The following is a 72089-nucleotide window of genomic DNA, read 5'->3' as shown; positions in this document are numbered from 1 at the left end:
CCTTCCCACCTCCCTCTCCATTCCACCCCTCTAGGTTGTCACAGAGCACCAGCTTTGGGTTCCCTGCTAGACAGGCCAACATTTAATACCATATACAATTATGTCATTTAATTAAAGTTAAACTTATTAGACACATGAGAAGCACACATAAAGTTGTAATCAAAAATACAGAAGTAAAATCAACTTTCATTTCTAGATGTCATGGTGGTTGAGGTTGGAAGTTTTTAAGATTAATGTGATACACAACTCTATTGTAAATATACACAACAACTTGCTAAAATATGTCTAATAGTGTAAAAAGGACTCAGCCTTCAGAGTCTGCAGATCTGGGTGCAACCTCAGCTCAGACACTAACCTTGCCTGTGGTGTTTGGAAAGTTACATAAACTCCCTAAACCACGGTTTTTCCCATTTCTTAAAAAATAATAACATACTCTCCCTGCTAAGTGAATTTTAATTTCAATATTCTCATAAGAACTCTCCAAATGAGTCATCCACACTCTTCCCAAGAAATAGAACCAAGACTGGGAGTTGTTTGGTAACTTGCGCGTGGTCACATGTGTAATGAGGACAGACACAGAGTTGGCGCTCAGGCTGTCTGATCCCCACATCTTTTTCTTGAACCACCTGCTCTACTGTTTTCCTGACACCTGGTTTTATCTCTAGGATCAAATGCGATACATTTGTAAAATCCTTTACAAGTACCCGGCATGTAGGAGCTACCCACTATTCATTTTATCCATATGACTATCACTACCAACCTTATTAGTATGTTTAACATCTCAACGGTGTTCTGAAAGGAGCCAACATCTACCTTTATTATCAAATAATAGCAGTTTGTACAGCCCTTCTCTGATAGAGTTTAAGATGTCACGACACACATATAAATCACAACTTACCTTGACATAATTTGTACTTTATCCTTTCAATGCTCATCCTAACTTTTATTTTCACCTCCACTTTTCTCCTACACCTTTTGAGTCTGTCTCATGCTCCAATCAATTAGAAAGGTGTCCTTCTCTCCATCAGACAGTATGATTCTTAAAGGCAGGAATGATTGTTTGTTTTCATCCTGATTTCAAAGCTGTATATAGTACTGCCCCAGAGTTAACACACAGAGGATACGTAAAAAATGAATGAATGCCTGATTCCTAAGAATTTCTACTTTTTCATTTTGAGGGGATAAGAAGTCTAATAACATCTAATTTACATGCGTTGAGGGTAGTGTTTGCTTTCATTTGGTTTAAACTTGTGTTTTGCCTCTGGAGCCTGAACTTTCTAGATATTCTTCTAAGATGCCGGCTCGTCACCTGCCTGCAACACAGCCCTCCCTGGGTTCACGTGAGGTCGCAGCTCCATCCTTCTTCTTTAACGTTAAACACCAGACACAAAACAATAACAAGACAGGAGGGCGTAGCCTGTCTCTAAACCACGATGCCATACAAGCACTTAGCTGATACTTTGTGAAGAACGACGAGTAATAGCAGCCTTGAAGCTGATAGAGGGTTTATTGTCTGAGGAGAGGCAACCGAAAGAAAAATGAGCAGAAATAATCTAATGACGGGCTGGAGTGAGATCAGGAAGATGTTGGGAAATGTCAGCAACAAATATTCCTCTCCTGATGTTGTGTCTTCCAGCACCACACCAACACACACACACACACACACACACACACACACACTTGATTCTCACACAAACGGAGAGTCAAAGGAGAAACTGTCTTTAGAGAACAGACTGGTGGTTGCCAAGGGGGACGGGGTGAGGGAGGGATAAATTAGGAGTTTGAGATTAGCAGATGCAAACTAGTATATACAGGATGGATAAACAGCAAGGTCCTACAGTATAGCACAGGGAGCTATAGTTAATATTCTGTTATAAACTACAATGGAAAAGAAAATGAAAAAGAGTGCACCTGTATGTATAACTGATCACTTTGCTGTATGGCATAAATTAGTTGAACATTGTAAATCAACTCTGGGTCAATAAAATAGATTAAAAAGAAAAGAGAGAGAGAAATTGTTTTCTAAGGACTTCAACCTTAGCTGTGTCCTTGCAGCCACCCAGGCAAAGCAGCGATGAGAGCAAGCCTGGGGGTTCAGATCTCCAGTATGAAGTCTTCCCCTCAGTTTCCTCCCTACTGAGAGCAAGCTGATACAGTAGGCGTGCGCCTCAGGGTAGAAACTCGAGAAAGATGAATTTGGGGATTTCAGTGTCTCCCTGCTCCCCACGTCTGTTCTTCCTCCCTCCTGGCCGTCCTGTTTTCTAAACACACATGTTCATGCTTTTTTTTTTTCCCATAGTTTGCTAAATATGCCTTTTAAATAACTTTTTTTCTTTAATTTTCTCTATTTTTTTTTTCTGGTTTTTGTCTTTATTTGCCTGGTTTTCTGGGCAGGAGGCCCAGCCTGGTTTATATTTCTTTTTTGTGTGTGGTTCTCTTTTCAAAACAATCCCTTCCTTTCTAATTATTCTCATTCATTTATTTTCTCATCAGAGAATTGAGCGATGTGTAAAAAGGGCTTCCTAGCGATCCTTTGGGGTGAGTGTTTCCTTCTGTGTCTTTAACCATCTCCTTGGATGATTTGCGGAGATGGGGTTTCATGCCTCCCTCACCCATTTGTCTGCTGAGTGAAATGACATTGTTTTGACCGATGATGCTCACTTCACTCTTTTTCCTCTCCTAGTCAGGTAGACACTCTGCAGGTGTCTTAGTGTGTTTGCAAGCCCAAGCGCAGTGTAGCTGCTGAGAAGGAAGCTGTTTGTGCTGGTGTGTTTGTGAGTCTGTGGGCTGGTGTGGCCGCGTGCGAGGCAGGGTAAATGCGTGGAAGAATGCTCCACTGCGCTTTGGCATGTTTATTTTGGAATGTCATCTCCAATCAAATCTAACATTTATAACCGGCCTCCCTTCATGGCTTTCTGGGCCACAGTTTAAATGCCCAAGAATAAACATGTCAGCTCGAAATGGAAGATCGTGCCAGTGACTGGGGCAGCGTGCATCTCACAGCTGCTTAAAAATTAAAATTTCCTTCATGGTTAGACTTGCTTAGGGCTCTGCCTATGGGCTGTGAAGAAAGCAAGTACTTTGTGCCACAAAGGGATGTAGGCTATAAGATGTTAAAGAACAGACGTAATACCTTATTCGTCAGTAACAGACAGTCACAGAGTATAGGAAGCTGAGCCAGACTGCTTTCAAAGAAATTTCTCCCAAGTCACCACATTCTAGCGATTCTAAAATCAAACAAGATCCAGTTTTGCAGTAGGATATGTATTCTGTATCAAACCTGGGTCTCCTGCATTGCAGGCAGATTCTTTACCATTAGCATCACCTGGGAAGTCCAGTGTATCCTGTGGGCTTCTCAGGTGGCTCAGTGGTAAAAAGTCCTCCCTCTCAAAGTAGGAGACGCAGGTTTGATCTCAGGATCTGGAAGATCGCCTGGAGAAGGAAATGGCAACCCACTCCAGTATTCTTGCCTGGAGAATCCCATGGAGAGAGGAGCCTGACAGGCTACAGTCCATGGGGTCGCAAAGAGTTGGACATGACTGAGCATCTAAACAACAGCAACAGTGTATTCTGTAGCTCTTAAAACCCAGAGTCATTTATTCCTGAGTCAGTGCACACGTTTTAACATGTCTAGTTGCAAAGACCAGTGTAACTTAAGCTTTATTTTTCTATTTGAAAGCAGAGAGTATTTTTCACAAATAACTTTACCCAAGTTCCTGACACATTCTCTGAATTTATCAAGCCAAACAGCACCATGTCAGGAGTAATTTGCCAGTGTCTTCAGTAAACATGAACTTAATGCATGTTTCATATTTAAGAAGCCAGCAGAAGCTGTCAGCTTGCCCAGTCCAGGGCTGTCCCGCTGAGCTGGGCCACTGCTGTCAAGTGAAGGTAATGAAATATTACGGTGGTGCATGGGGACTGTACCAGAGACTTCTCTTATGAGATGTCACTCACCAGGGCGCTCTCCTTGATCATCACAAGATATATTGATTCCTACCCTTTGCTCTGGCAATTGAAGTCATCTTAGAAAAGGAGTTTCATAAGCAATTCAGATGGATTCTATATCATATAACACTGGCCTTACTGCTGTCATAGCTTGGGATTTATCAGTGAAATCCAGTCATCTTCTGGATCCTCTCTCAAATAAGAAGATAGGCGTTTATCCCTTGAAGTCAAGTTGTGGCACTGGGGGAAGTGATGGTGGCCAGAACAATGCCTGACATGATCCCGAATGCTTCATCAAGACCCCAGACTTTAGTCCAAGAGACCAACAGAGCAGCAGCTGTTGACCCAGTAAGGTGGATCAGGGCTCACTGCCACAGCCTGTATTAGTTCCCTTATCTTTGCAAGTTGGGTCCTACTGGGTTTCAGAGCCAGCTGCCTCTGACAGACAGGACACTTACAGCCACGGCACGTGAAGGAGTGACTGACCAAGAACTGCTGAACTGTGTTTGCTTGTAAACAGGCAGCGGATAGAGATTCACGGAAATGGATGAGCACAGTCCATGGCAGTTACAAGAAGTCTGTAACTTTTTTCAAGGAGCACTTAGCTTGTTAAATGATTGTTTAAAAAAATGCCACTTCCGCGTATTATTCTAAATTGTCCTTAGATGAATGGCAGGAAGTTATGTCTATCCTTTTAAGAAATATAATGTCCGTGTTCATCCAAACAAAATGAAGTAAAGCATTGAATTTTTATCTGCATAATTCAAGCTAATCCTAACCTTCCTTTATCTGAATATTACAGGAAAACCATCTTGGTGGCTGAGGAGAGGACCCAAACCCTCTACAGAATTGATCTCTCTTTTTATTATTTTTTATATAACAGATGGGACATGACTTTTAACAAAATGAAAAGGCATTTCTGTTTAATGCAAGTTACAAACTGACAGTTAGAACTGCATCAAGATGGGTTGAGAGAGATATGGGTAGGATTTAATAATCTTCCATCTTAATTTCAACTGTCACCAATTAGACACAGTTGGTGTTACTCTACCAGTAAAATTTAGACTCTGATTTCTGTAGTGTCTGAAGTCCTACAATTGTAGAGTTTATAGCTCTGCTGTCTTTAAATTTAAGTATCATTAATGTTTACACATATTTATCACTGTTTTTGCTGTGGCCATTGTGCATATACTAACCTTTTATGTCTCATGCTTGTAGTTGTTCAGTCACTCAGTCGTGTCCGATTGTTTGCGACCCCATGGACTGCAGCACGCTAGGCTCCTCTGTCCTTCACTATCTCCAGTACTTTGCTCAAACTCATGTCCATTGAGTCAGTGATGCCATCCATCTCATTCTCTGTCATCCCCTCCTCCTCCTGCCCTCAATCTTTCCCAGCATCAGGGTCTTTTCCAATGAGTCGGCTCTTCTCATCAGGTGGCCAAAGTATTGGAGCTTCAGCTTCAGCATCAGTCCTTCCAATGAATATTCAGGACTGATTTCCTTTAGGGTTGACTGGTTTGATCTCTTTATAGTCCAAGGGACTCTCAGGAGTCTTCTCCAGCACCACAATTCAACAACATATATCTCATGCTTACTGTAAAAATAAAAGTCATGGTTATCTAATTATGTATATCTGACAACTCCTTGGATACAGCAAACTTCACACACACACTGACATTCCTTTGAATTTGTACTTCCACTCCCCTCCCCTGAGAATGTTCCTACCATCTCCATAATGTCCAGCAGATGAGCTGGAGACCTGGATCAGCTGGTGAGCACATGTGGGGTTATCAGGGAAATTGGCCTGAAACAGCTTGAATTCACCAATAAGCCATGCTTTACATAATATTTTATTTATCGGAAACCGTCATAAACAGTTGCATCATCACTCCCTTCAAAATCAACTTGGCACAGCGTGGATTTCTTCTTTCTTAGGAGCTTTATAACTCTGCAAGAGTGAATTGATAAAGCAGGAAATGCCAGGGGGGCCCTCCCTCACCCGTGCCCAGGTCCTGCCCTGGGAGCTGGTGAACAATGACTGTTGAAGAGCCGGTTAGCTGCCTCCCTGAGGCCTTTGACAGAAGGAAAGTCTCCAGTAATTGTTTGAAGCCTTTCTTAACTTAAATGGCACCTGGGAAAAAGGCTGTAGAGGAGAGAAGATTGTTGGATCCTGGTGTTTCCTGGCAGAACACAATGCCTGTGGTGTTCCCTTTACTGGGGTCTAGCACTGCTGGAGGGCTTACTAGGGGTGCCAGGTGAATTGACGAGTCCTCTTTATTCAAAATGGGAAGGACCAGGAGTATCCTGTCCCCCCAGGGAAAATGGTGGCACTCTTCTAGTGGAAACCAGTGCATCTGACACAGGGGTTCCTGACTAATAGCGGGAGAGAAGTAGGCAAGTCATTGGCTTGGTCCATTCCAGGCATTATTGCAAATACCACTGAGTTGGTTACTTATAAACAAGAGAGATGCATGGCTGACGGTGCTGGAGGCCGAGAAGTCCAACACGGAGACACCGGCACTGTGCCTTCCGGGAAATCCCTCTTCCTGGTTTACACTGGTGTCTGCTTGCTGTGTCCTCACCTGGCGGTAGGCTCGAGGGGTCTCCTGGAGCATTAAGCCTCCCAAAGTCCCCACCTGATGACACCACCACTCTCCAGGGTCAGACATGTGAATCTGGGGTGAGGCACAAACATTCAGACGATGATAATCACGTCTGTATACCTAAGACAAGAACTCATTCAAGGGCACAGAAAATGGCATAGAATTTATTTGAATTTATTGACAGAGAGAGTTTTGTTTTCTACCAAAGGAAATATTTTGTTTTTCTAAATATCTTTCCTGAAAACTTCCCTGTTTTTTTTCACTCCGTGTACCAGTACCTTACTAGCCTCTTTATTCCATCAGAGACTAAGAAAAAGCAGTGTGAGGATCAACCTGTCCTTGAGAGCTGGTCTAAGTGATAAGAGGATGGTTTCTGAAGGGAATATAACTACTCATGAAATCTGGAGGGAGCCAAGAGGTTGGCCTATTGCCTGCATCCAGATTAAAATGAGAGAAAATAGCATGAGGTGCTCTCAGATGTAGATAGAGAATAATATCAAGTGTGACTTACATTGTAGGTTATGTTTCATCTCTTTTAAAGGTTTATATTATGAGATGTTCCTCAGATTCTTGGATTGTCTCTGAAGCACCATTTGTGAGAATTGCACAGTGTTCTGTGTGACCTGAGTAGTTAGGGGACAACCAGACATTCACAGTCTTGTTTCATTCCGTAAAGTTGGTCTGGGACGTGGCTGCCCCACCAAGATGAAGTCTCCCAGCCCACTTTCCCTAAGGTAAGATCATGCCACAAGCTCTCATTAATAGTGACGTGTGTTACTTCTGGGCCAGAGCAGTTAAGAATAAATTTTTCTTCTCAGGCTCTATGACTTCTCTCCTCTGTTGACTGGCTGTAAAATGGCCAAGGTCACTCTGGAAGCCAGGACTGAAGATGGACAGACCATCCGTTCATTAGAGACCCTGAAGACTCCCAAGATTAACTGCCATCCTATCTACCCCCCACCACCAGTGAAAATTTATGTTTATTGTTGCTTAGTTGCTAAGTTGTATCCAACTCTTTGCAACCGCAAGGACCATAGCTCATCAAACTGCTCTGTCCTTCGAATTCTCCAGGCAAGAATACTGCAGTGGGTTGCCATTTCCAAATCCATGGGATCTTCCTGACCCAGGAATTGAACCCACATGTCCTGCTTAGCAGGTGGATTCTTTACCACTGAGACATCTGGAAGCCTGAAATTTTACATAGTGAGAAATAAAATATTATGAAACTAAGCCACTGAGCTATAGGACTTCTCTGTTATATCAATTAGTGTTACTCTAATATAGAAACTAGTGCCTTAAAGTGAATGCTGCCATAAGGAAAGTCTTAACATATGTGACATCACTTCAGAGACCAGGTAGGAGACAGGATAAAACCCAACACTGAAAGCTGCGAGGACAGAGCCCAGTTGAGAGCAACAGACTATTGGGGTAAACTGTTTCCACTTTAACTTCCTCCTGTCACTTCTGAACCCTAGATTATAATCTAACCCTGACCCCACTGGGTAAATGAAAACCCTTTCTAATAGTCTGCAATGAATTTTCTAGTGACCAGATCAAATGGACATATTTAATCCCTTGTATGACTGTAATTCCTTACAGCATTTCCGAGAAAGTGAACAGGGACTTTTTCTTCCTTGTTACTCTCTGTTTTCTTGGCTTCTGGTTTTATCATCACCATCATCTATCAGTGTCGACCACTATGCCTACTGCTCCTCCCTGGGTCTTCTCCCTGGGCCTGGTCCTTCCAAGTGCAGGCACCTGCTGTCCTGCCCTGGTCCTTTGCACCCACACTCCGGAGCCTGCCTCCTGGATCCTCGCAGCTTCTGCATCTGCATGCTCAGCCTCTCCTCGCACAGACCCCGTGACAGGCTACTACCTCAATGTTTCCCGGAGACGTCAGGCTAAACAGAACTGATTGTGCTGGCTTTTCCTCCTGCAAACCTCTGCCTTCCCCTCTATTTCCTGTGCGGGTTGGCAGTTCCTTACCTGCAGCCCAGGAGGACTGTGACCTTGACTGACACTTCAATCCCAGCCTGGTCCCCTGCTCAGGCCAGCCCAGCTCATGTCCACGGAAACAGATGAGACAGGCACAGTGTTCAGAAATCACTTTGTTACACAGCAACAGATCACTAATACAGGGAAAAAACAAACAAATGTTATAATGAGAGCATTTGTCAATTGTAACTTTTGGAATCTGTGACTGTTAATGAAGGGAATTCTTGGTGGTAATATTCAGACACTTCTTAATATTGATGTGTTGGCATCATGTTTTAGTGTCTATTGGCATATTTGATGTGACTAAAGTGTTTTTCTTAAAGGAATTTACTCATTCCTGGTATATTTACTATATGAGAACTATCAATGTATATCTTCATGGTCAAGAAATTGTGTTAATGTTGGTTAATCATAAAGTAAGTAGAATATGGGCTTCTCTATTGGCTCAGTGGGTAAAGAATCCATCTGCAGTGCAGGAGACACAGGAGACATGGGTTCCATCCCTCGGTCGGGAAGATCCCTGGAGAAGGAAATGGCAATCCACTTCAGTATTCTTGCCTGAAAAATCCCATGGACAGAGGAGCCTGGTGGTCTGCAGTCCATGGGGTTGCAAAGAGTTGGACACAACTGAGCCACTGAGCTCGCAAGTAGAATATATGGTTAAATTTAAACCTCAGTTATTGACAGACAGCTTTAAAGAATCAAAGGACCTCCCTGTAGCTCAGACAGTAAAGAATCTGCCTGCAATGCAGGAGACCCGGGTTTGATCCCTGGGCAGGGAAGATCCCCTGGAGAAGGAAATGACAACCCACTCCAGTATTCTTGCCTGGAGAATCCCATGGCCAGAGGAGCCTGGCAGGCTACAGTCCGTGGGGTCACAAAGAGTCAGACATGACCGAGTGACTAACACTACTACTATAAAGAATCAAAACAATGTCCCTTGACCTTACCTTGTATCAATCAATGTTTCCTGGTATAACTGAAGTGCCCCCAATTCCTTGAAAACATGCAAAGATTTGGTTCTTTCAACGCAAATAAACTTAGTTATAATTTTACATACACAACAACAAGGCAAATGGCAAGGCCCCCAGGGTCTTGGCTAATTGTGTGTGCATATGACTTAATTTAATAGGCTGTCTTGTTTAATTCATTGTCTTAACACTCCCACCTCCCTCTCTCTATTTGAAATTACCTCCAGGATGAAATAGAATGCTCTCATTCTAAGAGTAGGAAAACATTCCTTGCAAGCCATTTTTCAGTCACAGGTCAATAATTTTGATAGGCGGTGTTCCCTTTGCCTCATCCAGCAGGGTGGAGACAGACGGTCTCATGACTCGGAGACTCAGCAAGGTTTTATACTAAACGCTGCCCACAGGACAAAGACAGGCGTCATTAGAGGGGCAAGCACTGTGGCGCGTTGTATTGTGAGCTATGGCGGCATGATGAAGTTCGGTTCCCTGACAGGCATAAATCACATTCGCAGATTAAACTAATTTTCTGTGGCCTAAAGCAGCTTTTCTAGATTTGGTCATTAAAATTTTCATTTAATCATTTTCATATGTGGAAAAAATGATGTTTTCTACAGAGATGGAACAGTTATCCCTACTCTGGAGAAATTTACGGCATTATATGGCTGGGGCTTAATAGAGATTTAGGTTTCATATGGGGAAAATACTGAAGATAAAATTTAATGGTGCATAGAACCACAGAGGTGACTTGTCATCATAAGTCATATGAAAAAGCTCTAAGTGATGAGACTTGCTATCTCCTCGCTGAAAGAACACTATGAAAACCCAAATTTAAAATAATGCCTCGTACCATAAATTTTTATTTCTATATACTCTCGCCTGTCGCCAAGTACCACGAAAGAGCACGCGATTCATTCTGAGATGTGTTGACTCTAAATCTGTGTTTAACACTGAAAAATGACAGTCCTCAGTGCTCTACTAACCTATGATTTTAAAAGATGTGTTCTCCTTCTTTGTACTTGACAACACAAAATAAAAGCAGGTAGATTTAAATGATTTAGTTAGTTTCTCCTAAGTTTTGTTCCTCAGAATGAACGTCCAGACACCCCGATGTTCCCATAAAATTGTATTTGTTCCCTTCACTTTGGCACCCAACATTAACCAACTTTTCTACGTGGTACATTTTGTTCTGGACATTTTGTGTTTCTTTAGTTGGTCCAGCATCTCCAGTCTCTGTTTCGTTCCCTCATATGTCTTCCAGGTAACTGCTCAGAACAGGGCTGTTGAATAGCAATTTCTTGATGATGAAAATATTCTACATCTGAGCTGCCTGAGACACTGACTGCCAGACACTTTCACTCTCACCAAGAAGCTCTTTAGTTCCTCTTTGCTTTCTGCCTTTAGGGTAGTATCATCTGCATATCTGAGGTTGTTGATATCTCTCCCGCAATCTTGATTCCAGCTTGTGATTCATCCAGCCCAGCATTTCACATGATGTACTCTGTGTAGAAGTTAAATAAGCAGTGTGAAAATATACAGCCTTGATGTGCTCCTTTCCCAATTTTGAAACAGTCTGTTCCATGTCTGGTTCTAACTGTTGCTTCTTGATCTGCATACAGGTTTCTCAGTAGGCAGGTAAGGTGGCCTGGTATTCCCATCTCTTGAAGAATTTTCCATTTTGTTGTGATCCACACAGTCAAAGGCTTTAGAATAGTCAATGAAGCAGAAGTAGATGTTTTTCTGGAACCCCCTTGCTTTTTCTATGATCCAGCAGATGTTGGCAATTTAATCTCTGATTCTTCTGCCTTTTCTAGATCCAGCTTGTATATCTGGAAGTTCTCACTTAGCATTTATTTTATTTTATTTTATTTTATTGAGTGCTAGTTATGTGTCAGGCACTTTGCAATGTTCATCAACACAGATACTTTCTTATTTCTATTATTTTTATTTATTTCTGAACTCTTCTTGGCTACTGAGCCTTGTAGCAAACTACTTTTGACCTCAGAATGACCTGAGGATGCGTGGAGCATTTATGTGGAATGTTATGGTATTCGCTTGCCGTGGGGGCCCTGCTGGGATTTCACAGTTAGATGTGGGCCATCCCTAGCTGAACAGTCGGTGGAATTGCATACAGGATTCAAAGGAAAATATGCTAAATAAAAGGACTTGTCTCTCTCTTTCTCTTTCTTGTCTTTTCCCAAAGTTCTCTTTGAGATTTTACATTAAAGGAGTGAAATTTTCTTCTAATGGAATAAGAACCTCATGTCTAGAAAACTAATATAAATGAACTTATTGACAAAACAGAAATTAACTCAACAGACATACAGAACAAACTTATGGTTACCAAAGGGGAAGTGGGGAGGATTGGATAAATTAGGAGTCTGGGATTAACAGATACATACTACTATGTGTAACATAGATAGCCCACAAGGACCTACTGTATAGCACATGGAACCGTATTCAGTATCTTATAATAACCTATAACAGAAAAGAGTCTAAAAAAGAGAATATATATGTATACATATGTGTATGTATAACTGAATCAATGTGCTATACACCAAAACTAATACAACACTTTAAATCAACTATATTTCAATTAAAAAAAATTTCAAAGAACCTCGCATTGTAATGTCTATGGCATTTTCAGATTCTCTGAAAACCATATCCCAAATTCCAAAATAGAAAGAGACATCCTTGAAAGCATTTTACTTGAAAATATTCAGGTATTAAAATATCAACTATGTAAAATTTTCAGGACATTTCTGCCTGATTGGATTAAGATCAAATTTATTAAAATATGTCTGAACCAGTTAAGTACATTGTGATATTACATATAGTACAAAACACCCACCAATGATAATAATTTTTATCAGCATTTCACATCTGCAGTTAACATGAAGCAGATGCTACAGGACATGGCCTGTTGTTTTATATTTGTACGTGGCAACGTGTTTTGATGTTTGCTTTTTAATTGTAACATCATGTAACGCAGCTTTTTAAAGGTACTTGTGTGGTAAGTGTCAAAGGCTGAGTTAAATTTTATTTCCAAAACTCTTTGTAGCATTTCCAGGGATCCTATCTTTTCCCATAAACTCAACAGAAACCAGCAGATTTGGATCACTGAGAATGGAGTTACAGGTTCCACATCATAGTGAGCGGACACACACACATCTTGCTTATGCTGTTTCCTATAGACCAGATGATGAATCAGAATCGCTCTTGGATATATGGAATCTAGAAAGATGGTACTGATGAACCTATTTGCAGGTCAGCAATGGAGAAGCAGACATAGGGAACAGACTTGTGGACACAATGGGGGAAGAAGAGGGTGGGACGAATTGGGAGAGTAGCATGGAAACATATACACTACCATATGTAAAGTACATAGCTAGTGGGAATTTGCTGTCAGACACAGGGAGCTCAAGTCCAGTGCTCTGTGATGACCTAGAGAGGTGGGATGGGGTGGGAGGTGGGAGGGAGGTTAAAGAGGGAGGGGACATATGTATACCTATGGCTAATTCATGTTGATGTATGGCAAAAATCAACACAATATTGTAAAGCAATTATCCTCCAATTAAAAATAAATACATTTTTAAAACAGTGAATTAAAAAATCACCCTTGTTTATTTTCACTGAGAAACTTCTAATTCACAGGAGGGAGCCAGTGGTGGCCCAAACTTTCAGTGATGGCTGACTCACACATGAGGAGCTGGCCTGTGACAGACGCTGGGACCCTTTTATTTTAGAGAAGAAGCAGAAAAATTGAGAGATCCTCAAATTTTCTTTTTCTTCTTTTCCCTTGGTCTCAAAGTGACTGTGCATAGAGGCAGAAGAAAAAACTTTTAGAAAGACCTTCCAATTAAGCAAAGTACTTATTTCCATTAAGATATACCTTAGCAAAATTGATTAAAATGTAATGACTGTCTTGAGATGGAATTAAATGAGAGGCATATTAGAACATGAAAGTGTGGACATTTTATTAACATACTTTTCAAAGTTTATGAAAGTAAATATTTGTGTAGAAACCATAATTCAATAGCACAAGTGGAACTAGATTAAAGGAAACACATGGACATCAGATCTGGTGCCTCGGGGCCCCACTTCATTCTGTACTTCCTATAAATGCTTGCTGGTAATGTGCCCAGGGGGGCCAGGCCCAGATGCCCCTTTCTCGTGGCAGCTCTGTGCCATGGTCCTCATTTACTGCATATCTTGGGCTTCCCTGGTGATTCAGACAGTAAAGAATCCACCTGCAATGCAGGAGACATAGGTTCGATCCCTGGGTCAGGAAAATTCCTCGGAGGAGGAAATGGCATCCCACTCCAGTGTTCTTGCCTGGAGAATCCCACGGACAGAGGAGCCTGGTGGGCTACAGTCCATGGGGTCACAAAGAGTTGGACACGGCTGAGCACATGAGCACATTATTATCAAGAAGCTCTGGCTTGTTGCTAAGAAGTCGTGTGTGCAGCTAGACAGGTAAGGTCTAGCTGGAGTGGAAATGATCATTATAACCATGGGACAGTTTCTTTGCAGACCATGGTCCCCACTAGTCCACACACGTGATGTTGTTTTCCTTATTTTTGTCAAAGAGGTGACTCCTGTATCACTCTCCAAATTGTTGTGTGGTTGATCCACCTGGAGAGTTTTCAAGAATGCTTTCATCACACGTCGCTGAGAACTGAGTGAAATGGATCTTGTCTAGGGGGAGGTTCTGCAGCTTCTTGCTATTCAATGCATGCTCAACAGGGACCATCAACACTGGCCACCGGGGGACTGTTCAGAATCACAGAATCTCAGGCCCATCCTCTTGGGTACAAAACTGGAATCTGCATGCTGACAACATCCTCAAGGGACTTGTACTCACATTAGAATTGGAGAAGCACTCCTCAAGTGTTTGCTTCTGACAAAGTGTAACCTTTTGTGCCTTTGTGTCTACTTGTGATACCCAAGGAAGGGTTTCCCTGGGTGGTTAGATTGAGCCTTCTTTTTGATAGAAAGAGGGAAAATGGAGTATGATAGAGTATCTCCTGTAGCTTCAGCAAACCCAATTTGAACTCAGGTCTAGGATCCTTTCATTAAGCCATGTGGGACATGAAAGGTGAGAGTTTAGAACTCAGAACCCCCAGAGACCCAGCCTTGAGCTGGACAGTGAGCAGGGCATTGGTTCCCAGCATTCCAGAGTCACTGTCCTGCACACACTCCCTCCCAACCTCAACCACTTTCTTCTTCCTTGTCTTTGGTTCTCACCTAAGAGCTCCGTAAGCACTGACACTACTTATCTATGAATGGAGTTGCCTTTCTTGGTGATTTTTATTGCAGCCTTTAAAAAACCGAGGCCTCCAAAATCTTAATACCTGAAGGATGGAAAGTACAACTGTGAGATTCTAGGCACTGTAATGAATTGAACTTTGAAAGTAAGATTGCCCATCTTGAACTCTTTTTTTGTTCTGTTCTACATTCAATTTTTTAATTTTATATTGGAGGATAGTTGGTTTACAATGTTGTGTTAGTTTCAGTTGTACATATTGTGTGTTCAGTTGCTCAGTCATGTCTCACTCTTTGCTATTTCCTCCTCCAGGGGATCTTCCTGAGTCAGGGATTGAACCTGTGTTTCCTGCCTTGGCAGGCCGGATTCTTTATCACTTCGCCATCTGGGAAGTGATCACCTTATAACTCTTTTTTCAGATTCTTTTCCCATATAGGTTACTATAGAATATTGAGTAGAATTCCCTGTGCTAAACAGTAGGTCTTTGTTAGTTATCTAACTTATAGTAGTGTGTGTATGTTGAATTGTTTAAAACACACTAGGGAGATGTCTGTTGGTTTGTGAAGTGTGTTTGAAACCCTTGAACTGTGTTTGGTGTCAGATACTTAGGGGAGGCGGCCATGGGCAGGGCCCTTGGGGTCAATTTTCTTCTTGGGTTTACCATCTTGTAAGATTTCCACCAGCAAGAAGCTAGGGTGGACCCTAATTTGTAATGTAGCTGGTGCCCCCTGCTGGCATAGGCTTTCTGAAATTTCCCTCTCTTGGGGTGTCTGTGCCCAGCCCTGTTAAGACATGGCTTTGCCCATGTAGCCTACGGGCATCTGGGTAAGTCATTTAATTAACCTCTGCTTCAGGACTCTGACATGCAAGAGTCGGGTAACAATACCAGCCAATCCTAAATTTCTTGTTGAAAGATAGAATTAATTAGGGATGACAGTAAAATACTTTATGAAAACTTGGTACTGAGCAGTGATAAATGTTTGAACATGCCTCCAGTATTCCATGGGCAGGAAAATGACAATATGATATGTATTATTATTCAACTCGCTGTGGCTAATTTTATCTCATTATTAATTCTCACTCTTCTCCAAGCTGAGATGCACAGACATACCTCATGTGTCCCCGTGAATGTTATATAAGCTAAAGGGTCTGCCTGAGCCTGCGCTCTCGTGTGGGGGGGAGGGGAGGAGAGGCCTCCTGTCCGTGGGTGCATGTCCGCACCTCAGGGATATCCTTTGAGATCTCTTCTGATGTAACTGTCATCGATAAGGGAGCACGCTGTCTCTCTGCACTGTAGTAAGAGTGCCGTCAGGATCCCAAAGACTGAGTTCCCCTGGAAGACGGAAGGGAGAAGCAAGTTGAAGATGATCTACCTGTGAGCGTCCCTGGTGGCTCAGATGGTAAAGAATCCGCCTGCAGTAGAGGGGACCTGGGTTCAATCCCTGGGTCGGGGAGATCCCCTGGAGAAAGAAATAGCAGCCCACTCCAGGATTCTTGCCAAGAGAATCCTATGGACAGAGGAGCCTAGTGGGCTACTGTCCATGGGGTCACAGAGTCTGACACGACTGAATGACTAAACAACAACAACCAAAACTTTCTGTGATGACTTCTTTTTTCAGAGCCTAAAACCAAAGAAATATGTAAGCATTTTATTATCTCTCTATGGTGATTATGGACTTCCCCAGTGCTCAGTGGTAAAGAATCCACCTGCAGTGCAGGAGACACAGAAGACATGGGTTCCATCCCTGGGTCAGGAAGATCCCCTGGAGGAGGAAATGGCAACCCACTCCAGTGTTCTTGCCTGAAGAATCCCTTGGACAGAGGAGGCTGGCAGGCTACAGTCCACGAGGTCACACAGAGTCAGACACAACTGAAGCAACTTAGCACACATATGGTTATTATGTCTTTGTAAGTGCTCGGGTTATCTAAGGGGCAATGAGGGGCAGTAAAGAAAGAGCTTGCTTCTTGTGAGATTGTGAATCAATGAAATAAGAGTGATGTTTTTGAAGAGAATGTGTGACTTCCTCCCTTGCCTTCAGCAGCTCCTTACTGTTTGGGTAGACTCCATCTATTTATGTTTCACTGTTTTCTTTGTTGCTCGAATACTTGCCTCAAACAAGAACAAGTTTCTTCTTTTCCTGAGTTCCTTCCTGGGGGAAAGGGCACTGTCAGAGGGGAACTTGGGCAGCAGGGAGGAACCTGGTTCTTCATGCTGGGAAGGGTGGAGCTCTTGGAATTTTCCATGGTGTCCTGTGAGTCCCCTTGGCCCCTGGCTTCTGTGTTTTTGAGTTGTGGGAAAGAGAGAAGATGGATGAGGTTTTGAGCATGGATTTTGAGCAGGTGTGGCCCCAGTTTGGGTGTTGTGCCCAGCACCTATAGTTGGCTCTGGACTCTGGATGGTGCAGTTGGAGCATTATGTCAGTGACTGCCAATCCTTGTACACCCAGGAGTGTTTGTTGGTATAGATGTATTGGGGACATGTGACATCATTTGATGGGACTTGACATAAAAGCATGAAGCCCACACTCCTTTGGCTGAAGTTACACCACTCAGGACTCCCTCTTCAGTTCCCTGTGGCTTTGCTTCTAATTTGTAGGTTTCCATGTTTGTCTGTCTTGGGCTGGCGGTTCCTGCCGAGAGTCTAGGAGAGAGACGCAGTTGTCACTCAGACTCTCCTTGTTCTCTGAATTCTACGTCTTCCTTCTCCTCTCCCATTTGTGAGTCTGGCTCCTGGATTAGTGTCTTTTTCCTGCCATCCTCTCAGAAACCTTAGTGTTTTAATAAGAATGACAACTATAATACTGAAAAAAAGTGAAAGTGTTAGTCGCTCAATTGTGTGACTCTTTGTGTGATCTCATGGACTGTAGCCCACCAAGCTTCTCTGTCCGTGGGATTCTCCAGGCAAGAATACTGGAGTGGGTTGCCATGGCCTCCTCCAGGGGATCTTCCTGACTCAGGGATCAAACCTGGGTCTCCTGGATTGCAGGCAGATTCTTTACCATCTGAGTCACCAGGGAAGCCCTGTAGCACTGAAACATGCTGTGAACTCAAGAGCATGGGGGCGTTTCATTCTTTACAGATTCCTAATATTTAGGATGAAAGCTTGTGTTAAAAAGGGCTCCATAAAATATGGTTGCTGGGTTCAGTTTAGCTGAAATTCCTCTAGAATTAGACCCGGAGACAAGGATTTGAATGCATGCAGTTTTGGGGGTGGGGGAGGTCCAGGGTCCTGATAGAAGGAGTGGGGAAGTGGTACAGGGAAGGAGAGGCAGCAGATAAAATGTGCCTTATTCAATCTACTACCACAGTGGAGATGGGAGCCTAATCCCATGGGAAATTCTGGGATGTATCATAAAACACATGCTTCAGAGTTTTCCCACCCAGGAGGCAATGGAGCCAGTGTCATTAAGCAGTAATTTCTGAAGGGAGATTAAGGGCTATTTGTTGGGGTGTTCATCCTGTCACCTCCAGCCTGCTCTGCTGACAAGAGTGGCTTCCAAGGCTCAGGAACTAAATGCCCTAAGACACAGAGATGCAACTGGAAGCAGTTGGAAACCTACCAGACACACGGACAGCCAAGGCCATCCAAGGGCATGGACATAAACCACTCCAGTTAACTGTTTTTAAGTGAAAGTAGTTTATTGTTCTAAAGCCTCTGGCTATAATTTTAAGGATATCAATGACATTTTTATCACAGTCATTTCAGTAATATAAAAATAAATGCTATTTTAATGAAGTCCAAATTATCTCATCTTTTTTCCCCTCATACTTTTCGTGTCATGTCTAATAATCCTGCCAAATTCAGGTCATGAACTTTTGCCTCTGTTTTCTTCTAAGGTTTTTATGGTTTTATCTCTTCTGTTTAGGTTGTTGATTGACTCTGAATTGACTTTTGTACCTGGTGTGGGATAAGGGGCCAATTTCACTCTCTTGCAGGTAGATATTCAGCTGTCTCAGCACCACTATTCTTTCCAGATTGAGTGGTCTTGGCATCTTTGTCATAAATCCATTGGTGTGATGTGTGGTTGATTTTTGAACTTTCACTTCTGTTCCACTGGTCTAAATATCTATTCTTGTACTAGTGCTACATGGTTTTCATTATTATGTCCAGCTGAAGCTCCAATACTTTGGCCACCTGATGCGAAGAGCTGACTCATTGGAAAAGACCCTGGTGCTGGGCAAGATTGAGGGCAGGAGGAGAAGGGGACAACAGAGGATGAGATGGTTGGATGACATCACTTACTCAATGGACATGAGTTTGAGCAAACTCCAGGAGATAGTGAAGGGAAGGGAAGCCTGGTGTGCTTCAGTTCATGGAGTCACAAAGAATTGGACATAACTTAGCGACTGAACAACACCACCATAGCAAGTTCTGAAACTGGAAGAGATAAGTCCTTCAACTTTGTTCATTTTCAAAATGATTTTGGGTGTTTGGAACCTCACAGTTCCATATGAATTTGATGAACTGATTTACCATTTCTGTAAAAAAAAAAAAACAACACCTCACTAGAACTTTGATAGGGATTATATTGAATATGTAGCTCACTTTGGGAAGTATTGCTATTTTAACAATATTAAACATCCTAACCCATGGGTGTGGAGTGTTTTTCACTTATTTAGGTCTTCTTTAAGTTTTTTCCAGCAATGTTTTACAGTGTTCACTGTATAAGTCTTTTACCTACTTAGTTGATTTTACTCCTAGATACTTTATTCTTTGAATGCTATTGTAAACATACTTGTTATCTTAAATTTCCTTTCTGGATGGTAATTACTGGTGTATAGGAACTCTGATATCAGCACATGGATCTCGTACTCTGCAATTTGCTGAATCATCTGTTAGCTCTGGTTATTGTGTGGATGCTTTGGGATTTTCTATATATAGGGTCTTACCACCATGAATAAAGATAGTTCTACTTCTTCCTTTTCCATTTGATACCTTTTATTATTTTTCTTGCCTAATTTATCTGGCTATACCTTCTCATGCAATGAGGTCAGGGATCCATGTCTTATTCCTGATAAGGAAGAAAGCTGCTTTTCTTTCATTATCAAGCATGGTGTTAGCTGTGGGTTTGTTCTCAGTGCTTTTTAATATGTTGAGGATACATGAAAATTCTATTCCTGTTTCTGGAGATCTATTATGAAAGGGTATTTGATTTGGTGAAATGCTTTTTCTGCTTTTCTGTGAAATTAGTTGATCACGTGATTCTTTTTTTCCTTCCTTGTATTAATGTCATATATTACATTGACTTTCATGTAACATATATTACATTGATTTTCATGTTTCATTGAAACACCATTGGATTCCAACCTTTTGTACATCAAAGGCCATTATCAAGAAAGTAAAAGGACAGTTTATAGAATGGGAGAAAATATTTACAAATCATATATCTAAAAAGAGTCTAGTAAAAGCAAGAAAACAACCTTTCTCAAAAAAAGGGTTTAATATTTAGAAGGAGGAGGATTGAAGGCAAGAGGAGCAGGGGATGACAGAATATGAGATGGTTGGATGGCATCACTGACTCAATGGACATGAGTTTGAGCAAGCTCCAGGAGACAGTGAAGGACAGGGAAGCTTGGCATGCTGCAGTCCATGTAGTAGCATAGAGTCGGACATGACTGAACAAATGAACAACAACAACATCTAGAAAAGGACATCCCAGGTGGTTCAATGGTAAAGAATACACCTGCCAGTGCAGGAGACTCAAGAGATGTGAGTTTGATCTTTGGGTTGGGAAGATCCCCTGGAGAAGGAAATGGCAACCCAGTCCAGTATTCTTGCTTGGGAAATCCCATGGACGGAGAAGCCTGGCGGGCTACAGTCCACAGGGTGGCAAAGAGTTGGACACGGCTGTGCACCTTAGCATGCACACACATGCACTCTGAATTTTCTCCTAATTTGTTTTATGATTTTCCTTTTGTTGTCAGTAAACATTATTGAAACCTTGTGAAAATTGTTCGAGGTCTAGGTTTCAGAGAGTATTTTTCTGTTGTTCACCTGGGATGATCTAAAACTAGTATCCTCCTTGGATTTCTGGAGATCACAGAAATGTTGACACGGTGTCTTCTGTCTCCCAACAGAGACGGCCGCCTCACTGTTGTGAGTCCGAATGGAGACAGATTGCAGCTCTTCTCATTAGCCATGTCCTCTCTCATCTGTCTCCTTGCTTTTGCTTAGAGTCTGCTCTGTCTTTTTTAAGGCTAGGGAACCATTTCCTGACCAACCAGCCCTAGTCTCTGGCTAGTCAAGGTGCTCTCAGGTTGGTGTATCACCTTTTTCTTAGCTTTTTTTTTCCCCCAAAATTAATTAATAAATATTTTGGCAGTGTCACACAGCTTGCACCTAGTTCCCTGAGCAGGGATGGAATCCGAACCCCCTGCAGTGGAACAGCAGAGTCCTAACCACTGGACCACCAGGGAATTCCCTCTTAGTGGTTCTGACGCTGCATTTCAATCGTCCGAAACTTCGCTGAGAGCAGGCATTCTATCTTTTCCGTCTCCTATCCTCAGGGCTGAGCCACATCCTAGACTTGTCATAAATCTTTGTTGAACAAATGAATAAGGACACTTCAAAATTAATAAAAACAAGAACATAATACTCCCCTCTTGCTGACAGCTTGACTGTCGCATCACATTTCAGGCCCAATGGTGAAGCATAATTGAACCTATTTACCAGCTCCTGTCATCAAGGAGAGTTAAAAACAAATTGCTACTCAAACCAAGATTGCTCAAACTGAGATGATGGTATTGGGAGAGACTCCTCAGGATTACTGAGTGGGTAACAGTAAACAACACTTCCAATAAACTCACTCCTCTCGTTATGTGGGGACCATGGAATGTGCAGCTTAATCGGCCCAGCAGGTTTGTCTGAGGGAAGCTTTTTCCAAAAGCCAAGTCTGACGGCGGTAGAAAGAACAGCTTGTGGCTCCCAGATGGCCTCCTGAGCTTGCGTTCTGTCCACATCTCCACAAACATTTGAGGTTTCTGGGAGGCAGCCTGTGGATGCAGCTGAGAACATCTGAAATGGTTGTCTGGGGGAACTAGGGGTTCGGCCTGTCTGTGCTTTTGCTGCACAAACCTGTAAGACATGGTTAGAACATCAGGATCATTCCTTGATTTGTTTAGTTTGGTGAAAAAGTCATTGCCATCTCAGGCTGTGAATTTTAAATCATTACAACTAGACTCAAACACATCTTTATTCATCAAAATAGGAACTGTTATGATCAACACATTTTTGCCAATGAGAAATAAGTTTGTTTATTCCTGTAGCATGAAAATCCATGCTTCTGGATTTGATGAACTCTTGGAAAGCATTTCCCCTACAAAAAATTGTTGAGATGCTTGAAGAAGTGGTGGTTCGTTGGTGAGAGTTCAGGGGAATATGGTGGATGAGGCAAAACTTTGTAGCCCAATTCATTCAACTTTTGAAGCACTGGTTGTGCGACATGTGGTTGGGTATTGTTGTGGAGAAGAATTGAGCCCTTCTGTTGACCAATGCTGGCTGTAGGCATTGCAGTTTTTGGTGCATCTCACCTATTTGCTGAGCTTAATTCTCAATGTAATGGTTTCACCAGGATTCAGAAAGCTGTAGTGGATCAGACAGGCAGCAGACCATCAAACAGTGACCATGATCTTGTTTTGGTGCAAGTTTGACTTTGGGAAGTACTTTGGAGCTTCTTCTCAGTCCAGCCACTGAGCTGGTCCTTGCCAGTTGTCATATAAAATCCACTTGTCTTTGCATGTCACAATCTGATAAGAAATTGCTCACTGTTGTCACGTAGAATAAGAGAAGATGATACTTCAAAATAATGATGCTTTTGATTTGTGGTCAGTTCATGAGGTACCCACTTATGGAGCTTTTTCATCTTTCCACTTTGCTTTACAAGCCGAGTGACCACAGGATGGATGAAGTTGTGTTCTTCAGCAACTTTTCATGTAGTCGTAAGAGCATCAGCTTAGATGATCCTCTCAGTTTGTTGTTGTCACTTCCCACGGCCAGCCACTGCACTCCTCACATTCAAACTCTCATCTCCAAGACTCTCATCTCCTTTGCAAAAATTCTTGAACCACCACTGCACTGTATGTCTATTAGCAGTTCCTGGGCCAAATGTGTTGTTGATGTTGAGAGTTGTCTCCGCTGCTTTATGACTTCTTTTCTTGAATAAGAAAATCACTTGAATTTGCTTTTTGTTTAACATCACTTTCCTAATTTAAAATAGATATAAAATGCACAGAAAGTAATGCCATTAGCAAAAAACATAAAGCAAGAAATGTGCATTAAAATGATGTATAACATAACCACGTTTATTTAAGTATGTATTCCAGTATCAGACAGCAAAGTTCAACAGTGCAAAACCACACTTACTTTTTGCACCAACCTAATACATCAGTTTGTCATCTACACTGTTGGCATCTCAAGCTTTGGCTGTTCTTTCGATTAACAACACAGAAATACTTACAGTCCAATCACTTTTCAGCTTCTTATGATTTGCCAAAATTCCAACTAAGAAAGTGAACCTTCAACGGGGAAATTCTGAGCCGTGTTAACCATTCATTCTCTATCCCGGTATCACATCAGAGGACGAGAACAGCTCAAACTTGAAGCTTAGCCCCTTGGATGTCCACAGAAACCTTTATGGTTCAGCAATATGTGCTTTTGTTCAGGGTCAGTGTGAGAAACGAACTTGAAGAATTTGTTGTTGTTGAAGCCAGACCTTATTCTAACCTGTGTGATAGATTGCCTCTTATTTATTCTAGTGATATTTATGGAGCACTTATTGTGCCAAGAAGAGTTTATCTTTTCTAGAACTAGTAGGCTATCATTTGTTACATAACTCAAACTACGCTGTGCCTTGAACTTCCTTCTTTACTTTTGCTGCCAGAAGGTTTAGAATTAATTTGGGGGCTCAACCACAGCGATTTTCCTTAACCTGGCATTTCTAACGCAATTCTTTCTCCTCCACTCTCTTTCCCTCCTCCTCATCCCCACTCGCTTCTTGGCTCTCATTATTTCCCCCTTATTTAACCTTAGTAGGGTTTAAACATTTATATTTAGTGACCTAAACAAAGACTAGTTTCTTTATGATAAATAGTGGTGCAGCAGCTTTGCACTTTTATTCTTTATCAACCAAGAGTCCAGGGTGGAATTAAGAGTCTTAGAGATTGCGGTGAAACGCACGAAGTATTTCTGGCTTTGAGGAATTTAGTGTCAGATGGAGACTGGAATACCTGGCTCCGCAAACTCAGAGTCCTGAACAGTGAGGCTATTTTTAAGGGCTTAACTGCCTCTTCTTGGTTCTCAGTTGTACTTTGAGTTTAGATGAAGCAGCACTGCTGATGTGGCGCTTAAGAGTTGACTGCAGCGTAACAAAAGCCATCATTCTCAGCCACCATATCTGGTCCAGCAAAAACAAGTTAGAAATTGGGAGGTTTTTCTTTTTTCTTCCAGTTGGTCATGATGGTAGCACAGGTAACCTAAATTTATGTAGTATCTCAGCTAAAATAAGACCTGTTACAGACTTCCTTGGTGTTCCAGGTGGTGAAGAATCCACCTGCCAATGCAGGAGATACAGGTTCGATTCCGGACCCTGGAAGATCCCACAGGCTCTGGAGCAGCTAAGCCCATGTGCCACAACTACTGAGCCTGTGCTCTAGAGCCCCAGAGCTGCAACTACCAAGCCTGCATACTGCAGCTACTAAAGCCTGAGTGCCCCAAGAGCTGTGCGCCTCAGCAAGAGAAGCCCCTGTGATGAGAAGCTGCACACATCTCAACTAGAGAAAGCCCATGTGCAGCAACAAAGACCCAGTGCAGTCAAAAATAACTAAGTAAATACATTTTTTAAAAAATCTGAAAAAATGTAAATCTCAATTTTACATCCATGTTAACACTTTGGAGAAAGGAATGGCTACCCACTCCAGTATTCTTGCCTGGAGAATTCCATGGACAGAGGAGCTTGGCTGGTTACAGTCTATGAGGTCACAGAGTCGGACTCGACTCAATGACTAACGCATGCCACAAACACTTTCAAAGAGGCCCATTTATGTATCATCTGCTCGCAAAGAAGGTACAATGATGACATATTGAAACAATATCTGAATGATGTTGAAGCAGCAGCAATATCACAGCCCAGCAATCGAGGGGGTGGGTATTTTAGAATATAAGAAATATCCTACCTTATAATCCGTGTAGACTATATTGTGTGTACCATTCGTATAATCATTTTGTTTAGTTTTCAGTATGCTGGGAGGTGACTAGGGCAAGAATTATTACCTACGAGTCTAAGTTTCCAAAAAAGCCAATTCCAGTTCTAAGTCTTTGAGACGATAATTCAAATAAGTAAGCTAGATTTACTTGTATCATCAAATATACATATATATTACTAAAATAAAGGATGATCAATAAAAGTAAATTGCAGTGCATGGAACATATGTCAGGAATAATGATTATATTGGGGTAGAGTATACAGAGGATGAGATGGACAGTTATATCTATAACAAGTCATAAAATAACATACAAAAATATAACATATTTTATAAAATATAATACATAAACTGGGGAAACGCTAACATTTCTTTAATCTGCATTTTGATTAAAGTCTATAAATGTCCATTACAATATTTTCTTGATGATCAAAGTATTTATTTCAAATAATTAAAATTTTAAATTAAAAACCCCCTGTCTTGGTAATCTCATCACTTATCCACGGTCACACGGCACTGAGCGGTTCCAGGAGCTTGACTGGCGCTCTTCCTCCAGAAACTATGTCCACCCAGAGTGTTAGAATGTGCCTTTATTTGGAGCAAGTTCTGCACAGATATGATGAGGTCCAGATCATAAGATGAGGCCGTCCTGGATCTGGGAGGGCCCTAGAACCAGTGACCAATGTCCTAAAACACAGAGAAGCAGGAGAGACAGAGACACTGGGAGGAGACCATGTGACAGCAGGTGGGGGGGTGCAGAGACTGGGGTGATGCGCCTACGAGCCAAGAACGTCTGGAGCCCCGGGAGCTGGAGGAGGCAGGGAGGACCCTCCCTGGAGCCTCAGAGGGAGCCGGCCCTGCTGACACCTTGATTTAGGGCTTGGCCTCCAGAACTGTGAGAACACACATTGCTGTTGTGTTAAGCCACCAAGTTTGCGGTGATTTGTTATGGCAGCCCTGAAAAACAGATACAGAGGGAAACACAAGAGATGAACCCCAGTGCCTCCTGCCTTTATTCTCGAAGATTCCAGGGAACTGAGGCAGTCAAGACGCCCACCCCCACCACCACCCCGTCCCAATATGGGTCACGTTTAGGTGTGTGGAGCCTGTTATAAAAACACAGGAAACAACACCTTTCCAACGGCAGTGAAGGTAGATGGTTTCCTGGAAGATAGGGAGGAAAAGAAAGTTCTTTTTCATTTAAATGTTTTCAGAAAAGTGTCCAGAATTCTCTGTGTTCTTCCTTGACCCTTTGTGGGGCTGAAACAGACACAGAAAGCAGGCTGCCAGAGGAATCCTACGCTCAAGTCAGTTCTGTCCTGGGTGGAGGAGCAGAAATCTGGGGCCCTGGGGAGGTCACATGTGGACCGGTGCTCAGACCCAACACCACGCATGAGGTCAGGGCTTGCCTCAGCCCACGGGGCCAGATCCTGAGACAGGAGAGCATCTGGGAGCCCAGCAGGGAGACCACGGGCTGGTCACCTCGATGACCCTCATGCAGGCAGCGTTGGAAGCCGGGGACCCAGCTGCCCACCCCTCCTGGTCGAGCGGCAGGACGAGCCCTGTGTGTCCTTGGCTGCTGCCCGGGCGCTGAGCTCAGCTGGCTGGGCTGAGAGGCTTGTCTGAGCTTTCTCACTTTCTTGGCAGGAGGACCAGAGGGAGACATCAGCCTTGGAACGAGCAGAGCCCTGGAGCTGGCTCCCTGCTCCGTGCATAGCGCATCACTTTTCCATCTGTGTGTGAGGCTGGCATGTGGGCCACAGGTTGGAGGGTGTAATGGACCCACCCTCACACTTTGGTCTCGGTCCCACAAGGAACTGATGTTTCTGGCGGGGATGGGGGTGGTGGGGCTTGAGGCCGCCCCAGGCTGCTGGTGTTTCACCCGAGGGGGCCAGTGTGTTTGCTGCTTTTTCATTTTCTTTCCCTCTTTCTTTGTCTCCCTTCCCCTGTCTTTCTTTTCTCTTTCTCTCTCTCTCTCCTCCTTCCTCCCTCCCGCTCTCTCTTTCTTTCTTTCATCCTTCATTCCCTTCTCATTTTTCTTCTTTCCTCCCTGTCTGGCTTTCCCTAATTTTCCTGTCTCCTTTGACAACAAGTCTTCAGTGGGCTGGGGTAGGGCAGTCAGGGGCCATAGCGCTGAGAGGTCTCAAAGCATCGTGGATTAAACTCTTCTGAAGAACGAGCCTCTGTCCTGCAGGCAGTGGGACAAGGCCATGTGTCTAAAACGGTCGTTTCCAGCACGAGGATGCTTCCTGGGACCCACGCGTGAGCAGCTCCCAGCAGGCGCTGCAGGGTTGGAAACTCTGTCCTCTCACAAGTCCGCATTTGCACAAGTCTTTCTCCTGGTGGTTGGCCTGTGCTAAGGAACAGACAGACTTCTTGCTTTCAGATGTGTTCGGTACTGTTGAGGAGACAAGGAGATTTTTTTTTCAGAGCACAAACCATAAAACAGGATGAAATATGTATCTAAACATGTAGAGGAGAGGGGGGCACGGCTTGAGGACCGGTCACTCTGCATCAGAAAAGTCTCCTGACTGCAATCCCCGTGGGTCCTGGGACAGGGTTCATCTCAGAGGAGGTGGGGGTATGGGCAGCGTCAACAGGGGGTGATATTCTTGGGGAGCGAGGGCCTGACCACGGCGCAGCCTTTGTGCTGGACGGCAGCGGGAAACGAGCCTGGACACAAGGGTTGTTACAGGAGGGTGGTCCTGTGTGTGCTTGCCTCTCTTCTAGGTGGGCTGATGGCCTCCTTCCCTGACCACAGACTGGGCCCTGGGATCGGGCTGTGAGAACTCAGTGCCTAGTGATGGGATCCTGACCTCACAAAGGCCTGGCTGCTCTGGGGTGTGGTGAGCCCCCTGTGGACACCCCGTGGCCCCACACATCCTACTGTGTGTCCATCCCTGGAGCCATCATCCCCACCCCTGCCTCCTGGGACCAGCTCTTCTCCATCCTCCGCACCCCCCACCCCCACCCCCGGGACAGTAAGTACCAACTCTCTTTGCCAGCCCTAACTCCTCTCAGTTCAGTTCAATCACTCAGTCATGTCCAACTCTCTGTGACCCCACGGACTGCACAGCATACCAGGCTTCCCTGTCCATCACCATCTCTTGCAGCTTGCTCAAACTCAGTTATGCCATCCAACCATCTCATCCTCTGTCATCCCTTTCTCTTCCTGCCCTGAATCTTTCCCAGCATTAGGGTTTTTTCCAATGAGTCAGTTCTTTGAATCAGGTGGCCAAAGTATTGTAGCTTCAGCTTCAGCATCAGTCCTTCCAATGAATATTCAGGACTGATTTCCTTTAGGATGGACTGGTTGGATCTCCTTGCAGACCAAGGGACTCTCAAGAGACTTCTCTAACACCACAGTTCAAAAGCATCAATTCTTCAGTGCTCAGCTTTTTTTATAGTCCAACTCTCACAACCATACAGGACTACTGGAAAAACCATAGCTTTGACTAGACGGAACTTTGTTGGCAAAGGTCCCCTAGGGGTCCCCTAAAGTTCCCGACTCCCCTAGGGAAATTGATCCCAATTTCTCCTATTTTTTTCAGAAATGGTCCTTTCAGTAACCCTCTCACCCTGTCACAAAATCAATTCATCATTCCTTCCTTTCAAACCATTATTACTCTACGTTTGTCAAAGTTTTCCAAATTCCAAAACAGATGACACTTCCCTCTTTTTTTTTTTTTTAAATAAATTTATTTATTTTAGTTGGGGGCTAATTACTTTACAATATTGTAGTAGTTTTTGCCATACATTGACATGAATCAGCCATGGGTTTACATGTGTTCCCCTTCCTGGACCCCCCTCCCACCTCCCTCCCCATCCCATCCCTCTGGGTCATCCCATTGCCCCAGCCCTGAGCATTTGTCTCATGCATCGAACATGGAATGGTGTTCTGTTTCACATACGATAATATACATGTTTCAATGCTATTCTCCCAGAACATCCCACCCTCACCTTCTCCCTCAGAGTCCATAAGACTGTTCTATGCATCTGTGTCTCGCATATAGGGTTATCGTTACCATCTTTCAAATTCCATATATATGCATTAGTATACTGTATTGTTGTTTTTCTTTCTGACTTACTTCACTCTGTATAATGGGCTCCAGTTTCATCCATCTCAATAGAACCGATTCAAATGTATTTTTTTTAATGGCTGAGTAATATTCCATTGTGTGTATGTACCACAGCTTCCTTATCCATTCGTCTGCTGATGGACATCTAGGTTGCTTCCATGTCCTGGCTATTGTAAACAGTGCTGCGATGAACATTGGGGTACATGCGTCTCTTTCAATTCTGGTTTCCTCGGTGTATATGCCCAGCAGTGGGATTGCTGGGTCATATGGCAGTTCTATTCCCAGTTTTTTAAGGAATCTCCACACTGTTCTCCATAGTGGCTGTACTAGTTTGCATTCCCACCTCCCAGAATATTGGAAATAAAAGCAAAAATAAACAAATGGGACCTAATTAAAATTAAAAGCTTTTGCACAACAAAGGACACCTCCCTCTTAAAATCAAACAAAGAAGGACTTAAAACAGAAAGCTACTTTTTTATTATTATTTAAAAATTTTTTATTTATTTTAATTGGAGGCTAATTACTCTACAATATTGTAGTGGTTTTTGCCATACATTGACCTGAATCAGCCATGGGTTTACATGCGTTCCCCATCCTGAACCCCCCTCCCACCTCCCTCCCCATCCCATCCCTCTGGGTCATCCCAGTGCACCAGGCCTGAGCACCCTGTCTCATGCATCGAACCTGGACTTATTGTACAACTGCCCCCCCCAGTGCTGTCACATCCCACTTAATTGATGCACATCCAAGGTTTTCAAAGACATTGACCTTTATTTACTCAAATTATTTAATTTTGTTTAAAAAATCAGACTTCTTCTCTGCAACACAGCTGAAATCATTTCTACAGATGTCATCAGCAATCTCCAATTTGTTACACTGAAGGATCTTTCAGCTTCTCAGCATCCTCACTCCTGACACTTAGGCGAGTTCACCATGTTCTTCCTGACGTATCCTCGTTCTCTCTCTGTGTCTCTGAGCATCACCTCTTTCTGTTCATCTCTGAGCCCTTTGCTCCTCCCATGATCCTGTTGGCAAGGTTCACCTGTGCCCGCTAATCGACAGTCCCACCCCATCTCTGCAGCTGGGACTTCTGGGCATGTGACTTCCGCTGGTCCCCACCTCGCCCTCGCTCTGGTTTTAACCTCCACCTCCCGCCCCCACCGTGTCTGCCTCCTGCTTAAAGCAGAGGGACCAGAATGGCCCCTTACTTCTCCAGACATGTGGCGTCTCCTCTTTGACATCCTATTCCTGCTCATGGAGAGGATTCATCTCTTATTCTCTAACTTCTATTAGTCATCAATTCTCAGTCCAGAAAAGCATGTTGTTTCATTTTTATATTCCCACTGCCCCTACCCTGTGTCTCCCTTCCTCCCCTCTCTCTTGTTAGCAGCTTCACTGAGATTTAATAATTTACCTAGTGTCCAATTCACCCATTAAAGTGTACAAGTCAATGCTTTTTGGTATATTACATCATTAGCTTGCAAAATTGTGGTAAAATATATTTAACATAAAATTTACCACTTTAATCATTTTTCATTTTCAACTAAGTGGCATTAATTACATCCGTGATGTCATGCAACCGTCAGCACTGTTTAGTTCCAGACCTTTCCATCATCTGAACAGGAACTCTGAAGCCATTAAGTAATAACTGCCTCCCCCCCCCTCCGCCACCGACCCCTCTCTCCTCAGCCCCAGGTAACCTGTAATCTACTTTCAGTCTTTAACAACTTTCCTGTTCTCCAGATACATCATATAAGTGAAGTAATGTAACATTTCCTTTGTTCGTCTGACTTATTTCACTCAGCGGAATGTTCTCAAGCTTTATCCATGCTGTAACACATTTCAGATTTTCATTCCCTTTTACAGCTGGAATATTCCATTGTTATGTATTCCATGTATTGTTCATCCATTTATCTACTGATGGACACTCAGGTTGTTGTGATAATGTTGCAATGAGCAATTGTGTACAGGCCTGTTCAGGGCCCTGCGTTCAAGTTCTTTGGGCATATACTTAGGGGTGGAATTGCTGGGTCATGTGACATTCTATGTTTAGCTCTTTGTTGTTGTTGTTCAGTCGCTAAGTCATGTCTGACTCTTTATGACCCCATGGACTGCAGCACTCCAGGCCTCCCCGTCCTTCACCATCTCCTGGAGCTTGCTCAAACTCATGTCCATCGAGTGGATGATGCCCTCCAACCATCTCATCCTCTGTTGTCCCCTTCTCCTCCTGCTCTCAAGGAACAACCAAACTGTTTAATTTTTTTTATAGCTGCCGCAGCATTTTACATTCTCACAAGAAATGCACGTGTCCCAACTTCTCCACAACCTTGCTATTATTATTATTAAATCCTAGTAGGTATCAAATCATATGTATCTCTCTTCCCCTGGTGCTTGGACTGTTATAATAATCTCCTGCCTGCTCTTCCTGTTGTATTTTTCCTCTTTAATATGTACAGTGCACTAATACTATGTTGTTTCACAGGAAAAATTTTCTCTGATGAACAGCTTTTTATGCCTCTTGAAAAAAGTCTAAACTCTCCTGGCTTTTGAAACTTGCCATTTTCTTGGCTCCAATCAACCTTACCTGAAAACGAGGAGACACCTCTCTTTTAGGGTATTTGGGAAGAATAAGATGATACTTGTTTAGCATTGCTGTCTAACACATTTGTGCTCAGAGTGAAAGGTTTACTCTTTCGAAGTAACAGTACCTTATTTGCAGATGAAAAAACTCGAGTCCTAGAAAGATAAGTTGCTTAATGGAAACTAGCTGTTCAGTCTGAGATGGAGTTTGATTCTGAGCTGGCCAGGATCAGATCTGAAAGAACTAACCCCTTACTTGTCCCACTGGTCCACGTTGGATTCTGAAACACAGATGCTTCATGGCCCCTTGGACATCGTTCCATGGCCAGGTTAAGGAATGACCCTTCACAGTCAACCCATTTCCTGGACTCAGTTCCAATCTTTGGTTTGGTTCCACATCTGTAGCCCCTTCTCCTGGTCTCACTTCTAATCTTTGGTTTGGTGACACATCTGTAGCCCCTTTTGCATAATCCCTGCCTCTTTCTGATGACCATGTGTGTGAGTACTCAGTTGCTCGGTCGTGCCTGACTCTTTGCAACCTTATGAACTGTAGCCCCCTGGGCTTCTCTGTCTATGGGATTTCCCAGGCATGAATATTGGAGTGGGTTGCCATTTCCTCCTACAGGGGATCTTTTTGATTCAAAGATCGAACCCACATCTTCTGCATTGGCAGGCGGCTTCTTTACCCACTGAGCCATCGGGGAAGCCCCCCTGATGATCATATATCATTGCAAAGACCCTGTTTTCATCCAGGGGCTATTTAGCCATGTGAATACAATCATTCCTCTGCTCATATGTGGACTTCACACTCAGAAGGGCCTCCCCCCCCTGCTGAGCCTTCAGCACCTCCTTCTCATCCCAGGCCACCCCCACTGTGTTTGGTGGTGATGGGTCCAACTCCATGTCTAATATTCTTCCACTTTACTCTGAAGTCACTCTTCTCCTCTGAATCCACCAAGGTCCCCTTCTTCCATCTCCTCCATCATTTCCTGGGATCTGTTTTCCTCAGTGAGCCATCTGGCTGTTCTTCCCCTACCCCGAACTGAAGGTCAGGAAAATTAAAAGAAAACATGAAGAAAAAATGCAACCTGAAGAGGCAATAACCTTTGATTTATAACATATATCTCTTCTGCATTGATGCTTTCAAAGGTCTTCCTCTTACTGAGGTAATAAGCCCAAGGGATCCAAGTAGTTCTGTGTTCTAAATTCAGAGCAGCTCCAAGCATGCTGTCAGCATCTAATTATTAATGCATGAAAACAATAAAAACAATACCAGCACAACAGCCAGATGTTGCCATCTGCTACTGCTCTGGGCTAAGAGGGGTGCGCGTTCAAGGCCAGCTGTTTTGGGGGGCTTCACTTTTTTCTGCACCATGTGCTTCCCATTTGAGGGCACAGGGGCCTGAGAACATTTTTAGAATTTGCTCCTCTACCAGCATGGCATGAATTTCCATATTATCATCTTACGGCTCTAATATTCTAATTTCTATGTCACATTACAAATTCTGCTGGAATATTTCTTAGCTTTCACCATATCCTTTTTACCCAGTGGAAACCGAGCTGCCAAAAAGCTTCCAGATGGACGTGAGCTGGGCCATGTAGCGCTTCCCTGTCTCCCAAGCAAGGGTCCCTCCCCTGTAGAAACCCGAGATGAGATGAGCCCTGCCTCCCCAGCAGCAGCAGGAACAACGCGGGGAGGGGAGTGCTCCACCCGGGATTCTAAACATCTGCTAGTTCCCGCTCCTCCAGGCAGAGCAGAGATGGTGTCTTCCCACGCCTTCATCAAAGATCCAGTCATCTTCCTTTCCCTCCATTTGATCTGGTGTTTAGTAAACGGCCCCATGGGATTCAAAACATTCACAGAGGGCTTCTTCAAACCCAAACTGGAAGCCACCTGGAGACAAGCTTGCTACCTTGACTGTTAACCACATAGTCAATGAATAATACTTGAAATATACTTCCAGCAATATTTTTTTCTAGAAAAGTGAATGTTATAGTCAAGTGTGATATATGTGAATTAAATTATGTCCTGTATCATGTTAATATAACTTTCAGAAGTAAAATTTCCTTCCCTGTAAATGAAAATTCTACATGGTAGTTTATTATAATACCTCAGTATAAGGCTTGTGAGATAGGTCTGCCATATCCATTGTAAAATTCTTTTCATCAAATGATGTAAAAAACCTTTTAAAATTCATGGCTGAACAGAATTCCTAGAAGCCATCCTTATTTGGGGGACATTTTTTCACTTGTGGGACAATTAAAACCAATGAAAGGGTAAGCTAGGTTGTTAGAGGTTTCCCCCTAGAACAGTCCAGGTAAACTGAATACTTCCCAAGGCTGTTCCAAACTAGCAGAATTTGCTAAAGTTTCCAAGCTCATCACACTTCTATTTGTCTCAACATACTTTCCATATTATTTTGCCTTAAACTTTAGCAGGAAAATAGACGTTATTAGGTGAGCAATCTCTCCATCCTGATCCTCAACTTTACATTTTGTACACGTCTCTGTTTACACTGAACCATTTAACTGCCACATCACAAAACCAATCCACAGCCTGCTCTTTTTTCCTGGAAATCCCTCCTCTGAGACTTGGTCATGAAGAGCTTGGGTGCAGAGTCATCTTCTGTCTGAATCCAGAGTTACTGACTCGTTGCCTTCTGTCGGACCAGTTACTTCCTCTCTTTCAGCTTTTCTTCCTCCATCTGGAAGAGAGCTGTGGATGCGGTGAGCCAACAGCAGACCCTCAACCATGATTCTTCTTCTAGCATCTCCAGGGCTCTCTCTCTTGACCATCTCTTCTCCCTTGGACATGTGCCTTCCCTCTCTTTGTTGGCTGAGCAGTCAGGGAAACCCATTTTTTCATAGGTGATAATAATAATATAATAATGTCCCAGTCTCACTCAGTTATGTATATGTAATTAGATATCCTATTTAAGATCTGTACTATGGAGGCCATATATTTCTTCATAACCAATAACTAAAGCTTTCAACTCCACTTAATGTGAGACTTCTCCTCCCTGGAGCCCAGTAGGAACCTGCCTTTAGAGGACTATTTGGAGGCTCTGTGTCTTTCTCTCTTCCTTCCTCCCTTTCTTCCTTGTTACTGTTTGCACCCCTTCCAGAGTGCAGAGGCGGAACTTGTGGTCCCATTGTGTCAGATTCCCTGTTCATTCTCACATTTCATGCAAAAAACCTCAAAAACATCTGTAATGTGAAAAGACACCCTGCATTCCCCTGCTGCTAAAGCCAATGTTAGGGGCCAAAGTGAAAATATGAGATCTCTGCTGAATGTATGGGCTTCCTATACATACATCAGGTGGCTCAGCTTGTTAAAAAAACACCTGTCTTCCACTGCAGGAGACAGAAGAGATGTGAATTTGATCCCTGGGTCAGGAAGATCCCCTGGAAAAGAAAATGGCAACCTGCTCTGGTATTCTTGCCTGGAGAATCCCTTGGACAGAGGAGCCTGGTGGGCAGTAGTCCATAGGATCGCAGAGTCAGACACGACTGAGCACACACGCATGCACACGGAATGCACAGATTTCTCAACAAGCCTGTTTTATCCCCAATATAGCATTTCCTGTCAAAGCTGTATTAATTCTAAGCTTTGATAGCAGAAATTGTTTTATTATCAGGTGAAGCATAGATCTCTTTGTAAGAAATAACGATATAAAAAGCTTTAAAAAAGAACAAAGAACAAGGAAAAAAGAGGAACAGAGCAGAATGTGGTATAGAATCCATGATTAGTGGTGGAAAATGGAAGACATGTTCTACAAACACGATTGCCAACTCTCTTCAGATGTTGCAGATGTCACTAATGCAAGAGTCACTCGGAGACAAGAGAAATAAACATTCATAATGCCCATGTCTGTGTTAATCTGAGCAAGTCTGTGTCCTGGTTTCTAAGCATCTGCTGTTCTGAGGCCTCTTGGCCTGTCGTGTTCTTAAGGAAACTGTTTGGTGTACGACGTTCACATTTTGCTTTGTTTCTTTAGTTCTGTTTATTTTGAGTTGGTGGAGGCAGCTTGGAGGGCGGGAGAGAGTGACTCGTGAACTCTGGGTGGAAACCATACTGATATTGTGAACAGCACTTGCCCTGTGCAAATCAGAGGTGCCAGATAAAATAGGGGTGTTGAATGAGACATACCCCAACTTCCCCCCGAGTGGCAGTCATGGGAAGGACAAAAGCAAGCTTCAGATCAGAGAACTCTTCCTTGCCACCATGTCCGGATAAGCTTTCTGGGAGCAGGTGGCGTGAGCTCTGTCTGGGTGGCAGTCAGCACTGGACCTTGGATCCTACGTGCATTTTCCACCGTGAGGAGCAGTGCCTCTTAAGTCCCCCTAGTGATGTTTGGGAGATCAGAGGGCTTGTTTGCTTTTTCAACACCCTGCACAGAGCCTCCTGAGGCATTTCATCAGCATCGCCTGCCACTGCCAAGTTTTGCCCACTGGAAACTCCCATGCTTGACAAAGCTTTTAACACCTTTTCGTTTCAAACACAGATGCTTTTTTCCACAAACACCTGTACTGTCAATGAGAACATTTTTTTTTCCGTAAGTATTGAATAGCCAGTGACTGACAATGCAGAAGCAGAGATACCATTGTGTTAAGTCAGAGGCACCATAAGGACCCTCTCAGGCATGCTTTTATGGGATTGACTGTTGGTGGTCTTCAATTTTGGGGGGCTCAGGATTTGCTTGGAGTCAGAGAACTTTGCCACCAGCAAACAACACTTCGGTATTTTTCCTCAAATACGTGATGAGGAAGCAGGTTTGGGATGTTACCACATGTAGTTGTCATTGTCTTAGTTCAGTTCAGTTCAGTCGCTCAGTCATGTCTGATTCTTTGTGACCCCATGAACCACAGCACACCAGGCCTCCCTGTCCATCACCAGCTCCCGGAGTTCACTCAAACCCATGTCCATCGAGTCGGTGATGCCATCCAACCATCTCAACCTCTGTCGTCCCCTTCTCCTCCTGCCCTCAATCTTTCCCATCATCAGGGTCTTTTCAAATGAGTTAGCTCTTCGCATCAGGTGGTCAAAATATTGGAGTTTCAGCTTCAACATCAGTCCTTCCAATGAATATTCAGGACTGATTTCCTTTAGGATGGACTGGTTGGATCTCCTTGTAGTCCAAGGGACTCTCAAGGGTCTTCTCCAACACCACAGTTCAAAAGCATCAATTCTTTGGTGTTCAGTTTTCTTTATACTCCAATTCTCACATCCGTACATGACTACTGGAAAAACCATAGCTTTGACCAGATGGACCTTTGTTGGCAAAGTAATGTCTCTGCTTTTTAATTTGCTGTCTAGGTTGGTCATAACTTTCCTTCCAAGGAGTAGGCGTCTTTTAATTTCATGGCTGCAGTCACCATCGCAGTGATTTTGGAGCCCTCAAAAATAAAATCAGCCACTGTTTCCACTGTTTCCCCATCTATTTGCCATGAAGTGATGGGACCAGATGCCATGATATTAGTTTTATGAATGTTGAGTTTTAAGCTAACTTTTTCACTCTCCTCTTTCACTTTTGTCAAGAGGCTCTCTAGTTCTTCTTCGCTTTCTGCCATAAGGGTGGTGTCATCTGCATATCTGAGGTTATTGATATTTCTCCCAGCAATCTTGATTCCAGCTTGTGTTTCTTCCAGCCCAGCGTTTCTCATGATGTGCTCTGCATATAAATTAAATAAGCAGGGTGACAATATACAGTCTTGACATACTCCTTTTCCTATTTGGAACCAGTCTGTTGTTCCATGTCCAGTTCTAACTGTTGCTTCCTGACCTGCATACAGCTTTCTCAAGAGACAGGTCAGATGGTCTGGTATTCCCATCTCTTTCAGAATTTTCCACAGTTTATTGTGATCCATGCAGTCAAAGGCTTTGGCATAGTCAATAAAGCAGAAATAGATGTTCTTCTGGAACTCTCTTGCTTTTTCAATGATCCAGCAGATGTTGGCAGTTTGCCCTCTGGTTCCTCTGCCTTTTCTAAATCCAGCTTGAACATCTGGAAGTTCACGGTTCATGTATTGCTGAAGGCTGGCTTGGAGAATTTTGAGCATTACTTTACTAGCGTGTGAGATGAGTGCAATTGTGTGATAGCTTGAGCATTCTTTGGCATTGCCTTACTTTGGGATTGGAATGAAAACTGACCTTTTCCAGTCCTGTGGCCACTGCTGAGTTTTCCAAATTTGCTGACATATTGAGTGTAGCACTTTTACAGCATCATCCTTTAGGATTTGAAATAGCTCAACTGGAATTCCATCACCTCCACTAGCTTTGTTTGTAGTGATGCTTCCTAAGGCCCACTTGACTTCACATTCCAGGATGTCTGGCTCAAGGTGAGTGATCACACCATCGTGATTATCTGGGTTGTGAAGATCTTTTTTATATAGTTCTTCTGTGTATTCTTGCCACCTCTTAATATCTTCTGCTTCTGTTAGGTCCATACCATTTCTGTCCTTTATTAAGCCCATCTTTGCGTGAAATGTTCCCTTGGTATCTCTAATTTTCTCGAAGAGATCTCTAGTCTTTCCCATTCTATTGTTTTCCTCTATTTCTCTGCATTGATTGCTGAGAAAGGCTTTCTTATCTCTCCTTCCTATTCTTTGGAACTCTGCATTCAGATGCTTATATCTTTCCTTTTCTCCTTTGCTTTTCGCTTCTGTTCTTTTCACAGTTATTTGTAAGGCTTCCTCACACAGCCAGTTTGCCTTTTTGCATCTCTTTTTCTTGGGAATGATCTTGATCCCTGTCTCCTGTGCACTGTCACAAACCTCCCTCCATAGTTCATCAGGCACTCTGTCTATCAGATCTAGTCCCTTAAATCTATTTCTCACTTCCACTGTATAGTCATAAGGGATTTTATTTAGATCATACCTGAATGGTCTAGTGGTTTTCCCTACTTTCTTCAATTTAAGTCTGAATTTGTCAATACGAAGTTCATGATCTGAGCCACAGTCAGCTTCCAGTCTTGTTTTTGCTGACTGTATAGAGCTTCTCCATCTTCGGCTGCAAAGAATATAATCAATCTGATTTTGGTGTTGGCCATCTGGTGATGTCCATGTGTAGAGCCTTCTCTTGTGTTGTTGGAAGAGGGTGTTTGCTTTGACCAGTGCATTCTCTTGGCAAAACTCTATTAGCCTTTCCCTGCTTCATTCTGTACTCCAAGGCTAAATTTGCCTGTTATGCCAGGTGTTTCTTGACTTCCTACTTTTGCATTCCAGTCCCCTATAATGAAAAGGACATCTTTTGGGGGTATTATTTCTGAAAGGTCTTGTAGGTCTTCAAAGAACTGTTCAACTTCAGCTTCTTCAGTGTTACTGGTCGGGGCATAGACTTGAATTACCATGATATTGAATGGCTTGCCTTGGAAATGAACAGAGATCATTCTGTCGTTTTTGAGATTGCATCCAAGTACTGTGTTGGAGTCGGACTCTTTTGTTTACTATGATGGCTACTCCATTTCTTCTAAGGGATTCCTGCCCACAGTAGTAGATATAATGGTCATCTGAGTTAAATTCACCCATTCCAGTCCATTTTATTTCGCTGATTCCTAGAATGTCGACGTTCATTTTGCCATCTCCTGTTTGACCACTTCCAATTTGCTTGATTCATGGACCTAACATTCCAGATTCCTATGCAATATTGCTCTTTACAGCATTGGAGCTTGCTTCTGTCACCAGTCACATCCACAACTGGGTGTTGTTTTTGCTCTGGCTCCATCCCTTCATTCTTTCTGGAGTTATTTCTCCATTGACCTCCGGTAGCATATTGGGCACCTACCGACCTGGGGAGTTTATCTTTCAGTGTTCTATCTTTTTGCCCTTTCATACTGTTCATTGGGGTTCTCAAGGCAAGAATACTGAGAATACTGGTCATCACTGTCTTAGATGACCACCAAAAGGATGCTAGTGAAACACTTTGTAAATGAAAGATTTTAACATCTCTTGGTAATGGTAGAAGTGACCACTGAAGAAGAAAAAGCAACTTTGTGGGTCTCAAAGTGAAAAGATATTTATTACGAACACCACACCTGGTTTGGCAGGCTTGTCTTATTACAGGAATGGGATATTAAACGTTTTCATTTTCTGCAGCCCTTCACATCACTCCGAGAGGATCTTCTTCTAAGATGCGGTTCTATCACAGATCTCATGGCCGAGTCCTGCTTCCAGCTCCCTCTCTATGTCATTCCCTTGAGCCCACATTTCTTACTGCACAGAGAGTTCATCTTGCAGTTAGGTTTATTTTGTCTTGTGAATTTAGCTTTTATTTGACAGCTGGCATTTTCTCTCCCCTTTCATTTAGGACTCTTCATTTGAATCAGAAATGAAGTCCATCTCCAGAGGAAGGACTGTCTTAATAATACCCTAAATACTAAATACCCTCAGTAGTATTTTACACATGGAAGGATTTTATTAAGCATTTTAAAAATTTATTGCTTTGGATAATAGTGATCTGACGAGTGTCTTGTACAGGCATCTTAAATGAATCACTTTATTAGCCTTTGAGGACATAATGGTGGCATGTCCAGAAAGTGAGAAATGATTACGTGTGGAACCTGAAATCACACACAATTTATGAAATTCTTCAGTTAGAGGATGATCAGCCAAAAGAAAGTGCTCAGAAAGTGAGACTTGTGAGTCATCATATGTAGGAGTCATTAAAGGCAGTCTAGTGTGGAAGCCCATTCAAGGTGTAAGATACACCCAACAAACCAGGTCTCACCACTCCTCATTTTATTCTATCCACCTCTTGTTAGGGTTTTTTCCTTTCCTTAGTTTTTTCTTTCCAACAAGCTACTACTGTCTGTGTTACTCTTTCTTGACCTTTGCCAAGGTTTAGCTTCCAGTTTTAATAACCAGCTTACAAATGCAATTGAGTTTATACAGCTGTATAAAATTTTATCAAAAGCAACTTGATTTTTCAGTTCAGTTCAGTCGCTCAGTCGTGTTCAACTCTGTGACCCCATGGACTGCAGCACACCAGGTTTCCCTGTCCATCACCAACTTCTGGAGCCTACTCAAACTCATGTCTGTTGCGATGGTGATGCCATGCAACCATCTCATCCTCTGTCATCCCCTTCTCCTCCTGTCTTCAATCTTTTCCAGCATCAGGGTCTTTTCTAAGGACTCAGCTCTTCACATCAGGTGGCCAAAGTAAGCTTCAGCATCAGTCCTTCCAATGACTATTCAGGACCGATTTCCTTTAGGATGGACTGATTGGATTTCCTTGCAGTCCAAGGGACTCTCAAGAGTCTTCTCCAATACCACAGTTCAAAAGCATCAATTCTTCGGTGCTCAGCTTTCTTTATAGTCCAACTCTCACATCCATACATGACTACTGGAAAAACCATAGCTTTGACTAGACAGACCTTTGTTGGCAATGTAATGTCTCTGCTTTTTAATATGCTGTCTAGGTTGGTTACAACTTTTCTTCCAAGGAGCAAGCATCTTTTAATTTCATGGCTGAAGTCACCATCGCAGTGGTTTTGGAGCCCCCCAAAATAAAGTCTCTTACTGTTTCCATTGTTTCCCCATCTATTTGCCATGAAATGATGGGACCAGATACCATGATCTTGGTTTTCTGAATGTTGAGTTTTAAGCCAACCTTTTCACTCTCCTCTTTCACTTTTGTCAAGAGGCTCTTCAGTTCTTCTTCGCTTTCTGCCATGAGAGTGGGGTCATCTGCATATCTGAGGTTATTGATATTTCTCCCGGCAATCTTGATTTCAGCTTGTGCTTCATCCAGTCTAGCATTTCTCATGATGTGCTCCACATATAAGTTAAATAAGCAGGGTGACAATATACAGCCTTGACATACTCCTTTCCTAATTTGGAACCAGCCCGTTGTTCTATGTTCAGTTCTAACTGTTGCTTCTTGACCTGCATACAGATTTCTCAGGAGGCAGGTCAGATGGTCTGGTATTCCCATCTCTTGAAGAATTTTCCATAGTTTGTTGTGATCCACACAATCAAAGGCTTTGGCGTAGTCAATAAAGCAGAAGTAGATGTTTTTCTGGAACTCTCTTGCTTTTTTGATGATTCAAGAGAGTTCCAGAAAAATTTATTCAATCCACCTCTTGTTAGGGTTCTTTCCTTTCCTTAGTTTTTTCTTTCCAACAAGTTGCTACTGTCTGCTGTACTCTTTCTAGACCTTTGCCAAGGTTTAGCTTCCAGTTTTAATAACCAGCTTACAAATGCAATTGAGTTTATTATAGCACTATAAAATTTTATCAAAAGCAACTTGATTTTTACTTCTCAATTAATTTAACATGACTACTTTAATGTATAGAGACATCTAATATATTTCAGGTGCCACTAGAAGTACTTCCAAGAAATTGTGACTAATTCAGTTATTAAATAGTATCTTTTCATTCACAAAGAGAAAGGTATCAATAAATTCTTGGTCAGAGGATGGCACATCCTTGGGTGGAAGCAGGTTGAATGGTGGAGCCATTTCATGGCAGAAGCTGAGCGAGGACACTACAAGAAGTGGGGCTTCTGCCCTGGCTGGTGGTAAATGGAAAGCAGATCAGTTCTGATATTGGAACTAAGATAGAAATAAAGAAGTTTCCAATTTAGAATAAATACAGAATTTGAAGGAAAATTAAAAACTAAATTTAAATAATTTTATGGCCTAGTCTTTAGACATACCATCTATTGTGAATTTAAAACACACTTTCAAAAAGAGACTAAATGAGTTTAGTGAGAGTTTAAAGAGAATGCGGCAGATGTCTGGTAGCTTGAGAACAAATTAAGCATTCTCTTAGCTTGATTTTTAAAATTTGTTCTTATATACCTTCCAGAGAATTTATATTTGACAGAAAATACTTGCTTTATTTTAGATAGTTGATGAAAGAGTTGGTAGACTGTAAAGAACATATACAGAGTGAGAAAATGACATTGAGAAGGAGGTGTGTGCGTTTTGGAAAACTTTTTTTTTTTTAATTTAAATATATTTAAAAAATTTTTTACCATGTTGTGCTGGTTTCTGCCAAACAGCAACAGTGGAAACCTATTTCTAATGGGGGGTATGTCTGTTTAATGTCTGTATGTAGACTTCCCTTCCAGGAAAGGACTGCATTGGAGAAGGAAATGGCAACCCACTCCAGTTTTCTTGCCTGGAAAATCCTACCTGGCAGGCTACAGTCCATGGGGTTGCAAGAGTCGGACATGACTTAGCAACTAAACCACCAAGTACTGCATGACTAAGAAGTGTGTCTGTTAGTGCTTAAAAACATTTAGTCTGAACACAACTTTATCTCACATCTTATAATGGTTTTCCTTTTCTAAGTGCAATCAGCAAAAACTCTGTGACATCCTGTCCTTATCTATCTGTTTTCCCATGATTGTAGTTTTCTTTGGCTGCCTTTGTTCCCCATTGAAAAGGCATTCCCTACAATGAACATTTTCCAAGTGAACTGAGGATTGGTTACTAGAGGGATTTTAGGAATTATTAATGAGGAGATGGACAAGAGTTGGCTCTACCAACAAAATGTTTGCAGTCCACTTGAAGCTCAAGTAGCTCAAGGACCCGCACTTGACTCAGCACCTCAGACAGTCTTCCCTGAGTGGATCTTGACCATCCTCTGTGTAGTATGACAGTTCCCAGGTCAGTTTATACGGGTGACAGACACACCATCTGCTAATGTTAAAGGGACAATATGGGTCTGAGGATGTGAGAAAAGAGCACCCTTAAATATCTTGATTAACTGGAAGAAATAATCTTTGACTTATTTTAAAGCATCTGAATGAGACTTCAACATGAACTTTAGCATTGTTGCTTTAGACCGTGCACTCTTGGGTGTCTAAAGGTATAATTTAAGGCACTAGAATTTCTTTCAGAACAGGACACAAGATACTGAAGAAGCAACAAGTGACTTGACTAGATTATGGTGATCATTTCACAATACATACAAATATTGAGTCATTAGGGGTTGCACACCTAAAACTAATATAATGCTATATGTCTATTATACCTCAAAAGAAAAACAAAATATCAGATGCAGAAAAGAATGAAGATCAATGTAAATGCTAAATTGTGTGTAAGTACAAATATTTACTATTTAAATCAAATAGACACCAAAATAGCATTCAAATTTACTTGATGAAGGTAGTTTAAATATTTAAATCCTTGCATTATCCAATAAAAGTAATTATTAGCATCTGAATTTTCTAAATTGTGAACACATAGCATAATATCTAAAGTGATCATTAAAAGAACAGAGCAAAGGATAAAACAATCAAATTAATAGTGAGAAAAAAAGTAGAATATTTATTTTTCAATTTGAAACTGAGAGATAAGGGACATATATTAGAAAATACAAAAACAGCTTATATAGCCATATTAATATTAGAAAGCAATCTGTAATGAAAAAATACATCATGAAGTATAAACAGAGTCATTGCATTATCATAAATTATCCCAGTTTAAATCACCAGAAAATTTTGGCATTCTACACTGGTGTACATATCATTATACAGCTTTAAAATATCTAAAGTAAAATTAATTAAGAAGATGTAAAAAAATCCACCATACATCTGGCATAGTAATTAAAGTCAAGCAGACAAAAATCATAAAGGACATAGAATATTTGTATTATATAATTGGTAAGCTTGAGTTCATGAAATATACAAAATGCTCTATAAAATTATTTAAAAAATTCAGGATGGTGGTTATATCCGGGAGGGCTTTAATGGGTTCTATTTCTCAGGTTCTGTGCTGGGTAACCGGGAGATTTATCAGATTATTCTCATTGCACATGGTGCCTCTTACATGGCATTTGAAATTTGTGTATTTGGAAATTTGTCTAGCTTAATTTTATCTTTATAGTAACAAGATTTTATGCAAAGCATATTAATTTACTCTTTTTAATAACTTTAAGCACTTATAATGTTTCATTTGATTATGAATTATCTCAGATTGTGAAATGTCTAAAATATCAGGTGGCTGCATGAATCTATATAAGCATTAATGTTGATAGTACTGATATAATAGTATGATGGAAAAAATAGTCAATTTTACTGTATGATAATTTAAACAAAATAAAAAATAAATCAAAAGTCAAAGGATCAAAATAATAAATCAGAAAATATAAAAAATAGCTTATTTAGCCATTTTAAATTTTATTCTATTAATGGAGATATTAATAGATTTAAGGAAATGATATTATAAAGTATCTGAAATACGTATTTCATAATCTGAGATATTTTACAATTCAGTGAAACATTAAAAGTCCCTAAAATTATTAAAAAGAGTAAATTATTATGCTTTACAGAAAACCTAGTAGTGATAGTGACAAAATTGAGCTCTATATATTTTCAGGTATCTGTCATGTAAGGCAAAGGTCCCCAGCTTTGTGGCACCAGGGTCTGACTTCATGGAAGACAAATTTTCCATGGACTGGGGGTGGGGGGACTGGTTTTGGGATTATTCAAATGCATTACATGTATTGTGCACTTTATTTCCATTATTATTACATCAGCTCCACCTCAGATCATCAGGCACTAGATTCCGGAAGTTGGGGACCCCTGCTGTAAGGGATACCATGAACATAATTAAAAGAAATACTTGCAAAACATCTGAGAAAGAGTTATTTATTATAAAGATCTTAGATACAACAAAATGGTAATAAAATAATAGCTCATGTGTATTCAGTGTGTATTTTGTAACTCCATTTGTATAGAGGTTTAATCCTGATTCCAAACCTGTGAGGTAAGTGTTACTTACATCCACATTTTTCAAAAGAGCGACTGGAGGCTTAGAAAGATGAAGTGAGTTGACAGAAGTAGCATAGGACAGGAGTTAGAACTCGGACCTGTGGTTCTGGGTCCAGGGTCCCTGCAGGGTTAAGACCACCACACTCTATGGCCTTCCTGGAAAGGAAGGAGCTATCCAATTAGAAAATTAATAACAAAGACCAAGGGGCCAAGAAGTGACATGCTGGAGATGCAAACAGGAAAGAGACACACATCCAATGTCAAACTCACTATAAAGAAAATGCACATTTAAACAAAAAGAGGATACAGTTTTTACCCACTGGAGTTTCAGAGAAAGTCACTTCAGGTATCCAAGGCTGGTGACATTAAGAGGAAATAGTTACTTTCAGGCACTTTTGATGAAAGTTTAGTATGATCTTTTTGTAGCACAGTTAGCCACTGTTTATAAAAATGCACAGCAAACAAGCTCTTTGTCTCAACAAATTCTTAGCAAGGATTCAGGAAGAGAATTTGAGATGCATGGACATTACAGCATCATTTAAATAGTAGATATTTCCCTCGCCACTCCAGAGTGAGGTTCAACACAGGAGAAGTAGCCCAGTGGTGGAAGCGGGGTGAAGGACGGCTTCCAAAGAAACAAAATGCAGATGAGCTGCTTCATAGCTTTGAGCACCTGGGAGAAATGTGTTGTCCTCCCTGCAAAATCAAGAGCGTGGCCACAGGCGAGAAGAGAAATCTCCATGCGTTTATGTTTCAGGAGTTTCCCGGAGTGCATCTGCCTCCCCATCAATGCTTTTTCTCAAGACAAGTGTTTGCCTAGTCTTCAGGGGTGGTAATTACTGATACAGGTCAAAACTCTGACCCTGATTTCCCAAGAGAAGTTTTCAATCTGTAGGCATGTTTAGGCACCAACGGTTGATTGTAATTCTAAGTTCTTTCTTTAGATGCTCAGCTTTAGAGTAAGATCTGGCAGAGTTACTGGTGATGTGAAGTCAGAGTGGTGAAATATTGACTTTTCCCTGGAAACATGTATCATCTTCACATTATTCAACAGCCTTCTACTGCTGTCCGCGTAGAGAGATGATCTCCAGGTCCTGACATAAATAGGCAGAGTGGAATGTTTCTTCCAGTTCAGGTGATGTTTGTATTGGTTTCTCCTCTATGCTTAGTTCCTAATGACCCTGCTCTTAAGTAGAGATTGCTGTCTGCAGCCAGGTGTCATCAGTGGCCATGTGGTCACACACACAAGCAACTCTTGTTTGCACCCAAGGCTCTGGTCTCCTAATTTCACCTTCCCCTCACCCGAGCCAGCCAACAAGAAATAACCCATGTGAGTCAAACGTCTAGAAATTCTTCCCTGAGATAATGCGCTTTCCTGAAGGAGGAACAACAGATACCCTTTCATACAAATAAAAATAAAACAAAACTGGAGCTGTCAAGTTCATGTAAGCTTTCACAGAAGAAAAATGTCCTTTGAGTCTTAAAATAACGCTATTTTAGGAGGCGTATTGTGGGACCACCAGACAGGTGCAGCTGGGTTACAGCAAAGTCTCTGCTGATCCCAGTAATTTGAGAACTTCCAAATTTAAATCTTCTGTGCTGAACTGTGCCTTATAATCACATTGTAGAAAAACAAGGTGATTTTGACAAACCTGTTCTTAATTTGGAAGCCTTCTTCCTCATGTAATATTCTTGTCCAGCCCTTTAGAATGTTGCAGAGTTTTAACAAAGCACAACACAGTGTGTGGGGGAGTGGTACTCATTGAGACCTGCAGGGGTGAAGTCTGTTATACTGTGAATTGTTCATGGGATTTTCTAATAATGAACATGATTTTCATTCTCCACACTTCAGGTACCACTCAGGAATCTGCCCACTAATTACAGCACGAGGGCCCAGTAGAAGGGCGGGTTGTCGGGCTGCACAGTGGAGCTCTCTGCCAGGTACCTGCCCCATTATAAACAAATCGTAATGACAGAAAGACGACAGCGTTTTATATTCTGGAGAACTGCAAGGAGATCTGAGGTTGTCAGGTAACATGGTAATTACGTTTAAAGAAACTTGATAATTCAAAAAAAATACGTTACTGAGTAATCTGCCGAAACATGTAGTTATTATGTGGCTACATGTCTCTTTCCATTATGTTAGCACCAAATTATGGGTTAGAATTCTTATATCTACCTTTTTCACTCTCTCAACAAAAGATGCTGGAGTTGAAACGCTGGTGGGGTGGGGGAGGAGTTCTTTCTGTATTATAGTTGACAAAAGAATGAAAGTTTCGAGCACAATGCAACATATAATTTCTTTCAAGTTTCTTCTTAAGCCAACATCTAAGCTGCATCGGGAGGCCCTCTGGAAGACTATTTTTGTCATTTTGAAGCTGGCATCATGTACTGCTGATGGAAGAAGAAAGCAAGAGCAAATGTCATTCAAAGCACTCTCTGTCGTGGCTGCCTGGGGCTTCATCGGAACGCCTGCAGGAACAAAATCCTCCAGGCGTCCCCAGCAATTCCCATTAAAAGGACGGCTGGAGTCCCACGGAAGCTTGCAGACATTCTAAGTCACCTGAGGCGGGTTTTAAGTTTATTGTAAGGCGTAATCACACAGGTTAAGGGGGTGGATTAGCATTGCAGCTGGCAAAGAGGAGTCAAAGGAATAAATAAATGCATTCAACAACACCAGCGCTTGTTCCTGGGAAATAATGCAGAAGGGAAGGAAGGCAGGTCAATTCCCTGGTGAGAATTTGTGTTCCATGACAGGCAGGAGGGAGATGTAAGTTTTTAGCACCACATAGACTCTTGCTGTTATCTGTGGAGCAGTTTCTAGAGTATAGCTGTGTTGGGTGAGGTAGGCCACTCAACAGACTTTCTGACTAGGATGGTGTGTGACACTAAGCTTATGGGAGAGAAAGGTAAACTGGTGAGGAGCAGTAATGTCCAGGTGGGCAGTGAAATAGCACCAGAAACAAAACCTACTGAATGAAGGACTTGAGCTGTGGGTCAAATGACTTGCCATCAAATTTTGAGGACATTTTGAGGACACATTGCCATTCAAATAATCTAGTATATAATCAAATACTCATTAATTTAATAATGTATTACTTTATTTTTATTTCTTAATGGTTCTTTTGTAAAATTTACGTGCTTATTGATCTAAAGTTTTAGGGACATTGCTAGAGCTTTTGTATTTTTTAAGTTTTAGGAACAAGTACTTGACATTGCCTCATTTTTGAGCTGCACTGTTTAAATGATACCCAAAGAGCATTTAATCAAGAGGAGCCCTTAGTGTCGGTCCTCATGCTATTTATACCCATGAGAATCTGTGACTTCAGTGAATAAATAATTTATTGTTATTTAGTTCACACAAGCCGAGAGAAGTGGCTGTTGGCACAGGAAATGAATGAAGCATACCACAAGTAGGATGCTGGGTTGAAACAAGAAGAAGGTGAAGTCTTGAATTTGGATTCCAATGGTGTATTTCTGTGTGGGACTGGAAAGTCAGGTTGTCTGTTGTTCCTGTGTATGTGTTGTGTACTGTGTATTGTGTCCTGGGTGGGGGCAGAGGGCAAAGCAGCATCTTGGGTTTTTAGTTGCCTGTGAACTTAAAAACAATCAGCATGGTGCCATCTCCTTTGAGTCTGGTGAGTCTCTGACTGAAACACGGGACTGGAGCTCTTGGTCAAGGAAGACCTTACAGCCCTCTTTTCAGCCCTGGTCAGACCTGGAACACAAGGCTCATTTTTGGGCAGCACCATCTCAAAGCGCTGTTCATGAAGTAGTATGGAGGGTCTAGAAGTTACAAACACCACACTTCATAAAGCAGGGGCTCTTAAGCCTGGATAAGAGAAGGCTCATGGTGGCCTTTCAAGTGTCTGGAGTTCTGTTGTGTTGAATAGATAGTAGACTGTTCAGCTTTGTTCTTGGAAGGCAGGACTGTGAACAGATGTCAAAAGTTACAGAATGTGACCAACCGGCTTAATGTGAAGTGGACATTTCCAACTTCCACTGCTTGTCAATCAAGCAGACCCAAGTGACTCCTTCTACAGAACAGAGGTGGAACCATGGAGTTTTCTTCTTACCCTGAGCCAGGGCTTTGACATTGTCTCTACTTAGCATAATAGCTAAAATCTTATGGTAAATTGGTAAATAATCATTACTACAGTTACAAGTTAAAAAAAATTACTCCTGGCTTCTTCACATGGCTTCAAATCAGTTTGGTTAATTATAATAAAATATATTTCCACATGAATTGGGATAGGTTACAATCCTTTGTTTAAGTTTCCTAATATTTTATTTTTAAGGTAATTACCTAAACACCTCTCAGGTGGCTCAGTGATAAAGAATCCATCTGCAATGCAGGAGGTGCAGGAGACATGGGTTTGATCCATGGGTCAGGAAGGTCCCCTGAAGAAGGAAATGGTAACCCACTCCAGTATTCTTGCCTGAAGAATCCCATGGACAGAGGAGCCTAGTGGGCTATAGTCCCTGGGGTAGGAAAGAGTCGGACAGAACTGAGGACTGAGCACATACAGCACAACCTAAAAACTTAATAAAATAAACTGATGTGAAGCAGTATTTTATTAAAATCCACCATTCTGAATAAATGTGCTGACATTTCTTTGAAGTATTTTTTAAAAGTAGAAAATTTTTATCCATGAGCTGATGAAAGCTGTTGCCATGTTGTTTGCACACACAAGTAGGAGTCAAGGTCACTGTAATGGAATTATCCCCAATTTTTTGCCACATAATCAGATATCTAAAGAAATTCTCTGGAAGAAGGAGAGAAATTCTATGGTTGGAAAGACTGTCATTTACATGAAGTGTGTGAGAAGATATACTTTGATATGGTTGTGAGGCAGTAGGTACAATAAGATTCTGGTCAGAGTTGGAGGACTTCCTGTGGGGTCATCATAGGAAGAGATGCTCTGGGTTCCAGGCTGGAGCCTGGAGGAAGTAACTAAGTGTGTTCTTGAACACAGCGACCAAGATAGAAGTCATGTTTCAGAGAGGAGAGCCCATGCTAACTGAAGAAAGAGACAAGGGCGTTTCTGGGGGAGGATGGTGCAAAGTAAGAGGAAGATGAAATACTGGGCAGGGTGGTGTTTGACCTAGCAACTCAGGAAATGGCCTGATGACTGGAGGAAGCTGCCAGGGCAGGGCTGGTGGGGCGGGGACCCTCTCAGCTGGCCCTGGAGTCCTGTGAGATGCTGTACAGGAATTCCAGTCTTCACTCATATTGTCTCCAGATACCTTCCAGGGTAAACAGCCCCTGAAAGCCCACTGGCTTTCCCTGGTCCTCCTATTCTTTAGCCCCCAAATTCACTCTCCCAAGGTGGGGGTAAGGGGCAAACAGTTCATCTGTGTGGTCCCTTCCTCTTGTGCATCCCTCAGCCTCCTCTCCCCCCACGTCAGCCTCCTCCACACGCTGACTTCCACGCTACTGCAGCAGGGGTACCGCACCTACACCGTCACCTCCTTCCCTGGATTTACGGCCTCCTCTTCTACCCACTTACCTTCATCTTCATCAAGATTCTGTCCAGGCAGAGCCCTCCCGTGCTTCCCTGCTGGTTGAGATGGGTGTGCAGAGCCCACCCGGCAGGTCCTAAAGGCACAGGGAAGTCCTGAAGTTTACTTTCTAAACTGGGAATCACCAGAAACTGATGCCAGTCCAAGATTCCACGCATCAGCCATTACCTGTTGCTGATCTCAGATGGTTTCACCCAGTTTGTCATCTGTCAGCTCTAGCCTAGACTCCTGCTACTGTATGTGTGTGTGTGTGTGTGTGTGTGAGCTCAGTCATGACTGACTCTTTGTGACCCCATGGACTGGAGCCCTCCGGGTTCCTCTGTCTTCTGTCCATGGGATTCTCTAAGCAAGAATACTGGAGTGGGTTGCCATTTCCTTCTCTAGGGATCTTCCCGACCAAGGGACCAAATCCAAGTCTCTTATATCTCGTGTATTAGCAGGTGGGTTCTTTACCACTAGCACCACTACTATGGGTTGTCCTATTTCCCCAGCTCTGTGCTTTTCACACCTTTCTAAATTTATGCTTATATATATATATGTTCAGAAGGCAGAATGTTGAATTTTCTTCCTTCTTTTCTTTTTAAATTGGTGATATATGATGGTCAAATCCAACCCTTAGAGTATGTGTTAGTTCCAGATAAAAATGTATGACCTTAAAACCTTATAATCCAAGTCACTCTTGGTAAAAGCAGCTGAAACTTCCATTTATAGAACCTATTTAGAGATTTTTCCAGATAATAAGGGTTGAAGAGAAACACCAAGGACTGCCCGAAAATAGCAATGAGGCCTCCCCTCGGACAGCTGCAGCCGAGCCGGGGGAACTTCACACTGGTCTCAGATCTGAGATGAGACACTGAAACTCGACCAGCTTGCTAACAATAGTGTACTGTGCTGAGTAATTGCTAACAGGGAAAGGCATACAAAAGAGAAAAAAGTAGTAATATACCATATTATTCCAATTATTTGAAGGTACCTATGAGTCATTCGAAAGACAAGTCACTGGAAAACATACAACAATGCACGTGTCAACACCTACTTGTTAAAAAAAAGAAAAAAAGTAGCAATTCACTTATTACTGAAAGTACATGCAAATGCAGGTATGTTTTTAGAATGGAAGGACTGTTTCTCTCTGAATTAAGATGCTTGGGTGCAATCTACATGAGGTCAGTTATTCCACCTTTGCTGAGTAATTTGGCTCTGACATGGCCTCTGTTTTGCATTGTTAGGGAGAGTGTGGGAGGTGGTTACTGATGACAGGATGATAGCAATCTCTGAGGTCTAATGTAGAGAGATGCCATCCTTGACCTTGTCCTGTGTGCCAGGATCTATCAACCTGCAGGGCCAGCTCTCCAGCCAAGTCCTTTGGTCCATCCTCAGCAAGATGGAGGCTGGTTAAGCAGCCCCCTGAGAGGTGGCCTGCAGCCCTGAGCAGATTCCAAAAGACACACGTGGGCTCCACCCAGTGGAGGATCCCACGGGGAAGCATCCCTAAGTCGTCTAGGACTTTGGCAGTGTTGGTCTGGGAACAGGAAATGACATACAGAAGCACTGCTGTCAAAGCAGAATCCAGAAATGATGTTTCTAGGTCCCCTGGGCCTCTGAGTTGAGAGTAGTACAGATGCCAATTGAATTCATTTGATTTTCCAAATATGACAGAAGAAAATAAAGGAAAATGTTTGTGATTTGGGGCTAGAGAAAGCCTCTCGGAGAAAGAGTTAAAATTCAGAAGACTTCAAGGAAAAGACAGATTTATCAACATCAAACAAATGCTTGCAGCTGGGGTAAACATCATAAATAACATCAAAACTTAAGAAGCATTCTAGAAGAAAATATTTGCAACCAGATTAGACATGATTCATATCCCAAATACACACAAAGCTGGTAAAAATCAACAGAAGAAAGATAACTCGATAGAAAAAAGGTGACAAGATATGAACAAGTAACTAATTTATAAAAAAAAATACCAAATATAACAAAGTATAAAAACAGTAATGATAAGTGTTGTTGTTTTGTCACTCAGTCATATCTAGCTCTTTGCGACCCCGTGGACTGTAGCCCCTCTGTCCATGGGATTCTCCAGGCAAGAATACTGGAGTGGGTTGCCATTCCCTTCTCCAGGGGATCTTCCTGGCCAAGGGATCAAACCCAAGTCCCCTGCATTGACAGGAGGGTTCTTTACTACTGAGCCACCTGTGAAACCCAATTATAATTACACAGAATCAAATTAAAACATCATTTTTATGTCCCACATATTCCAAACAAACAAAAAATAAAAAAGATGTAACAGCCCAGCTTGTCAAGGATGTGAAGAAACAGTGTACAAGACAGTGTTGTTGTCTTTGTACAGGTTTTTTCGGAAGGTCATCAGGATGTATTTAACAAAAACAAACAATGAGCAAATGCTATTATTCAGCAATTTCAGTTCTTGACAGTGACCTGCAAAATGCTTACTTATTTTTAAAATGATAGTATAAAAATAATAGGGCTTCCCTGGTAGCTCATTCAGTAAAGAATCTGCCTGGAGTGCAGGAGATGTAACATTAGACATATTTTACATTTGCATGTCACACAATAACCCAGATGGTGTATTACAAGACATTTCAAAGAAAATATTCTGCAATCATAAGAATCAAATTGAAAAACAAATTTTAGAAATTTCTTAGAGAGTAGAATTTCCCATTTTGACAATAACAGCCACGTTTTCAATAAAACCTCATTGAGAAGCTTTAAAGGCACATTGTATCTGTGTTGTGTCTCTTACATTCTAAGCAAGCACAGAAACAAAACCTCACCGTTTACAAGTCAGAAGAGCCTGTCCCTGTGACTCGGCCTTGTTTCCTGTAATTAGACTAAAGAGTCCTCAGCGAAGGCATGGTTCTTTCCCTATGGTCAGAGGAGGAACCAAGACAGTGGGGTGCAGAGTATAACATTCTTGAAACACTTCAGAAACATTTGGTAGGGCTATTTAAAAAGTTAATAAATTAGTGGACAGGTAATAAATGCACTCTGTACAGAAGCCCAAGGGCACCAAACAGAACAGAGTGAAATGGGCCCAGTTCACCTCCTCGCGTTTGGCCGCTCTCACCTGGACTCTCAGGGGTGAGTGATGCAAAGTCAGCACACTTGGGGGGCTTCCCTGGTGGCTCAGACGGTAAAGAACTCACCTGCCAATGCAGGAGACCTGGGTTCAATCCCTGGGTAGGGAAGATCCTCTGGAGAAGGACATGGCAACCCACTCCAGTATTTTTGCCTGGAAAATCCTATGGACAGAGGAGCCTGGCAGGCTGCAGTCCATAGTGTCGCAGAGAGTCGAACACGGCTAAGTGACCAAGCACACACAATACACATTTTATTCTTATTGTAGTTGGTGACTCCTTACCTGTGGTTCCACAGCTTTATTTTCTTCCCTTCTGAGATCTTCAAGATGATTCTAAGCCAGCTGCCCCTTCCTTTCAAAAGGCAGTGGGATATGCTATCTATGGATATACCATTTTTCCTTTCTTTAACAAAGCCTTATTGATAATTATATATATATATATATATATTTTCCAAACCTTTGAGGTTTAAAAAATGCTGCAGTTTTTTTTTGGGGGGGGTTCGGCTTTTTTTGTTTGTTTGGGGAAAATCTTATACATGAGTAATTACAACAGGAGCATAAATTCCTAGAAGCAGAATTGTTAGGTCAAAAAGAATGTGCATTTAGAATTTCAGTAGTGCCATTCGAGTCTGCCTCATAGAGGGTGTGTTTCTCTCCATTGACAAAGAATGGAAGTCTTGATTTTCCTATGTCTTTGGTAATATTGTGCATTACCAAATGGTTTGCTAATCTGAGAAAAACAGTATGTTATAGTTTTGTGTTTCTTTTGATATGAGAGGAGATGATAACCTTTTCATAATTTTGAGCATTTGTACTTCTGTTTTTCTAATCTCTTGCTTATGTTCTTTGACCATTTTTCTCTGGGATCTTGCTTTAAAAAATGTCAGAACTTTTTCTTAAAAGAAAACACCCACTTTAGTCTCACCAGCGTTTTTGTAACGTTACACTTCATTAACAGTGTTCAGTGCTGTATAGATTTTAAAAAGATCTTAATGAATTAGAAGTTATCCTTGTATTTTTCTCGTTTTCTGCTTTTTATAATCTTTCTTGCAATTGACTGATTGGATGGATACTGAAGTAGAGTTGATTTACGATATTTGTTGTCATTTGGTCGCATAGTCACATCTGACTCTTTGCAACTCTATGGACAGTAGCCCACCAGGCTCCTCTATCCAAGGGATTCTCCAGGCAAGAATACTGGAGTGGGTTGCCATGCCCTCCTCCAGGGGATCTTCCCGACCCAGGGATCAAATCTGCTTCTCTTACGTCTCCTGCATTGGCAAATGGATTCTTTACCACTAGTGCCACCTGGGAAACCCCAGGAGTTCTTTTGCTGTCATGAAAAAAATTCATATTTTACTTAAACAGACTGAACTTCTAGTAAACCTAAGGGACTGTGCAAGACTTTTCTGTCTCTTGTATCATTGTAAAATTCTGTGAGGTAGATATCACTTTCAAGATGGGAAAAGTGGGTCTCATAAAGTGTCACCCTATTTCCCAAACTCTGATAACCATGGGCTGATGGAGGAGACGTTTCGGGGGCTCAGACCACATGGAGGCAAAGCTGCACCTGAGCAGCCTCTGCCGTCCCTCTGACCCTCCTCACACCACTCTCCTGGTTCCCGGCATGATGGCTGCATTTCTGTTTCTCCAATGCTCCTCCCTTCCGGCTCCTCAGGGCACAGGTGTGCGTGTAGGATGAGAACCAGGAACAGGGTTTCAAGGTGACGGGACAGGCTTCTCCTGACCAACCGACCTGCGAGAATGTTCTTCACGAGTAGGGCCTGAGTGAGACAAGGTGAGGGAGAAAAAACAGGTGTATGTGTTCAACATTTGGACCTTCTGTCCAGTGTGAGCTTTTACGTCAGTCTTGACTTGTAAAAACATGGCATTAAAATATGATGTATCTGATTCCTGAGTTTATTGGCTCTACTTAAATCTGGGCTGCAGGTCAACGGTCCACTCGCCTCACCCTGAGATTCTGCAAAAACACATGCAGGAGGGAGACAATAAAGAAAACCTCTGCTCAGAAAGTCAACTCCTTGGTGAGAAGCCACCAGAGACAAGAAGAGATAAATCCCAATTCTGCCGAGACTGCTGAGGGTCATGGACAGGAAGCAGCAAGGTGAAGCTCTAATGTTCACACTTTTCCAAAATAATCACATTTTTGCTTCTCTGTGACTTTTGAACAAGTCGTATACTTGTTCCCACTTCTGTGCTTGTCAATGAGAAAACAATACATATTCTGAGGTAGCACATTCATTACCCATTCAAATTCAAATTCTTGTGAAACGTGGGGTTTATGTTTTTGTTTTTTTTTAAATTAAAACCAGTATTTTTATTTATGAAGACATTATCCCTTTAACCAGTATTTTCTGGTTGCCTCGTTACTTTTCAGAATCACAACTTGGCTTCTTTGAGTCAATTTGTTTTAGAAATACCTAGGACTTATCAAACATGTTTTTCTTGTTAGCTGTGTGAAGTTGAAGGAATAAATAGGATTGTTTCTATCTGCTCTGCTTAGGTAGTTCTCGGAGATTTCTCACCGTGTATTTTTATAACTTTTCACGGTGGGTTCAGCTGGTGATATGATCACCAGGCTCAGAGGTTTTAAAAAATTCTGTTTCCATTGCATATCACACCCAGCATCACACCACATACCTGCTATCACAATTACATCTAAGCGGAGGGATTTCTTGAGGCCTAAGTCTCTGTAGGCGGAGTTGTTTTACCCCAGAGAATTTCTGTGAGTAATTACTACACAGGTGCATCCCTAGTAAAGAAAGTGAAAGTTGTTCAGTCGCTTCTACTCTTTGCTACCCAGTGAACAGTAGCCCACCAGGCTCCTCTGTCCATGGGATTTCCCTGGCAAGAATAACGGAGTGGAGAGAAGATCCCTTCTCCAGGGCATCTTCCTGACCGAGGGGTCAAATCTGGGTCTCCTGCATTTGCAGGCAGATTCTTTACTGTCTGAGCCACCAGGGAAGCCCCTAGTAAAGAAGATGTTCACTTAATCAGACCGACTTCCCCTCATCCCATCAATCGATGATCCTCTCACATCTATGCCGGCCTCTTCTGCCTAAGAATTCAGAGAACTTCCAGTATCCTTAAAGATTCTCGTGGTTTCTGGGGCCATGACTGGGGAAAAGTGGAGGAGACAGTGTTGCTGGATGTGTTTGTGATTCTTTTTCCTGCAACAGTGTGAGGTGTCCACCCATAATTTCCTGCCGGTCCCACTACTGTTCCACATTTAATTCAGGTAAGTCCCATTTGGAAACATGCGGAGGAGTGACTCTGAACTGTCTTCTCATTCGAGAGGAACAAACATCTGTCTTTGATCATGCTCCTGATTAGGTCCTCAGAGGCAAAGATAAAACAAGGTGAAGAGGTGATATATTGAAAGTAGAACTGAGGTTTTGGATGGAGGAAGAGAAGAGGACAGCAACAATTAAGCAAAAATCCACACTATGGACCCGAGGTGTACACAGCCCCTAGGTCTCCTTCTCCTGACTCGGCCAAGAAACTTTACAGAGTCTGTCTCCGTTCATCACCACCCTGGCAGAAATATTCACACATTGATGAATCACAGCCATTAAAGCAGAGGCAAGACTTAGAATGTCCACCGTGTTGAACACAAGAGCTAAAGGGCACCGTACATTTTGACTTGTTGGAAATTGTTTGAACTCAGGAACACAGTATTGAGGAAAAGTGGATCCATTTGCCATTTGAGGTCCATATAGTCAAAGGTATGGTTTTCCCAGTAGTCACATATGGATGTGAGAGTTGGACTGTAAAGAAAACTGAGCACCAAAGAATTGATGCTTTCGAACTGCGTTGTTGAAAAAGACCCTTGAGAGTCCCTTGGACAGCAAGGAGATCAAACCAGTCCATCCTAAAGGAAGTCAACCCTGAATATTCATTGGAAGGACTGATGCTGAAGCTGAAACTCCATTACTTTGGCCACCTGATGTGAAGAGCCGACTCATTGGAAAAGGGTGCATCCATCACCCCGGGGGAGCGGGTCTGTTGGAGCAGCCACACCTGGGACACTGTGCAGAAGGACAGGGCCCTGTGGTTCCTCTGCCAGCCTGGTCTGCTCTGTGGTTATTAACCTAAGGAATGTCTAAACCTAGAGTTGTCGAAAAGAAGAAGGCTGTTTTTGTTGGAATGTCTGGGATTTTATTCACTTTCCCCAAGATTCCCATTTCAGAAGCTTTAAACTATACGAGTATTTTTTAAACAATAAAATTTTGAGTTTTTCAATGCAGTTCTAAGATGTAGAACACCCCCGAGAAGTCTAGATTTGGTTCACCCACAAAACAATCCAAGCCAAGTACTTTGAACTTAACCTGAACTCCTCCCCTCCTCCCACCACCATCGCAATATTTTCCACTCCTAACATCACTACTTTAGAAATTGGGTCTCTGGCAACTGTGTCATCCATGATTAGTAAAACAGTGACACAATGACATCATGTCTATAAAATAATCACAAAAAATGCTAACTATTAATGACTAAGTCTCAGAATGGAATTCAAGCAATGCCAGTGGTGGCTAGGTTCGCTTTCTATATACTCATCTTGTGAAATTTAATAGATGTGATTCCTACCTTCTCCTCCTGTCTAATTTCTTCCCTTCTTCCAGTTCTCCACTGTCCCACCCCCTCTCTGTCCCAAGAAGCTTGTAGTAAGAAGGCCTGTTTAGCTTCAAAACCAGCAGGTCTCCCCTCTCGGGTCACTGTTGGGAGCTTTTGTTCATCTCCAGCAAGAAGTCCAGCTTTTCTGTGGATCCAGGTCCTATGTGAAATTCCAGACACTCCACAGTTCATGAGCCGTGGGAGAGACATGGAAATGTGAAAGCGCACACTTTGTCCAGATGGAGGCAAGTAAAAATCTGTCTTGCCTACTTGGACGGCGGAAGCCAAGAGTGCAAATCACAAAAGTCATGGAATGTTAGCTGCTTACAAAGCAGTGGAGTGCTAGGACTGGAATTCAGTCCAACACCTCCACTGAGTGTCGCCAACATTTTACAAACACAGTAGGCTTTTAAGCCTGAGCCAGAGTGAGTTGTGAAGGAAATGCCATCATGGGAGAAGCTTCCAAAATGCCCTGCACCATCGCTAACTCTCTGACTCCCTGAAACTCCTTACTGTTGCTAGGTCAGGTGTGAATCTTAAAGTCTATATATTTTGGAAGAAATACATGTGCATTTATTTATTCAGTAAATATTAAGAACATGTTCTCCCATGTTAGATGTGAGGGTTTTCTTTCCTTTTTTCCCCTTTTTAAGCCATGGTCCAGCATTCATGCTCCGGTCCAGTGATTTCTAGAGTGTGACATGGAACCCGAGTGCTGTACGAATATGTTTATACACTGCAGGATCTGTTGTGGACATTTCCTGGCTCACTTGAGTTCACTACGACTGACTTTCTTGACTATAAATCCCCAAAGGACAGAAGTTCTTCTGATGCGCCAGGTGGGCTCTTAACCACTGGCACCACCTGGGAAGCCCGTCGAGTCCGGGTACCAATGCCTAAAGCAGCCTACTGATTACTCCACTGCTGGTGACACTCTGGACAGCCATGCGAGCCTCCATCCTGACTCCTGCTACAGACTCCTCGAGCCCGGGGCTGGCAGGTTTTGAGGCCCCACATGAAGCACGTAGAAAGGATCCAAATGGGGCAGCCCTTGTAACGAGCCCTCTCTGTCTGGCATCAGAAACTGTACATTAACTCTGCAGGTGACCTTTTCCCTTCCCCTGGTTCTGCTTAATCAGATCACGTGACCTCTGGGCGCCTGGGGCTGGGATGTTCATGAGGACATGAAAGCATGAAAACACACCCTTTTTTTGGGGGAGGTCCATGCCTTTGGAGGCATACTAAAATCCTCTTGAATGCTGTTGTCTTTTTCTCATTGAAAATATCAAGTCTGTTTTCTATATAAACAGGCATTTTCTTTTATCTTGCTGCTATTGTTTTACATTCCAACCTTATGGCTTAGATATTTTGTTTGTCTCAAAATCATTTTTTTTAACATGGCCTGATTATTTGAAACAATCTCGCTTATGTTGGAAAAGAATTGTAAGTGACCTCTCTTTCAACTGAGGAGGAAAACAAACATACAAATAGAGTTTTTTCCCTGGATGACTTGAAGGGGTTAGTCATACATATTTCCTCTAGGTTGAGCATAACCTGAAATTGAAAGAGAAGCATGAAAATGGCTTTCTGAGTATCTGTCCCGTATGGTGTTGGCAGGGAGACTCTGGCCGAGGCCACCAACTGGAGGAGAAAAAAAAAGATTTCAGTGTTTGGTGGTTAGAACAGTAGTGTATTCATCTGACATCTTTTTTTAAAAAAAATTATAGCTAATTTATGATGTTGAGTTAGTTTCAAGTGTACAGCAAAGTTACATACATAAATATGTGTATATATATATATATATATATATATATATATATATATATACTTTTTTCAGACTCTTTTCCACTGTAGCTTATTCGAAGATATTAAGTGTTCATTTTATGTATTCCGTAATGGTAAGTCAGAGATCAGAGTGTTAGAAGGAGGATGGACAGAAGACTCGGTGATCTGTATTTACACGTTGGGCTCATTGATTCATGGCAAAATCACAGAGCAGAAGACACCTGTCTTTGTTGTCACTGGGGTCCTAAACCTTTCATCGTGCCCCGTCCTGCTTCTTGCCCTCCCAGCCCTCTCTGAGTCCCGTTCTGTAAGGACGCACTCTTGTATTTCCACCAGCAGTGGAGGTTGGCAGATGTTTTCTGTCAATGCTGAGCTAGAGAGCGCTGCTGTGTAGTCCCTTCCTGCCCCCACGTGTGACTGGAGTGTCTTACTGTAGAGACGACAACTTCCCCAAGGCAGTGCCCTCAGTTGGTTTCTGAAGTCGTGGATGGATGTCAGAGGAAAAGCACTGATGCAAGTGGGAGAATTTGGTTTCTCTGGAGGTCCCACCCCACCCCCACCCCCACCCCGGCCCAGACATGCAACACACAGCGGAGGGCCGTGTTGCTGTCCCTCTTCTATTTCTGACCCAGGGGCCCAGCTGCCTCCATTCTGGCTGCGGGATTCTCCCAGTTTCTGCCGATAGCTCCCTGTGCCATTCATTTTGTTGGGGTTATTGGGAATTTCTTGTTGATTCTGAAATGAATTTGATTATTGTCCCTTATTTTTAGCCAGTGGTGCTAGAAACGTGTACTTACTATGTGTCTTTCCAGCTACATTTATAGTGTCATCCTGGGTCCTCTTTTCTGCTCATGTCATGCTCTTCTGCACCAAGCAGCCCAGACCTGGTAACAGAGCGATGTTGTGGACTTGGGTACCCTTGCTACCCTCAGGCACTGGTAGGATGTTACCTGTAGAGTTACCGCTGTGGTTTCCTCACTAGTGAGGTGGTTCCCAAATACAAATGGAATAATAACAATGCATTTCGGATGAAGAATTAACTCTGAAGTGTTTATTAAGATTTTGCCACAGAGATGTCATTTATCTCAATATTTGGGAGAGTTAGGGATTCCCTAGTGGCTCAGTGGTAAAGGATCCACTTGCATTGTAGGAGATTTGGTTTCAGTCCCTGCATTGGAAAGATCCTGTGGAGAAGAGAATGGCAACCCTCTCCAGTATTCTTGCCTGGAAAATCCAGAGCCTGGTGGGCTACAGTCCATGGGGTTGCAAAGATTTGGACTTGACTGAGAGACCAGCACTTTCACTATCACTTCAGTTGGAGGAGTTATAACCGCTGGATGTATTTGAAAAGCAATTTTATCCTCTAAATGGGATGTGCTTGACTAAGGCCACCATGACCTTTTTCACCAAGTCTGAATCGACCATCCTTGCAGAGTAAGGAGGCTGGGTCACGTGGAAGCCTGGGTCTGCTGGAACTGGATCCTCTCCTTTGAAAAACTGTACCCAGTGTTTAGCATAATTCAGAGATTCCTGCTGAACATGACTGTGAGGACCCTAAAGATGGGACTTCTCTGGTGGTCTAATGGCTAAGAATTCCATGCTCCCAATGCAGGGGGCCTGGGTTCAATCCCTGGTCAGGGAACTAGATCCCACATACCACAACTAAGACCTGGCACAGGCTAAATAAATAAATGAATATTTTTGAAAAAGACCGTAAAGATGAAGAATCAAGGCCTGAAATAAGGAGATTTAGCTAAGGTCACAAGTTAGTGTCAGAGACTGGCCCACTCCCCCGGCACCCCAGGTATAGCTCCCCTTCTTCTTCCCCATTTCCCTGTGTCTACACTCGACTTGCCCATCCTTGGTGGAACCCACTCAGCAAACACCTTGGCTGTGCACATCCTTGTGTGTCCCTGCAGGACCCAGCGAGGGGCCTTGGAAGTAACCATCACTCAGACAGCATTTGCTGAGGAGGTCCATCGACCCTGAGTGTTTCCTGACCTCCAGCATCTCACACCCTTAGCTGGCTCATGTATTTGTGTCTAGGCAAGGCCTCATGTCTCCTGATTTCCCCCCACCATCTTCTCCACAATAGAAACTGTTGAGGTCAATTATGTGTCACTTAGGTGTTTTAATCTTTGCACAGAAATGTTATTTTTTCTTGCTATCCTGGAAGAATTTCACAAGATTTCAGAGATTGACTAAACGGTTGCAGAATTTCTGCATTTCTGCCAAACTGTGCTTAACAATAACAACAGAGATAAATAGCGTTAGCCCAAAAGTCACGCAGGAGCGGGTTCAGGTGAGAACAAAGCACCGCGTGTGTTGATCAGCCGCCAGGCGCGGGTCTCACAGCCCCGCTCTGCTGCCAGAATGGGTGACCCAGAGAAAGGCTCGGGGAAGGCTGCTGCACATTGATTTGTTTGGGGATTTTGCTAATACGTTGTTTGTGATATGGTCTTTGTTACTTCAGTTCAACTCAGTCACTCAGTAGTGTCCAACTCTTTGTGACCCCATGAACTGCAGCACGCCTGGCCTCCCTGTCCTTCACCATCTCCCAGAGCTTGCTCAAACTCATGTCTGTCGGTGATGCCATCCAACTGTCTCATCCTCTGTTGTCCCCTTCTCCTCCCATCTTCGATCTTTCCCAGCATCAGGGTCTTTTCCAATGAGTCTTTGTTACATGGAGAGATGTAAAACACAGTTCATTTTCAAAACCATTGGTAGTGACTGACAGTACATACTTCAGTGGTGCCCAGTGATCTGAGCATACTATGTCATCCTATACTTGCTCATTCTTCACTGAACAACTTGCCATGTAAGGAGGACGTGTTTGGACTCACTTGACCTTACTGCACAACCCTAGATTCGTGAGGAATGTCTCGGAAGGCTGGCGGAGAATAGTGGTGTGTCTAGGACAATTGCCTGTGTTTCAGCTCTTGACTTAGCTCTTATCCTAGCTGATGGCCCAAGTGCTTCCTCTTGTGATGAAATATTTGACAGAGCAGCATTCACAGCTCGCACTGAGGCCTTTCTGCTTCGTTCAACCGGTTGTAATTGTTTCTCTGGTTGTAAGGGGATTTGTGTGTAACTTTAGTTTGTAAGTGAGAACTATAAAGATTTCTGGTTTCACAAAACTGGAGTTGAGAGTTGGGCTTTTATTTCATCAGAAAATGGAAAGAAAGCCACTGATTTCTTTAATATATATTTTCTAATTTGAGCATGAATTGCACGCCAAGCATTGTCTTAATTACAACTGATCTTTTTAGGAAAGCTGTCTTTGACGTCCTGTCTTTGTCCCCACCGCACCCTAGTCATTCCATAATCTGCTGGGGGCTGTCTTCTTTCCTTATCACTCTATCAACACAGTCCTAAAGGTTAAGGATCTTGATCTTACCTAACTCAGTGGGATGTTTTCCGATCTTCCTCTTATTTGACCTCTCAGCAATGTTACACTTGACCAGTCTCCAAATCTTGAGAAATGTTTGCCCATGCCTCCTGTGACTGTACTGTCTGATGGTCTTCCACCTCTCCGATCACTCCTCAGTCTTCTTTACTTCCTCATTCTCTTCTTTTGGTCGTCAGAAGTTAGAATTCCTCATGGCTCAGTCTTAAGCTTCTTTTACTTCTTCATATGTACAGTTTGGGGCCTAATATACCCAGACTTGTTTCTTAAGTTTTAATAGCTAGTCTTGACCTCTGTTTATCCTAAAGGAAATCAACCCTGAATATTCCCTGGAAGGACTGAAGCTGAAACTGAAGCTCCAATACTTTGGCACTTGATGTGAAGGGCCAACTCATTGGAAAAGATCCTGATTCTGGGAATGATTGAGGGCAGGAGGAGAAGGGGGCAACAGAGGATGAGATGGTTGGATGGCATCAGCAACTCAGTGGACATGAACCTGAGCAAACGCCGGGAGATAGTGAAGAACAGGGAAGCCTGATGTGCTGCAGTCCACAGGATCACAGAGTTGGACATGACTTAGTGTCTGAACGACCACAAAAGACAACGACTTGACCTCAGTGGAAGATGGATGTCAGTGAAGTCGAGGAAGAAAGAATTCTCTCCAAAGAGTGTGTAGATTGTTTGTCTCCAAAGGCAGTTCCCAAAGATTTGCAAGAAATTTGTGGGGAGCTGGTGAAGACTGGAGGTCTGGGCAGGGTGCCAAGAAGTGAAGACATGATAGAATTGACCGAGGAAGAGAAATGGGAGCTCTCATCGGGTCTGAACCTGGCAGTCTGTCTGAGATTGTGGCCTGGATGAAGAGTTGTGTCCAGATGACTCGGGCTCATTTGCTTTGGGGTTGATGGGGGTCCTTGGACCTGCAGTCCAGCTCCCTGGTCATGGGGTAGAACAGTGTCTGCTTCAGTAAGAAAGCAGAGTCTGGGTGGTGCTGAGCTGATGGGTACGGAAGTACCTATGAGGTGAGAAGTTGGATGGGTGCGCTTGTCCAGCCAGGAGGAGAGAGGGATTCAGGAAGGCAGGGCTGGGAGAGCTGAGGAAAGGTGAGGCCAGAGGAGAGAAAATCGGGGAGTGGGGGTTCAGTCCACAGGGAATGTGACTCAAGTTTAGTGGAGAAACTGGATGATAGCGAACAAGCTGTCTTTCATTTACATGAAATGATCCTCTTTTGATGGATGGGTATACTTTCCCAACTGCATCCATATTTCACAATATGACTTAGAACCTTGACACAACAATTTCTCTAGCCATCTGCATCCCTCATGTGTGACAAGATTGTTTAGATCAGTCTTTTTGATGCAAAAATTTCCAATTGTTCCCACTTTCAAATTAAAAAATCTTCTGCCTCCCAAGCCCCACCCTCAAAATTCCGGAGGAAAATCTTTACTGTAGACATTGATCTGGTTTCCTGTCAGACAGAAGAAGGAAGGTAACAGGGTGTGGTTTGGGAAACGCATCTTGCTTTCCAGTTAACTTAATGCTATTTAAATTATAACACTGAAAAGAGTTTATTGGGTCATTGTACATGTTGCATGTCGCTGATAATTTCTATCTGTACACTCACCTTTTAAAGAATAAAGAAAGACAATAATAGTCTTAAGACATCAGGAAAAAATATAATTCATTTTGATTCTTCCCTTGTGACTTATAATATATACCACACAGGGTCATAGAGTGGAAAAAAATCTCAGTTTCCCAACCTCACAATAATTTGAAGATAAATTCTCCTATTACTAGGTAAGCTTGAAGCACACTTACCCCTGTGGGCTTATGATCAGCTGAATGGATTCTAGAATAGTTTAAAATTGAGATCATGTCTACAGACCCAAGGCATCACATACTACTGTCAGGGGTTTCATGTTAAAAACAAAGAGAACATTACCAGACCTCTTTTTTGATCATGGAAGCCAACTAGGAATTCCTCAGCCTCTTCTTGGCTTGCTCATTTTCCCCAATGTATTGCATTTTCATCCTGTAAAAACATGTCTCACTGAAGCCCCCATTCTAGGCACAATTTCCTTGTTCTCAAAACTGATGATGAGATAAACACCACCCTGTTGGAAAGATCCCCATCAAGGGGAGGAGCTCTTCTCTTCAATTGTACAGGACGTGATGACAAATATATTTGAACAGGACTAGAGTGAAGTTTGAGGTATGAACTTTCAATCGTTACCTAATTTAAATAGCTTTTGACACACATTGAGCAAGCGTTTTTGAGCTGTGAAAAAAGCATTCCTGAAAGAAAGTGCCAGGTTGGCTAATTTTTGCTGATATAATAAAAAGACAAGACTGGAAATTTAACATTTAAGACATCATCAAAAGCCATGAGCATTTAAACATTTCTCACTCTAAAATTTGCAAAGCCAAAGTATTCTTTCCAATTAAAACAGTAATTAATAACAGCTTAATTTATTATTTATGCATTAGACTCTGCCAAATGGCAAATTAGGAGGAAAAAGAAATAGTATTCATGTAAACCATTTGAAAAAGCCAAGTAATGCATTTTTTCTTCCCTTTGCATCAAGATTTTATAATCAATGTCCTTTATCTCTAGTCAACTTGTTCAGATTCAGACTCCAAGCCCAAAGATCTAAGTTTATTGACCATTAGTCCAGCTGCAGTGTTCCAAGACTTCCTAGCTGCCCTAGACTGTGAACAACAGATGTTAGCCATGAATTGAAAAATTTAGCTTAATTGATCATTAATATTAGTCATGGGTGTTTGAATGTATCACTCAGTGGGCCTCAGTGCTTCCTCTGCTGTACCTGACCCACAGGAGAGGTTAACCTTAACCTGTCCTTTGCTTCTCTCCATCTGTTCAGCTGTAAGTGACCCGAATACTCAGATGAATTCATGATCTCAGGAGTCATTGCCTCCTGCTGCTCCATTAAAGAAACCCCAGCTCTCCCTGAACTTGACCCTTTCATGCTGTCTTTGCAGTGAAAGTTCCCTGGCTGCTCAAAGCCTAGGGAAGGGATCAGTCCCACTTGACCTCCTCAATGTCATTTCTCAAGAATCATCCTTGCACCTTCATGAAGAATCGCTTTCTTCCCAAGTTAACATGGCCCAGCATTCCCATGTTTAACCTTCTTTTTTGTTGCAACTCAGTCACCTATGTTCTAGCATCCTGCTACAATTACTGAAGACCCGGTACCTAGGTCACACTCATCCTCTATGGCTCAACTGGAGCCCTCAGATTGGCCACTTTTGACATTCACACGGCCCAAGCAACCAGCACCTCAGTGTCCAGTTCCTTAGAAACCACCAGAACCATTGACCTTCACCTTGGCCTGCTTTCAAGCCCCTTCACTCTAGGATTCTGGGCCAGAAAATCTAAATTTCTTTGTGACCGCTTCCTGTCGTCCTGCCTCACATTCTGGTGTTCACTGGACTTGCTCAGCATCCTCCAGGCTCTTTATTCTTCGATGATCCTTCTCTATCCACCTGTCGTACACATCTGGGTTCCCTCATTTTCTTTCCTCTCCACTCAGTTCTATAGACAACTGGGAGCCTTCTCATTGACCTCTCTTGCATTCTTGCTATGTCCTGGTGGTCCCCTAAGACCATTCACTGGGGAAATGGAGACCTTCTGATGTGAGCTGTGCGCCGTCTCCCCTCTTCCCCTTCTGGGGCATGAAAACCATCTCTGCTCTTATCTTGTTTACCTCTTCCCCGCTCTAGACCAGGACCTCTCTTGTATTCATGGCCTCATTCACTTTTGCTTCTTCTAGGATCTTGTCCATCAGCAAGGCATCTTCTCTATCGTATGGTTAGTCTTTCCTTTTTATACTGACTCTTCTCTCTCTGTTCCTGTTTTCTTTTCTTCTGTTTTATTTGTTTGGCCATGCTGTGTGGCATGCAGGATCTTAGTTCCCTGACCAGGGGTCAATCCCAGACCCCCTGCACTGGGAGCTCAGAGACTGGACTGCCAGGGAAGCCCCAGTCTCTCTTCCTGTTTTCAGTGAACAATGCCACTGTTTTCGAGTCACTCAAGTTCAAAATTGGAAGCATTCTGTGTGTTTTCATCTTTTATGGCCATATCGACCTTGTAATAATCCTAGTGTTAATACTCAGTTATAGAGTGACTACTATCTGTTAGCACTAAGTGCTTTGCACATGTGTTTTTAGTTCAACTCCACAGCAGCTCTAAGAATTTGATATTGCTCTTGTCCTTTTGCTTGCGAAGACATTGAGGCACAAGGAATTAAGTGGCAGCCTGACTGCACACTTGCTAAGTGGTGAATCAGAGAAACAACATCAGATGCTGGGTGTATCTCCTGAATATGTCACGATTGTTCCCACAATAGTAATATTGTCTTATTTCAGGCCCTTGAAGATTTTTGTATCAGTAGCAAAGTTCCCTGGAATAGTCTTGCTGGTTCCTGTCTCGTACCCCTGGTGACTTTGTGCTGATAGACGAGTCAGTCTATCATAAAGTAACTCCACCGTTCCAAGCTATGAGTGCTTGGAGTAGAAATGATGATTGTTTTGTTTGGATCAATCTTGTAGTATCTTTTCTTTTTTAATTTACATTAATGATTTATAAATGTTTCGACTGGGCTGATTTTCTTATAGAGGGGATGTAATAAAGTAGTTAACTTTGGATTGATACTTTCAAATCCTGACTCCAACAATTTCCAAGTGCTGGATTTGGGGCAGGTTACTACACCTCTCTCTGTGTTAATTCCTCACTTTTAACATGGGAATCATAACCGTCCCCACATACAACTCTGTATTTGTGTACCCATATCATAGGGTGGTTCTTAGGAATAAATTAAATTATTTAACATATGTAGAGTGTTTTTTTAAAGGCTTCTTCCATGGATCAGCACTAAAGAGTCCTCCTGCAATGCAGGAGATGTGGGTTTGACCCCTGAGTTGAGAAGATCCCCTGGAGATGGAAGCGGCAACCCTCTCCATTATTCTTGCCTGGGAAATCCCATGGACAGAGGAGCCTGGCCTACTGCAGTCCATGGGGTCACAAAGAGACAAAACTTAGCCACTGAACAACCACAGAGGATTTAATATTTTTAAGGGCACCTGGTATGGAGTAAATTGCTATCTCTGTGTTAGTCTTTTTTTATCCACATGTGCAAGCTGTGCAAGCTGGCTGGAGATCAGGCCTAGAATTCAAAATGGTCTTGATAAACGATTTGCTTTTCATCCTCAGACAATGATTGTCTTCCTGCTGGGATCACTGTGATAGAGCTGTGATGAGCCACACGGCATTGCTATGTGGATCCTGCTCTTCAAGGACTGAGTTGTGTTGAAGCCTGCCTTCCAGGATTTGAAGTTGCCCTTTTTGACTTGGAATCAGAAACAAAGGCCATTGCCAAAGTTGCTCCATATAGACGTGGATTTTCTCCCAAAGAAGTGTAGAGTTTCTCTGAGAAAAGCATAAGGGTTCTAATCCACATGACATCATTTTCAAGATACAGTGTTAACCACCCAACAAGCCAGGAAATCAGTCTTGCAGGCACCACAACTCCCCAGGAAACATCTGTAGGACCTTCTGCCATGAAGAAGAATGAAGTAGGCCTGGAGGGCCTGGGGCTTGTGGGGGGCTCCATCTGGAAGCAGTGATGGAGGCAGCCTGCTGATTTGGGAGGGGGAGCTTTCTCCAGGTTTTTGAAGATATAGAAGGAACATGAAAGGTGGTTTGGACAATGGTTCATGTTGATTTGTCCTTCATAACTACTGGGAATAGTTATCTTTCAAAATCCATCTCTTGACCTAACGCCTATTCCACCTTTCGTGAGCTCTGAAAGACCTAGGCTCACCTGTTGGTCATGCACTTTTGAACAGAATTTGATTTCAATTGTTCCAGTCCAACAATTTATCTTCTAAGTTAAAACTGGACACACTTGGCAGTCAGGCACATGAAGCAATGCTGGATTTGGAAGTCTAGGATGAAGAAAAAAGGCTAAAGATGGATTCAACCTGACCTTGGAAATAAGCGAGTAGCTTAGAAAAAGAGGAGGGGTCCTGGGAACCAAAGGAGACAGCCTGACAGCAGACAGAAAACGATTTAACACCCAGACGGGGAAGAAAACTGAGATCTTCAGTGACGGCCAAAAGATACAACCCACACGAATGACTTCGAAATGAGAGCTGAGGGCAGGCCGTGTTACGGAGACTTTCCCATCACAAGATGTAAGCTAATCTACTTTGCTAAAAACAAACACATTTCACCCCTGAGAGTATATTAAGTGCTCTGAAAAGGGTCTGGGATTTAATCTGCAAGACACATTTCATCAGATATTTAGAATTTTCACTGTAGAATTCCTGGCCTAGAGTGTTCTGTATTTTCTGATTCCTGAGAGGTAATCAGAACCATACCCATTCAGGGAGCAAGTTGCAGGCCAACATTTTCCTAACCCTGGTATTGCCCAATATGGAAACTCTCACGTATCAATTTTTCCTAAATTATGGTTTCAAAGCATTTAACAACAAATTACCCATACTCATACTATTTTTATTAAAAAAAAAAAAAAAAGCAATGATCTAAACAAGCTAGAAGTCACTTTATCGATTGCCCTTTCTGAAGTGGAAGTGTTAAAAATTGCACCTGTTTTCTTGTGATGATGTTTTGGTATTTTCAACTTTAAGACTTTGAAGACTACTTAATTTTTCAGCAAGTCTTTTCTAAACACTGACCCTATGTGTCCTGTAACATAGTAGCTGTACCTTGTTTAGTCTTCGTGTAGATCAAAACAGATACCAAGAAAATAAATTGTACGATGACAATTTTACTTTTAGCCAGGTAAGAGAAAATGTATTTTTCTCTGAGCTCCCTCATCAGAGAATACACAGTAATTAGGCTGAGTTAATTGTGAACCTATCATTGGGGTACTTGACTTATACTGATTCAGACCCTAAAAATATTTTGAGGAAGTACATCACATTATCTGATAGGCCTGTGGTTAAAAGATGATAAATATTGGGGATAAGAGATTAGTGGGAAAATGAACTCATGTTAATTTGAATGGAATTTAAAGTGAAATAAGACACATGCCCTTAAAATGGAAAAACATAGGACTTTCCACATTGTGCTTGATTTGAAAGACCTGTTGTGGAAATGTTCCCAACAGAATGTGGAATTCTGGAAGCTGCATGTTTTCCTCATTTTTAATTCATTCCTCTCTATCAAATGTTGTTATTTCTAGAAATCTTTTCTACTGGCTCTCTGCTCTGGGTTCACCCCTTTCCTCTCCATTCCTCCTCCTCCTGTCAAGTTCAAGCCTTCAAACTCGATAAGCGCAGTTGCTTTCAGCTGCTCTGTCCTCTTCAAGTTGTAAGAAGGGACCTACATAGAACATTATATGAACACATTATTTTCTTGCTTAAAATCTCTCGGTGGTTTTCTAGAACATAATGATTGTATCTAAGCTGGACCAAAAAACTCAAGCTAAGACTGAAATATAAGGAAAAGGACAATGGATATTTAAGAAGTTGGGGATGGGAGGATCAATATAGTGAAGCTTAGTGTCCTGCTCCATTGGACAGGCAGCAGCCATCTATCAGAGAAGAAAGGTGCAGAATTGCCCTGCATCAGCCGTGGGGGTCTGTGGGGACTGTGCTCAATTGCTCAGTCGTGGCTGACTCTTTAAGACCCCATGGACAGTAGCCCACCAGGCTCCTCTGTCCATGGGATTTCCCACGCAAGAATATTGCAATACAATAATACCGTTTCCTACTCCAGAGGATCTTCCTGACTCAGGTATCAAACCCGCATCTCCTGCATCTCCTGCATTAGCAGGTGGCTTCTTTACTACTGCACCACCTGGGAAGTCCCACTGCAGGGGACCCTTGATCAGGGCAGGAGCCATGGTGCTCTCTCTGTGAGGACCCCGAAGGTGCCCACCAGCTGTGGGGCTTGGTGCTGAGATTACTGTCCAGTCCCACACTCCTGCTGGCTCGGTAAACATCATAAGTACAAACACAGCACATTTACCCAGCTTACTGGGCTGAAGGATATTCAGCTGTGAAGGGCCTGTGTAGAGTTGTTTGTGTGTTATTTCCAGCAAGATGTGATGCTCTGCCTGAAGAAGGAAATGGCAACCCTCTCCAGTATTCTTGCCTGGAGAATACCTCGGACAGAGGAACCTGGAGGGCTACAGTCCAGGGGGCCGCGAAGAGTCGGACACGATGGAGCACCTGAACACACACGTGGGGCTCTGACTTACGGAAATCTCAGAAGGCTACCTTTCCACTGAAGCCGGACTGAGGTC

At 42.6% G+C, this 72089-nt stretch overlaps 2 long non-coding RNA genes across 3 annotated transcripts; one reads left to right on the top strand and one right to left on the bottom strand.

The window, feature by feature from the left end:
- Positions 1-26979: 26979 nt before the first annotated feature.
- Positions 26980-27741, bottom strand: LOC145528556 (uncharacterized). The gene is made up of 2 exons (XR_014070500.1): positions 27697-27741; positions 26980-27375 (listed from the first exon to the last, which is right to left on the bottom strand). It is a non-coding gene; the product is annotated as an uncharacterized LOC145528556 (long non-coding RNA).
- A 112-nt stretch (positions 27742-27853) lies between these two features.
- LOC145528555 (uncharacterized) lies at positions 27854-48031 on the top strand. Of its 2 annotated transcripts, none has more exons than XR_014070499.1 (4): positions 27854-27958; positions 46410-46490; positions 47208-47296; positions 47665-48031. It is a non-coding gene; the product is annotated as an uncharacterized LOC145528555 (long non-coding RNA). The 2 variants fall into 2 exon arrangements; XR_014070498.1 differs by having other exon boundaries at positions 46300-46490.
- The last annotated feature ends 24058 nt before the right edge of the window (positions 48032-72089 follow it).

The sequence above is a fragment of the Giraffa tippelskirchi genome, chromosome 12 (genome assembly GCF_054371585.1).
Source record: "Giraffa tippelskirchi isolate mGirTip1 chromosome 12, T2T-mGirTip1v1.2.pri, whole genome shotgun sequence".
Lineage (NCBI taxonomy): Eukaryota > Metazoa > Chordata > Mammalia > Artiodactyla > Giraffidae > Giraffa > Giraffa tippelskirchi.
Note: the sequence above shows the minus strand (reverse complement) of the source record. Positions and strands in the feature narration are given on the sequence as shown.